The 68,723-nt window shown below is 54.1% G+C and overlaps 2 protein-coding genes across 2 annotated transcripts; one reads left to right on the top strand and one right to left on the bottom strand.

The window, feature by feature from the left end:
• Window positions 1-14,246: 14,246 nt before the first annotated feature.
• Window positions 14,247-42,025, bottom strand: MELK (maternal embryonic leucine zipper kinase). Its single transcript, XM_064176603.1, has 18 exons — window positions 41,932-42,025; window positions 40,873-40,973; window positions 39,934-40,019; window positions 38,432-38,548; window positions 37,783-37,926; window positions 35,831-35,899; window positions 34,447-34,539; window positions 32,418-32,516; window positions 28,563-28,631; window positions 26,982-27,080; window positions 24,650-24,736; window positions 22,970-23,101; window positions 22,658-22,804; window positions 21,015-21,234; window positions 20,254-20,347; window positions 18,207-18,375; window positions 15,259-15,362; window positions 14,247-14,590 (listed from the first exon to the last, which is right to left on the bottom strand). Exons 2-18 carry the CDS (start codon window positions 40,934-40,936, stop codon window positions 14,413-14,415), a joined length of 1,971 nt encoding a protein of 656 aa, XP_064032673.1. The 5' UTR covers window positions 40,937-40,973; window positions 41,932-42,025; the 3' UTR covers window positions 14,247-14,412.
• A 2,702-nt stretch (window positions 42,026-44,727) lies between these two features.
• ERAP1 (endoplasmic reticulum aminopeptidase 1) lies at window positions 44,728-67,609 on the top strand. The gene is made up of 18 exons (XM_064140863.1): window positions 44,728-45,561; window positions 46,600-46,738; window positions 48,028-48,162; window positions 49,500-49,620; window positions 50,557-50,711; window positions 51,603-51,716; window positions 54,877-55,008; window positions 55,838-55,969; window positions 56,974-57,051; window positions 57,615-57,769; window positions 59,782-59,864; window positions 60,836-61,019; window positions 62,527-62,683; window positions 62,785-62,969; window positions 63,177-63,338; window positions 64,225-64,365; window positions 64,462-64,543; window positions 67,270-67,609. Exons 1-18 carry the CDS (start codon window positions 45,059-45,061, stop codon window positions 67,414-67,416), a joined length of 2,805 nt encoding a protein of 934 aa, XP_063996933.1. The 5' UTR covers window positions 44,728-45,058; the 3' UTR covers window positions 67,417-67,609.
• The last annotated feature ends 1,114 nt before the right edge of the window (window positions 67,610-68,723 follow it).

Here is a 68,723-nt window from a genome sequence, read left to right as displayed (position 1 = left end):
TCTGTCCCCAGCTTTCTGCTAGGCCTCTTTAGGCACTGCAAGGCCACCAGAAGGTGTCCCTGGAGTCTTCTCTTCTCCAGTCTGAACACTCCCAACTCTCCCAGCCTGGCCTCACAGCAGAGGAAACACCAAAACCTTCTTCATACTGCAACTGCATGAAGACAGAAAAGCAAAGGTGCTCATATCACACAACAGAAATGGGCACCCCTGCTTCAACCAGGGCACAAGTTCCCATGGGCACCTCACTGGAGATGTCTGAAGGCCTCCCACACTAGGGTCAGGCAATAAAACATAGCAGGAGCCAGTTCCCACTTCCCCAGCACCAGGTGAGGCTCCTGTCTTCTGTTCCAGGTTGTCAAGTTCTTCAAGAAACTTGCTAACGTTTTGGTTTGGGTAGTAGAGGTACCAAGTGTTGCCCACAGACACCTTCTGCCAGCTGCCCGCCAGCTGCCCCTTCCTGTCCCAGTCCAGGCTCTCCTTTTGCCTTACAAATGCCAGTCCTGTTGTTGCTTCCCTTGTGGGGAAAGGCAGAAATGTCCCCAGACTGCTCTCTCTGTGAAAATGCAGGGCAGGAGCTCAGAGCTCTGGAGGTCTGCTGGGACCCTTGGAGGCTTCCTAGTCAAACCCCCTGCTTCAGCATTGTCACCTATGGCTTGGTGAACGTCTTGGTGGCACATCCTCAAGGATGGAGCCTCCACAGCCTCCCTAGACCTTGGCTCAGTCACACTGACAGTGAAGAGGTGTTTGCTGGGGGGGGGGGGAGCCTCCTTTCTTCAGGAGAGACCTCCTGTGTCCATGTGGAATGTTCTGAGTTCATAAGGAGCCTCCTGTGCTCATGAGGGACTTTCTGTGTTCCCATATGTGTCTGCTACCCCTGGACCTGTCATTGGACTTGCTCATTTGCATTCCTCCCATCACACGGATAAGAACCTGCAGAGCCTTCTCCAGGCTGTGCAGGGTCACAGCATCACAGAACTGCTTGTGTTGGGAATGACTCCAAGCTCACCCAGTCCTACCACCAACCCAACACCACCGTGGCCACCAAACCACATCCCAGTGTGCCATGGTCACAGGTCTGTGCAGGACCTACTGCAATCTCCTTCAGCCTGCAATTGTAGGAGAGGTGCTCCACTCCCTGGATCACCTCTGGAGTTCTGGGAGGCCCAGCACTGGAAACGAGGCTCACGAGAGCTGAGAGGCAGGCTCACCTCACTTGACCTTCCGGAGACACTGCCCAGGATGTCACAGCTTACATCAGGTCAGAAGGGACCCTCAGAAATCATCTTGCCCAACTCCATGCAGTCAGCAGGGACACCTCCAACTAGAGCAGGCAGCCCAGGGCCACACTGAGTCCTTGGCCTTGCTTCCTGGCCATCAGCATGGTGTCCACCAGAGCCCCCACGGCTGTGTCTACCACCTGCTGTCCAGGGGGGCTGTCCCCAGCACATGCTGATGTCTGGAGCTGTTCCTCCCACTTTGCATTTCCCTCTGTGGAACTTCTTGAGGTTCCTCTCCACTCCTTGTTGGCATCTGCACAGAGTCCAAAGGAGATCTCTAGAGGAGGAAAGAAAGATTTAGTAACCAGGATTGAGTGTGTTTGTCACACACAGCTACACAGAAGAGGTATCACCTGAGGATGGGATGAGACAGGTCCACTAGCGTGGGCAGGGTGTGAGCAGTGCCTTCTCATGGCCCTTTACTGGACCCCCTGCTCCCTCTATATCTGGCCTGTCCTCCATCAGTGCTGAACAACAGCCAGGCTGGCCCACGTCCCACAGGAAGGAGCCAGGCAGGGATGGAGGTGCTGGTACTGCTGGGAGACATTAGACAAGAGCCAGGAGATGTGCTCTGGGGAGAACCACAGCCAGCAAAGCCGTGGCCACTTGGAGAAGCAGGAGAGGTACATAGCACAGATTCACAGCATCCCAGCATGGAGGGGCTGGAGGGGACCTCTGGAGATCATCCAGAGTAGGGCACCCACAGCAGCCTGCCCAGGATCACAATGGCCAGGGGAGGTTGGGAGCTCTCCAGAGAAGAAGACACCACAATCTCTGGACTGAGAAGAGTTGGGGCTGTTCAGCTTGGAGAAGGCTGCAGGGAGGCCGTAGAGCAGCCTTCCAGTTCCCAAAGGGGCTTCAGGAGAGCTGGGGAGGGACTTTGGACAAGGGCTGGCAGTGCCAGGGTTCTTGGCAGTGAGAGTGGAGAGACGCTGGAACAGGTTGCTCAGGGGAGCTGTGTTCAAGGCCAGTCTGGATGAGGCTTTGAGCAACCTGGGCTGGTGGGAGGTTGAAGATAGCCAGTTCCAAGCCCCTGCATGGCTTTTTCTTTCTTTTCCTTTTTCCTTCTCCTTCTCCTTCTCCTTCTCCTTCTCCTTCTCCTTCTCGTTCTCTTTTTCCTTCTCCTTCTCTTTCTCTTTCTCTTTCTCTTTCTCTTTCTCTTTCTCTTTCTCTTTCTCTTTCTCTTTCTCTTTCTCTTTCTCCTTCTCTTTCTCCTCCTCCCCTTCCCTTCCCTTCCCTTCCCTTCCCTTCCCTTCCCTTCCCTTCCCTTCCCTTCCCTTCCCTTCCCTTCCCTTCCCTTCCCTTCCCTTCCCTTCCCTTCCCTTCCCTTCCCTTCCCTTCCCTTCCCTTCCCTTCCCTTCCCTTCCCTTCCCTTCCCTTCCCTTCCCTTCCCTTCCCTTCCCTTCCCTTCCCTTCCCTTCCCTTCCCTTCCCTTCCCTTCCCTTCCCTTCCCTTCCCTTCCCTTCCCTTCCCTTCCCTTCCCTTCCCTTCCCTTCCCTCCTCTCCTCTTCTCTCCTCTTCTCTCCTCTTCTCTCCTCTTCTCTCTGTTTACATTTGCAGGACATAATGAGGCCGTGGTGGTGCTAATTGTGTCTCTGCTAGGGCCATGATTCAAGAGCACAGCTACCATTGCTGAGAGATTGCCCAGAGAAGCAATTGCTTTCCAGGACAGGCTTCTGCTCATTTAGATGATTATGATTTGTTGATTAACCTTTTTTTTTTCCCTTTTCTTTTTTTTCCCCCTTCCCCCTTCTTGCTGTTCTGTGCAGAGTGAGCAGGATCTTCCCTTTTGTAACTTTATCATTTTAATAAACCTTGGCATGCCAGCAGCCACCCAGAGATTGTCCTGACCTGCCCCTGACCACCTGAGCCCTACTTCATCAATTTAATTAATTTACCTTACACAAGTCCTTGGTATCAAGTTTAATCAACTCTATCTGATGCACCAAAAATCAACTGGGGGCCACTCTCGTTGCCCTCTGAGTCACAGAGTGCATTGGGCTGGAAGGGACCCAAGGCTTCTTGTCCTGTGACTCTCCACATCTCACAGTGAGGATGCTGCTGGCAGCATCGAGGGACCCACTTCACTCTTCCCCATCTGGGAGCTTTGCTCTGTGGCAACTTGAGGCCATTTCCTCTCCTTTTATCACCTGAGATCAGGCAGCAGAGCCCAACCTCACACCTGGCTGCAGCCTCCTCTCAGGAAGCTGCAGAGAGCAATGAGGTCTCCTTCATCCTCCTCTTCTCCACATTTAACACCCCCAGCTCCCTCAACTGTTCCTCCCTAGCCCTCTTCTACAGACTCCTCCACAGCTTTGTTGCCCTTCCCTGGACCTGCTCATTGTCCTTCTGGGAGTGAGTGGCCCAGAACTGAACCCAGCACTCAAGGTGTAGCCTCAGCAGTGCCCAGTCCAGGGGGACAATTATATCTCTACCCCTGGCTGGAGAGGAGTTGCTCATTAAAACATAACTATTGCTCCTCTGCTGAAGAAGCAGCACCAGATTTGCCCATGGCTCTCAGTCAGTTGAGCTTTTGCCCTTCACTTCCACAAAAGAGAAGTTCATGGATTCCCATATCCATAGAATGGGTTGGAAGGAACCCGTGGCAGGGATCCATGGCAGGGGTCTTGGAACTAGATGATCTTCAACCTGAAGTTGCTCAAGGCCTTATCCAACCTACCCTTGAACACCTTGAGGGATGAGTTCATTCCATTTCCTTCACCCCCAAACACCAACAGTCGTGGTTTGGTTGGTTTGGCTGTGCTGCCACCATTTTTATCTTTAACTTGAAACTTCCATCATGAAGTTGTTAACCACTAAAAACAAAACAAAACAAAACAAAGTATCAAATGAGTAGAAGAACATTGAAAAAAAAATAGCATTTCCACAACGAGCCCTTGAGAAAGGGAAAATTGATGCATGGGAAACAATGGAGGAATGACAATTAAGAGCTCTAGGGATCTGGGGATGAGTTGTCCACCCATTACAGACTCATTTCAATTTAAATTAAAATTGTTAACTATTTTTCCAGTCTAGCTAAAACAAAAAAATAAAAAATAATATTAAAAAAAATATTTTAATATATATCTATGGTGTCACATTAAAAGTGTTTTAATGGAGCTGCCTCTAGGGAATGCAAGGAAAGCTTGTTAGGAGCACATAAATAACTGGGGATGAAGGGGGGAAATGAATGAAGTCCATGCTGAGAAACACTCCTAGTATGATGACAGCACTCCTAGTATGATAAAAACATCCCTGATTTAATACAAACACTCCTCACATATGAATAAAACACCTCTAGTATGATTAAAAACATCCCTAATAGATCATAAGAACACCCCAATATATGATTAAAACATCCTAATATGATAAAACCACCCCTAGTGTGATAAACAGACCCCTAGTATATGATTAAAACACCCCTAATACATGCTTAAAACACCCTAATAGGGATAAAAGCATCCCTAATATATGAAAGAAACACACCAGATGTGATTAAAACACCCCAAGATATGATTAAAACACACTAATATGATAAAAAAACAATCTTAATAGATGATAAAAGCACTCCTAATGTGATTAAAGCACCCCTAACTTATGATAAAAACATCCCTAATACATGGTGTTCCCCAAGGATCAGTGCTGGGCCCAGTCCTGTTCAATATCTTTATTGATGACCTGGACGAGGGGATCGAGTCCAGCATCAGTAAGTTTGCAGATGTCACCAAGCTGGGAGCAGCTGTTGATGTGTTGGAAGGTAGGAGAGCCCTGCAGAGGGACCTGGCCAGGCTGGATGGGTGGGCAGAGGCCAATGGGATGAGATTTAACAAGGCCAAGTGCAGGGTTCTGCACTTTGGCCACAACAACCCCAAGCAGCACTACAGGCTGGGAAATGAGTGGCTGGAGAGCAGCCAGGCAGAAAGGGACCTGTGGGTACTGGTAGATAGTAGCTGAACATGAGCCAGCAGTGTGCCCAGGTGGCCAAGAGAGCCAATGGCATCCTGGCCTGCATCAGGAACAGTGTGGCCAGTAGGACAAGGGAGGTTATTCTTCCCCTGTACTCAGCACTGGTCAGGCCACACCTTGAGTGCTGTGTCCAGTTCTGGGCCCCTCAATTCAAGAAAGATGTTGAGGTGCTGGAACATGTCCAGAGAAGGGCAACAAAGCTGGTGAGGGGCCTGGAACACAAACCCTATGAGGAGAGGCTGAGGGAGCTGGGGGTGTTTAGCCTGGAGAAGAGGAGGCTCAGGGGTGATCTTATTACTGTCTACAACTACCTGAAGGGGCATTGTAGCCAGGTGTGGGGTGGCCTCTTCTCCCAGGCAACCAGCAATAGAACAAGGGGACACAGTCTCAAGTTGTGCCAGGGTAGGTATAGGCTGGATGTTAGGAAGAAGTTCTTCACAGAGAGAGTGATTTCCCATTGGAATGGGCTGCCCAGGGAGGTGGTGGAGGCACCATCCCTGGGGGTCTTCAAGCAAAGCCTGGATGAGGCACTTAGTGCCATGGTCTAGTTGATTGGTTAAGGCTGGGTGCTAGGTTGGACTGGATGATCTTGGAGGTCTCTTCCAACCTGGTTGATTCTATGATTCTATGATTAAAACACCCTAATGCATGGTTAAAGCACCCCAACACCTCTGTGCCCGGTGAGACCATGGAGCAGCTCCTCCTGGAGGCACTACTGGGGCAGGTGAATAGTGAAGAGCTGATTGGCTACAGCCAGCATGGCTTCACCAAGGGCAAATCCTGCCTGACAAACCTGTGGCCTTCTGTCAACAGCTCACAACATGAATAGATGAGGGGTGAGCAACTGACATCATTTACCTGGAGCTGAGCAAGGCCTCTGACACTGTCCCACACCACGTCCTGGTCTCCAAGCTGGTGACACAGGGGTTTGATGGGTGCAGCACGAGATGGATAAAGAACTGGCTTCATGGCTGCACCCAAAGAGTGGCTGTCAATGGGCCCATGTCCAAGTGGAGGCCAGTGACAAGCAGAGTCCCTCAGAGGTCAGTCCTGGGACCAGTCTTGTTCAACATCTCTGTCAGTGCCATGGACAGAGGCACTGAGTGCAGCCTCAGCAAGTTTGCTGATGACACCAAGCTGTGTGGAGCAGCAGGCAGTCTGGAGGGCAGGGATGCCATGCAGAGGGACCTGGACAGGCTGGAGAGGTGGGCACAAGCCAACCTCAGGAGGTTCAACAAGACCAAGTGCAAGGTCCTGCATCTGAGTCGAGGCAATGCCAAGCACAAATCCAGGCTGGGCAGTGAGTGGCTGGAGAGCAGCCCCAAGGAGAGTGACTTGGGGGTGCTGGTGGATGAGAAGCTCAACAGGAGCCAGCAGTGTGCACTTGCAGCCCAGAAAGCCAAGCAGAGCCTGGGCTGCATCAGGAGAAGTGTGGCCAGCAGGAGGAGGGAGGTGATTCTCCCCCTCTAATCTGCTCTGCTGAGACCCCACCTGGAGTGCTGCATCCAGTTCTGGAGCCCCCATTACAAGAGGGATGTGGATGTGCTGGAGAGTGTCCAGAAAAAGGCCACTGGGATGATCAGAGGGCTGGAGCAGCTCTGCTGTGAGGACAGACTGAAAGAGTTGGGGCTGTTCAGTCTGGAGCAGAGGAGGCTCCGAGGTGAGCTTCTTGTGGCCTTCCAGGATCTGAAGGGTGCTACAAAAAAGCTGGGGAGGAACTTTTTAGGCTCTCAGGGAGTGACAGGCCCAGGGGGATGGAGCGAAGCTGGAGGTGGGGAGATTCAGACTGGATGTGAGGAGGAAGTTGTTGAGCATGAGAGTGGTGAGAGCCTGGAATGGGTTTCCCAGGGAGGTGGTTGAGGCCCCATGGCTGGAGGTGTTTAAGGCCAAGCTGGATGAGGCTGTGGCCAGGCTGATCTAGGGTAGGGTGTCCCTGCCCATGGCAGGGGAGTTGCAAGTAGATGATCCCTGTGGTCCCTTCCAGCCCTGAGTGATTCTGAGATTCAATATGATTAAAACACCCTTAACATACAATAAAATCACCCCAATACATGACAAAAACACCCCAGTATGATTCAAACACCCCTAATATGACTAAAACACCCCAATATATGACTAAAACATCCTAATGTGATAAAGCCATCCCTAAAAAATGATGGAAACATCCCTAGTATGATTTAAACACACCTAACATAGGATAAAAACACCTCAATATATGGTTAAAACACCTCTAATACATGATTAAACACCTCTGGTATGCTCAAACCCCAGCCCTAGTATGACAAAGCCAGGACTGGCAGAGGACTGTTGGATTATCTCCACCCAAGCATGGCCCCAGGATGACACCAGGAAGGTCCAGGAGGTGCTGGGAGTGAAGCTGCTGCAGCTGGAGCAGGCTTGCTTAACTCCAAGGACATCCAAATCATCAATTTACTCAGTTTCCATGGTTTGAGCTGTGTCAGGAGCTGGTCAGCATCCTCTGACCTGCAAGCCCTTGGCAGAAAAGAAGTCCTGTGGTGTGTCACAGAATACCACAGAATAGCTCAGGTTGGAAGGGATCTCAAGGATCACCTGCTCCAACCTCCCCTCCATGTGCAGGGACACCTCTCAACTAGACTCATCTGCCTAAGTCCTTGAACACCCTCAGGTAGAAAGTATCCATAGCCTCCACGGACAGCCTGTCCCAGAGTCTCACCACTTTCCTTTCCTGCTGCAGAACCTCTCCCTCAGCTCCTGTCTGACCCTGCTCTCCCTCAGCTTCAAACCATTCCCCCTTGTCCTCTCTCTAGACGCCGAGGATGAGTCCCTCTGCAGCCTTCCTGCAGGATCCCTTCAGGCACTGGAATGCAGCTCTAAGGTCCCCCTGGGGCCTTCTCCTCTCCAGACTGCACACCCCCAGCTCCCTCAGCCTGTCCTCGCTTTCAACTCAACAGGCCTCTGTGGTCATTGTTCGCAAGATGTGGCTGGTACCCAGTGGTGCATCCTCACCTTCTCCTTGGAATCATGGAACCATTCAGGTTGGAAAAGACCTTTAAGATCCCTGAGCCAAACCATAACCCAACTGCCATAACCACTGAACTAGCTCCTGAAGTGCCACATCCACAGCTCCCTGAGCATCTCCATGGGGGGACTCCACCACCTCCCTGGGCAGCCTGTTCCAACCCCTGACCGCTCTTGCAGCACAGAAATTGCTTCTCATGGCCAATCTCAACCTCCCCTGGCACCATTTCAGGACAGGTCCTCTCCTGAGACTAGGAAGCAGAGCCCAGCCCCCACCTGGCTCTCAGGGGGCTGCAGAGAGCAATGAGATCTCCCTCAGCCTCCTCATCTCCACACTATACACACCCAGCTCCCTCAGCTGCTTCTCCCTGGCCCTCTTCTCCAGACAATTCACCACCTTTCTCTCGAGTTGCCCTTCTCTGGACCTGCTCCAGCTCCTCGATGTCTTTCTGGGAGGGAGTGGCCCAGAACTGAGTGCAGCACTCAAGCTGTGGCCTCACCAATGCCCAGCACAGGAGCAAGTCTCAGATGGTTCACACACAGCTTTGTATTTGAGTGGACCTGAAGGAAGCAGCTCACTGGAAAACTCCATTTCTGAAAACTCTGTGTTGTGACCCAGCCAGTTTTCCTGATGTCAGGAAGAGGAGCTTAGTCTGTAGTTTCCAGGGAAGAAAATCTGAAGGAAGGTTGGAATGAAGCTGGAGTTGGCTCCTTCTCATAAGGACAAGAGGAAATGGCCTGAAACTGCACCAGAGGAGGCTGAGGTTGGCCATGAGGAATGATTTTCTGTGCTGCTGGAGCGGTCGCAGGTTGTCACAGGCTGCCCAGGGAGATGGTGGAGACCCTGTGCCTGGAGGTGTTCCATGTGGCCATGGTTTAGTGGCTGTGGTGGTGTTGGGTTGGTGGCTGCACTATATAATCTCAGAGGGCTTTTCCAGCCCAAACCATTCAGTGGTTCTGTGGCACCAAGTCAAAACCAGCTTTCACAGGGACCTGGGTTTGCAGTTCTGAAGGTGCTCAAGATGCTGAAAGTGAAAGCCAGGATTAAGGAAGAGCTGGACCATGTGCTCCTGCTTTTCTCACCAGCACCACACCTGCATTTCAGAGAAACATACAGAACCTGGAGCTCAATGTGCAACCACTCCTGCTCCAGGTGGGGCTTCACTGGCAGTGGTCAGCCTGGAGAGGAGAATGCTCCAGGGACACCTTCTGGTGGCCTTGCAGTGCCTAAAGGGGCCCAGTCGAAAGCTGGGGACAGGCTTTTGAGCAGAGCCTGTTGTGACAGGCCAAGGGAGGTGGTTTGGACTCAAAGAGGGAGATTGAGAGTGGAGAGAAGAGAGAAAGGTTTGACCCTGAGGGTGGGTAGAGTCTGGCTCAAGGTGCCCAGAGAGGTGGGAGCTGCCCAAGGCTGGCACCATTGCAGGTCAGGTTGTTTGTGGCTGTGAGCAACCTGCTGTGGTTGAGGATGTTCCTGCTGGCTCCAAGTTGAGCTGGGTGAGCTTTGAAGGTCCCTCCACACCCAAACCATTCCACAATTCCAAAGTTCCTGCAGCCCTCCAAAGACCTGAGGCTGCTGCACTCAACCTCCGTGGACCTACTACTGTCAGCACAGCCCAAAATCACTGCTGCCTTTGCTCTCAAGCTGAGGGATCTGATCCTGCACTCAACACACAAAGGAATCCACCCAGTGATCTGGTCTGTAAGGGCCTCCCACTGCACCAGACCAAGCTGGAGCCTGCTCAGTGAGGGATCACTTCTTGCATAGGAGATTGCTTTGGTTCAGAAGGTCCCCTGAGGTCACTGAGTCCGACATCAACCCAGTGCCACCAATGGTTAGCAGATCAGTGTGGACCACTAACAAGCCCCCCTGCCACCCTCTGCAGTACCAGCCCCTGCTTCAGGGTGTGCTGTGCCAGCTTGGAACAGGTGGCCAAGCCCATCCCGGCACCTGGGGAGGAATTTTGAGGCTGTGGAGAACCTGCCACAGGTGCTGGGCAGGCTCTGGGGACAGCAAGGTTTGCTGTTGTAGCTCAAGCATTCAGAACCTGGAGCTGTGTGGACAAGCAGCTCCTGCTGCTGAGATCCCAAACATTTGATGATGCAGCAGCTAAGATAGTGTTGTATCACCCAGGCAGGAAGGGTGATCAGTTCTCCAGGTGGCATTGCTTTTGAGTTTGTTTGGGGGTTGTTATGAGAAGCTGAAGAGTTTTCAACCTGGTGTAAGCAACCTGGGTTTGAAGATCATCTGCTTGCACCCCTGCTACCCTGGGCTTTGCCCATGACCAAGGTGTTTGGAACTGGATGATCTTCAAGGTCCCTTCCAACCCAAACCATGGATCATGACCTCACACAAGACAGCTACCTGCAAGAGGAGCACCAGACAAAACTTCTGGCCAGTGTTCTTCTCTGCAGCACTCTCCCCCAGCTTGGCACACAAATGAATCTCTTTCTGCCTGCTCTGGTTCAGTATGGGCAGCAGGAGCAGGGCAGGGACTGTGCCCCTGTGCTGAGCACTGCTGAGGCCACAGCTTGAGTGCTGCATTCAGTTCTCAGCCACTCCCTCCCGCAAGGACACTGAGGGGCTGGAGCAGGTCCAGAGAAGGGCAACAAAGCTGGGGAAGGGTCTGAAAAAGAGAGCTGGAGAGGAGCAGCTGAAGGATCTGGGGGTGTTTAGTGTGGAGGAGGCTGCAGCCAGGTGGGAGTTTGGGCTCTGCCCCCCAGGGAGAAGCAACAGGAGAGAATGGACTCAAGTTTTTCAGGTTGGCCACAAGGAACAATTTCTGCCCTTTGAAGGATGTCTAGGCCTGGCACAGGCTGCCCAGAGCTGTAGAGGAGTTCCCATCCCTGGAGGGGTTTCAGAGCTGTGTAGCTGTGGTGCTGAGTGCCATGGGAGCTGGGTTAAACTCCATGATCTTCGGGGTCTCTTCCAAGCAAACCACTCTGTGATTCCATGTCTGTGCTGTCACCAACATAAACCCTTACCCACATGCTGGTCAGACACCACTGCTGGGATCTCTGTCCCTGTTTGGTCATCACCATTGACCTTTCTGCAGGAGTGGTGAAGGACATCCAGTGTAGCTGCCTCCCACAGCAGAGGCACAGCCCTGGTCTCCCAAGCACCAGCATAGCCCTTCTGCTCCCTGCACCTGACTCCTGAGCTAGATCCTGGCCCTGCCATAGGCCCTCTGTTTATTGGCCATCAACTCTCTCCAGCATCACGGAGCCTCACATCCCAGATTGCTGCAGCTTCACCAGGGCCTCATCTCTGTGAGGCACAAATGCTGAGAGCCCTGGGGATGAGAGCCTGGAGAGCCTCCAGAGGGGATCTGATCAATGCAAGAGGATGGGGACAGGCTCTGCTTAGTGGTGCCCAAGGACAGAAAAAGGAGCAAGGGGCACAAACTGGACCCCAGGAGGCTACATCTGAAGAGGAGGAGGAATGTGTTTGGTATGAGGGTACTGGAGGCCTGGAGCAGGCTGTCCAGAGAGGCTTTGGAGAGCTTCCAGCCCCCACAGCCATTTTGATCCTGTGTGACCTGCCCTGGGTGCTCCTGCTCTGGCAGGAGAGTGGCAGTGGATGAGCTCTGGAGGCCCCCTCCACCCCCGGCCTTCTGTGATTCCACCTCACCACCCCACCCCACTTAACTGCCCTTGTGTATTCCACATTTCATTTCTACCCAGGACTATGAAGGCCACTCTGAGCTATTTCTGACAATCCCCTCCCTTCACAGCAGCTCCAAGGTGCAATGGATCTGATGGGACTCAGGCTTGATAAGCACCACTGAGGTTTCCTCATGAGATAGAGGAAGGGTTTCTGAGGGAGCACAGCTGAGGACACCACTGAGCACACAGAGCAGCTTTGGGAACCACAGCTGTGACCTCAAAGATCTCCATAAATCCTGCCTGAGGAGGAAAAAGATGAGTTGTGGAAATAACTGCTGCTGGTACTTGATAACTGAAGGGATACCAAAAGTCATCTCCAGTACACAAACAGCAGCACTCAGAATCACAGAGGGCTTTGGGTTTGAAGGGACCTCCAAAGGTCATCCATCCCAACGCCCTGCAGTCAGCAGGGACGTCCTCCACTAGATCGGGTTCCTCAGAGCCCTGTAAGCCTCAGTTTGAGTATCTCCAGGCATGTAGCCTTTACCACTTCCCTGGGCAACTGTTGCAGTGTTCCAGGACCCTCCTGGTGCAGAACTTGTTCCTCACATTCAATCTAAATCTGTTCTGTTCTCATTTCAAACCACTGCCTCCTGTCCTGTCCCTGCAGGCCTTTGGGAACAGTCCCTCTGCAGCCTGCTTGTAGCTCCTTCAGGTACTGAAATGCAGCTCTAAGCTCTCCCTGCAGCCTTCTCTTCTCCAGGCTGCACAGCCACAACTCTCCCAGCCTGTGCCCACAGCAGAGGTTCTGCAGCCTTCTCAGCATCCTGGTGGCCTCCTCTGGAATCTCCAGCAGCTCCAGGGCTCTCTTGTGCTCGTTGGTCCCACGGCTCGACGCAGCCCTGCAGATGAGGTCTCCCCAGTGCAGAGCAGAGGGGCAGGATCTCTGGCCAGGCTGCTTTGGATGCAGCCAGGCTGCCCTTGGCCTTCTGGGCTGCCAGTGCCCATTGCTGTCTCCTGTCCAGCTTCTCACTCCCAGCACCCCAAGTCCTCCACAGGGCTGCTCTCAATCTCATCACCTCCAGCCTGGATTGATATCCAGGGCTGCCCTGTCCCAGGTGCAGGACCTTGCCCTTGGCCTTACTGCACCTCAGGAGGTTCTCCTCAGCCAGCCTTCCAACTTGGTCAGGTCCTTGTGGACAACACAGTATCATTGCTCTCTACAACTACCTGAAGGGAGGCTGTAGCCAGGTGGGGGTTGATCTCTTCTCCCACACAAAGAGCAACAGAACAAGGGGACACAGTCTCAAGTTGTGCCAGGGAAAGTCTAGGCTGGATGTTAGAAGGAAGTTGTTGGCAGAGAGAGTGATTGGCATTGGAATGGGCTGCCCAGGGAGGTGGTGGAGTCACCATCCCTGAAGGTGTTCAAGAAAAGCCTGGATGAGGCACTTGGTGCCATGGTCTGGTTGACTGGACAGGGCTGGGTGCTAGGTTGGCCTGGATGATCTTGGAGGTCTCTTCCAACATGGATAATTCTGATTCTATAATCATAGAATGGTTTAGGTTGGAAGGGACCTCCAAGATCATCCAGTTCCAACCCCCTGCCATAGGCAGGGACACCTCCCACTAGAACAGGTCACTTAAGGTCTCACCCAACCTGGCCTTGAACACCTCCAGGGAGGGAGCAGCCACAACCTCCCTTGGCAACCTGTGCCACCACCCTCACTACAGAGAGCTTCTTCCTAATGTCTAGTTTGAATCTCCCCCTCTGCTGGTTTAAACCCATTACTCCTTGCTCTGTCATTACAAGACCTTGTCAATGGTCTGTTCCCAGCCTTCCTGTAGGTCCTCTTCAGATACTGAAAGGCCACTCCAAGATCTCCTCGAAGCCTTCTCTTCTCCAGGCTGAAGAGCCCCAACTCTTGTAGCCTGTCCTCATAGCAGAGGTGCTCCAGCCCTCTGAGCATCTTTGTGGCCTTCCTCTGGACTCATTCCAACAGTTCCATGTCCCTCTTGTGGTGGGGGCTCCAGAACTGCACACAGTGCTCCATAGACACAACAGCACCACTCAGCTTGGTGTCTCCTGCGGCCTTGCTGAGGTGCCTCAGTTTGTCTCACTGACAAAGATACTGAGCACTACTGGTGCCAGTGCAGACCTCTAAGGACACCACTTGTCACCCATCTCCTTCTGGGCATGGAGCCATGGACTACTGCTCTCTGGCTGTGACCATCCAGCCCCTTCCTCATCGCCTGGCCAGCCCATCCACATCTCTGCAGCTCAGAGCAGGATGCTGTGGGGACTGTCTCAAAGACCTTGCAGCAGTGTTGGGTTTTGTCCACACCATCAGCTTCAGCAAACAACGACCCTGGGAGGAGCTCCAGGGCTCATTCCAGAGGGGCTGCAGTCACAGAACGTTTATTAGGAATTGGCATGAAGGAGTTGTGCAGAACAAGCAAAGGTAAGGTTAAAAATCCCCATGGAGACAGCTGTGGTCCAAGGGCAGCTGTCAGTGTGGCACCAACCCTTTACCTGTGCAGGCAGGGCATCTGGCAGCCCCAGTTCCAGTCACAGGTGGCAGCTGGACAAGATGTCTTCTACCAGGCTTTTGTAGACCCAGGCGTCTCCCTTGAGCCGCTGCCGTCGGATGCCCACTACGCCAGCTGTGCCCAGCTGGCAAACCTCCAGCTCAAACACCAGGGACACCCTGCCCAGGTCCCAGTGTCGCTGGCACCTCAGGGTGTATCTGTGCACAGAGAGGAGACACAAGAGGATCACTCAACTCACAATCACAGCATGGTGGAGTTGAAAGGGACCTCTGCAGATCATCCAGCCCAACCGCCCCTGGCAAGGCAAGGGCACCCCAGGCACAGGGACACAGCCAGGTGAGGTTGGAAGGTCTCCAGAGAAGGAAACTCCACCAGGTCCTCACTGTGTGGTTTGGGATTAACAAGAGCACCTCACAGGTGTTGCTCTATTCAGGAGAGACAGGGAACTACTGAGGAGTCCAGAGGAGGCTCTGAAGATGTGGAGGGGCCTGGAGCATCTCTGTGAGGAGACAAAGGCTGAGAGCCCTGGGGCAGAGAGCCTGGAGAAGAGCAGCCCCAGGGGGGATCTGAGCAATGCTCAGCTAAAAGGGTTGTGGGGGCAAGAGGATAGGGCCAGGCTCTGCTGCTCAGTGGTGCCCAGGGACAGGACAACAGGCACAAACTGGAGCTCAGGAGGTTCCAACTGAACAGGAGGAGCAACTTGTTTGGTGTGAGGGTGCTGGAGCCTAGGCTTGAAGATCATCCAGTTCCAATTCCCCTGCCATGGGCTCTACCGGATGATCTTTAAGAGCTGGGACTGGATTGATCTTAAAGGTCCCTTCCTTCTCTGTGTGGACAAGTTGAAGCCATGCCATGTACTACTCACCCACTGAGGACATATTCCACCTGCTTCTTGGACAGCACAGCCATGAGGTCACTCAAGACATGGTCTGGATTCAGCAGCTGGGTGGTGGTGACGTTGTAGTGTGCCTGCAAGTAGCCAGGAGTGGGAAGGAACAAAAACAACAAATCACAAAAGTCTTTCCTCCTGGAACTGAAAACAACAAAAAGTTTACACTGAGAAGAACTTGAGAAATGTGCAACCAGGATGAGAGAGACCTCAGCTGCCTGACGCTGAGGACTGAACAACAGCTGCTGGGCAGCTAACCCTGTAGAGGTCAAGAGATGACAGGAGCAGCATGGTGCTGAGAGCAGCCTCGTGAGCACCCCGCAGCTGGCACTGGGCAGCTCTGACACTGAGAAACAGGCATGGCATCAAGTGGCCTCTGTTGGACCTTAATGGCTTCTCAGGGACCTCAGTGGACCTAGTGACCTCTTGGAGACCTCAGTGGACCTTAGTGGCTTCCTGTGAACCTTAGTATACCTTAGTGGCTTCTATGGGATCTCAGTAGCTTCTCAGGGACCTCAGTGGCTTCTCCAGGGGCTTCTTGGGATAAGGCATGGTCATGTTAAAAGCACTGAGGTAACTCACTGCTCATGAGCTTACTGCTGCAGGGGATTGGTGTCACACTTAAGTGTGGTAAAAAGAGTTGCCCACTGAGGGGTCTCATGGACAGCTTTCAGATGAGGAGAGGCTGAGGGAGCTGGAGGTGTTTAGCCTGGAGAAGAGGAGGCTCAGGGGTGATCTTATTACTGTCTGCAACTACCTGAAGGGGCATTGTAGCCAGGTGGGGGGTGGCCTCTTCTCCCGGGTAACCAGCAATAGAACAAGGGGACACAGTCTGAAGTTGTGCCAGGGGAGGTCTAGAGTGGATGTTAGGAGGAAGTTCTTCACAGAGAGAGTGATTGGCATTGGAATGGGCTGCCCAGGGAGGTGGTGGAGTCACTGTCTCTGGAGGTGTTCAAGCAAAGCCTGGATGAGGCACTTAGTGCCATGGTCTAGTTGATTGGTTAGGGCTGGGTGCTAGGTTGGACTGGATGATCTTGGAGGTCTCTTCCAACCTGGTTGATTCTATGATTCTATGAGGGAACATCTGTGTCACTGTACCAGGCCATGGGTGCCTGTGCTAGTTTGAAGCAAGCTAGAATGTTTTGGTAACAGAACTAGATAACAGGCAGTGAAATGAAAACAATTGATGTCAACTTCTCTCACAGTCTCGCTGAGAACTCTGGGAAGAAGAAGAAAACATTCTCCATTTTGTTTCTCACTCTTGCTTTTGCCTTAGACCTGGTCACATCTCATTAACCCTGCTCCTACTAACCTTGCTCCCTAACCTCTTGGCTGCACCTCTCTTCTTCCTGAGAACTGGGGTAAGGTTGAGAGGGGCCGGGGGAGGTGTTGGGGTGGTTTGAGAGCCCCTCCTGGGGACTCAGGTTTCTGGGAGGGGAGTTGTGCTTTTGTATTGTTTATCCTTTGTATATTTCTGTATATAATTGTATATAACTGTATATATTGTAAATAGCTGCTTGTAAATTCTGCTAGCTGTAAATAAATTGCTTCATCTATATTCCCAGGGTCCGTCTGAGTTAGCTGGGGCAAATACAAAAGTGTGGGAGGGGAGGGGTAACCCCCAAACCATCACATTGCCCCATCTGCCTGCTGAAGTCACAGAGGCAGAGGAGAGGGAACAAGGTGGTAGAGCAGCCTGAGCAATGAAGGCAGGACGGGGATGCTCAGTGGCCTGCTTCTTAGGGAGCCCTGCAGGCCTTGCCACGTGCGCTGCAGCACTGTGCCAGCATGTCCCATCTCCCTCTGCACTGCTCCAGGGCTCCTAAACAGGCACTACTCATTCTGCCTGTGCTATGGGGGAAGGGAAACTGCTCCTGAAAGGAAAACTTCTGGAGACACATGAGCCAGCTCCAGAATGATGTGCAGCCAGGACTCTCCTGCCTGACAAGCTGCTCAAGTCTGCAGCCCCACAGACTGCCCTGAACTTGTGTGGCTGCCATTTTGCCTCTGACAAGGGCCTCTTGGGCAAGCTCCCAGCTGCACTGCAGTGGCTGAGCTCCATGTATTCAGGCTGCAAAGCACAAAGGGGGCTCTTTTACCCACAGGCAGCCTCCTGCCACCTGAAGCAGACAGCCACCGGAAGGAGCACAGCACCAACTGCCACAGAGCTTCTCCTGTGGTCCTCCTGCCTCTCAAACACATCAGCCACGTGTGCAGCTGCAGATTCCTCCTGGTGTGACACTTGCAGGTTGATCTGGAGTGCTACACACACAACAGTAGTGTTCATAGGATCAGGGAATGGTTTGGCCTGGAAGGGACCTCCTAAAGGCCACCCAGTACAAACCCCCTGCAGGCAGCAGGGACATCCTCAGCTACATTAAGTTGCTCAGAGCCTTGTCTAGCCTTACCACTAATGCCTCCAGGGATGGAGCCTCCACCACCTCCCTGGGCAGACTGGGCCAGGGTCTCCCCACCCCCACTCTACACAACTTCCTCTTGATGTCCAACCTAACTCTGCCCTGCTCCACTTCCAAACCACTGCCCCTCAGCCTAGCCCCACAGGCCCTTCTCAGCCTGCCTGCAGGTCCTCCAGCCCTCACATTATCATCATCTTGGTGGCCTCCTCTGGAGCCCCTTCTCCATCAAGTTCAGGTCTCTTGTGTTGGTGGCCCCACAACTGGACACAGCACTGCAGATGTGGTCTCTCCAGAGCAGAGGGGCAGGATGCCCTCCATCCATCTCTGGCCATGCTGAGACACTGGAACAGATTGCCCAGGGAAGTTGTGGATGCTCTTTCTAGGCTTCAGCAAAATGGGCTGGAAGATCATCTAGTTCCAAGCTCCCTGCCATGGGCAACTTCCAACTCAAACCATTCCATGAATGCTGGACTACAGAAACCTAAGCCCACAGACCAGCAGCCATACCTTGAGTTTCCTTGGGCCATCCCTAGTGCACCTCCTCTTCTTGCTTGGTGTCAGCATTGTGATCACCTTATCCAGGCCTCTTTCAAGGCTTCCAAATATCTTGGCTTTTCTCTTCTTCTGGCTGCTGCCCACCTGAGCTGGGTTGAGATCTAAATCCCCTGGAAGGGCCCTGTTTAAATGCAACAAATTCATTTTTAATTCAGCAATTAGAAGTTAATTATCCAGGTACATCACTAAAACTTCACCAGGCACTGGCAGGATCAAAAAGAACAAAGGGAAGTGTCCTCTCCATGGTGTTGCAAAGGTCCTGGCAGGGAGGTGAAGTCCCTGGAGACTGGCAGAAGGGAAATGTGGTGCCCATTTTTAAACAGGGTGATAAAACAGGACCCTAGAAACAATCAATCTGACAGCCTCACCTCTGTGCCTGGGAACATCGGGGACAGATTCTCCTGGGAACATTAAGGCTGGTGTGGGACAGGGAGGTGACTAGAGACAGCCAGCATGGCTGCACCAAGGGCAGATCCTGCCTGGCCAGCCTAGTGGCTTTCCACAGTGGAGTGACTGCAGCATGGATGCCATCTCTCTGGACCTCAGCAAGGCCTTTGACACAGCTCCCACAGCATCCTGCCCTGAGTTGCAGAGACGTGGCTGTGCAGGGTGTGCTGGCCAGGGGATGAGGAAGGGGCTGGATGGTCACAGCCAGAGAGCAGTAGTCCATGGCTCCATGTCCAGACAGAGATGGGTGACAAGTGGTGTCCTCAGGGGTCTGCACTGGCACCAGTGCTGCTCAGTATCTTTGTCAACAAGACACTCTGAGGCACCTCAGCAAGGCTGCAGGTGACACTGAGCTGAGTGGTGCTGTTGTATGCCACAGGGCCAGGATATTGTCCAGAAGGACCTGACCAAGTTGGAGGGCTGGCTGAGGAGAAGTTTCTGAGGTGCAGTAAGGACAAGGTCCTGCACCTGGGTCAGGGCAGCCTTGGATTATCAATCCAGGCTGGAGGTGATGAGATTGAGAGCAGCCCTGCGGAGGACTTGGGGTGCTGGGGATGAGAAGCTGGACAGGAGGCAGCAATGGGCACTGGCAGCCCAGAAGGCCAAGGGCAGCCTGGCTGCATCCAAAGCAGCCTGGCCAGAGATGGAGAGAGGGGATCCTGCCCCTCTGCTCTGCACTGGGGAGACCTCATCTGCAGGGCTGCGTCGAGCCGTGGGACCAACGGGCACAAGAGAGCCCTGGAGCTGCTGGAGAGGGTCCAGAGGAGGCCACCAGGATGCTGAGAGGGCTGCAGAACCTCTGCTGTGGGCACAGGCTGGGAAAGTTGTGGCTGTGCAGCCTGGAGAAGAGAAGGCTGCAGGGAGGGCTTAGAGCTGCATTTCAATAGCTGCAGGGGAGCTGCAGGCAGGCTGGGGAGGGACTGTTGAGAAGGGCCTGTGGGGCTAGGCTGAGGGGCAGTGGTTTGGAAGTGGAGCAGGGCAGAGTTAGGTTGGACATCAGGAGGAAGTTGTGCAGAGTGAGGGTGGAGAGACTCTGGCCCAGGCTGCCCAGGGAGGTGGTGGAGGCTCCATCCCTGGAGACATTCAAGGTCAGGCTGGAGGTGTCCCTGTGCAGCCTGCTCTGGCTAGAGGTGTCCCTGCTGTCCATAGGGTTTTGGACTGGGTGACCTTTGGAGGTCCCTTCTAACCCAAAGCATTCCATGACTCTAAGGGCAGCCTGATAGGTCCTGTGAGAGTAAGCTGAGATCCAAGCCCAGAGATGTGCTTAGAACCTGCAGCTCCCTATGGCACTGGAACAAGGAGGAGCTCACCTGAAGGCACACAGCAATGTGCTATGAAGGAAATTATTTACCTTATAAACCCTAAAAGCTTGAAAACTAAACCCAGTTGCCCAACTTCTGTCTGCCTTCAGTGCTTTCTGGTGAATGTCAGAGTAAGTTTGAGGGAGGTTTTTAACCAGGAGGAGGGAAACAGAAGCCTGTTGTGGTAACCAGGCAGTGGATGAAGAGGGCAGTCCTCCTGTGAGTCAGAAGTGGACACCAACACCTTTTACCTTGCCTGGTGCAGAACTTCAGCTGCTGTGCATCCATCTGGCTCTGTGGGGCTTGCAGGCCTCTTCGTTGGGGTGGCAGCAGGGAACTGGCTCTCTGCAAGAAAAGCACCCAAACCACAGCTGAGTTTGTTGCTGCATGAAGGATTTTCTCTCCTTCAGAAGGATGTCTCACTGCCATCAACTGCTTCTTACACCCAGGCCCCCCTCTACCCTACCTCACAATGACAGGTTTTACATACAAGATATTAAACCATCTCCTTCTGCACTGAAAACAAAACAATACCAAAACCCTGCAGCTGAGCTCCCCACACAAGACCTGGAGCAACCACTGCAGGTCACCATCAGAAGCTTGAGGTGGAAGAAGGTTAGAGTGGCCTCTCTGCTCTGCTACTGGGCCCTCCAGGATCAACACCAAGCAAGTCCTTGAATGGAGTTGCTCTTCTCCAGGATGGAAGCTTGAGGAGAAGATAGGGAAGGTGGGGAGACACTGGCATAGGCTGTGGATGTCCCCTCCCTGGAGGTGTTCAAGGGTAAGTTGGATGAGGCCCCAGCAACCTGGACATCCAGATCCAGCTCCCTGCCATGGGTAAAGCCATGGAACTGGATGACCTGCAAGGGGGGTTGGAAGGGGATGATCCTCAAGGTCCCTTCCAATCCAACCCATTCGATGGTACTAGAAAATCCAGGCTACATTCCCATTGGAATTTACAACCATTCCTGGAGCAAAGCCTGTGCTATCATCACTGATATTCAAGACATACCTGCCAAGGTCTGGAAGGGAGTGGTTGGCACTTGTGCCTCAAGCTGTCTCTTTGGGAAAGGAGTCTTTGGAGAAGGCAGCATCAGGGGCATCTCCTTCCCTAGAGCTGCCTGTGTGTTAATGTTCTCTTTGTTTCCATCCTTTCTTGAGGCCACTTTTCTTGTCACTGGAGTGGATGCTGGGAATTCCCTGTCCTCCAGATCAGCATCATGGCTTGGATGCTACAAGAGATGTGACAAAAGACACTGAGTCAGGGAAGCAACCAACCATGGAACCTTAGAGTCACAGAATGGCCTGGGCTGGAAGGGATCTCCAAAGCTCATCCAGTCCAACCCCTCAGCACTCTAGTGGAGGGCGTCCTCCACTAGATCAGGTTGCTCAGAGCCTCGTCCAGCCTGGCCTTGAGCATCTCCAGGGCAACCTGTTCCAGTGTCCCAGCACCCTCCTGTGCATAGCTTGTTCCTCACATCCAATCTCAATCTGCTCTGCTCTCATTCCAAACCATTGCCCCTTGGTTACTGAGCAAACCAGCCCAGAATCTTTCCAGACTTCTCAGACCCTCCAGAACAATCTCCAGTAGTCTGCCCATCTCTTGACCTGCTCTGCCAAATCCTTCAGCTTCCACATTTAAGGCAGATTTAGGCTTGGACATCAGGAGGAAGTTCTGCACAGTGAGGGTGGTGGGACACTGGAACAGGCTGTGGATGCTCCCTCCATGGGGGTGTTCCAGGGCAGGCTGGATGAGGCCTTCAGCAACCTGGGCTTGATGATCATTGAGTTCCTACCCCCCTGCCAAGGACTTTGCCCATGGCAGGGAGGATGGAACTTGATCTTCAAGGAGGCCTGGAACTGGATGATCTTCAAGGTCCTTTCCAACTTCAAAGACCTACCTGCCTAGCTCCAGCCTTGCTCCAAGATCTTGATTAGAGCATCACAGAATGCCTCAGGCTGGAAGGGACCTCAGAGTTCATCTGCTCCAACCTCCTCACCATGGGCAGGGATTCCTCTCTACTAGACTCAGCTGCTCAAGGCCTCACCCAGCCTGACTCTGACCATCCTTAGGCAGGAGGCATCCACAGCCTGTCCCAGAGTTTCACCAACCTCCTACTGAAGAACTTCTTCCTCAGCTCCAGTCTGACCCTGCTCTGCCTCAGCTTCAAACCATTCCCCTTGGGCCTGTCTCTAGGCACCCTCAGGAAAAGTCCCTCTGCAGCCTTCCTGCAGGATCCCTTCAGGTACTGCAAGGCAGCTCTGAGGTGCCTCTGGAGCCTTCTCCTCTCCACGCTGAACACCTCCAGCTCCCTCAGCCTGTCCTCACAGCAAAGCTGCTCCAGCCATTGACCATCTTTGCTTGCTGTACCTTATCTTTCCCCCATCACTTTTCCTCCTCACTGCCTCATCCTCCAGCTGCTGGTTTCATGCACCTCAAGAAGCCAAAGCTCAACTTCTCATCACATGAACCACGGCCTAAAGGAAGGCACAATTTTGCTTAGACACTTCAAACATTTCTTTACCCACTCTGTGGCTTCCCTTGGCCAGGGTGCACCACACCTCTTGAAGACATCATTTTTACAGTGAGAAGAGGCTTTGGGATAAGGGCATCTACTTATTTTTGCAGGAACAGGTTATCTGTTCTCCAAACACCTGCTTTTTCCTCTGTGCTTGTAGAAGGAACTCTTCTGCTGGAGACTCTTCAGATGCTGAAGCTGCATCAAGAATCTCCATGGACCCAAAGGCAGGTGGCAGCTGATTGAGGCCTGGCACCTCTCCCTTTGTCATGACTTTTTCAGGCTGAAAAGAAAAGATTCAGCTGAGATTACACAATGCAAAGCAAGATTTCATCAGGAAAGCTTCATTAAACTCTAAACCTTACTGTTCTATAAGCTGTTAATTATTGGTAACAAACTCGTTGAGGTTTAACTTAAGTTTTTTGCTCTGGTGAGTTTGAAAATCTACCTCGAGGTCTGCAGGTGATGTGGTGCTGCCATGGCCCTTCAGAACTGGTGGAACCCTTAAGGAGACTCCTTTGCCACGAGCCTTCTTGGATCGAAGCAAGAGGTAGGTGGCTGAGATCTGGTCATATTTCCACTGGGAAGAGAAGAAAGCAGAACAAACATAATCCCCTCTTTAGAAGCACAGCAAAGACAAAGCAAAATCAACCTCCAGAAAACTTATGAGTTACTACAGGTTGTTCTACCTGATGGGCATACTTGATGTTTTATCATCTAAGGGATGAAAGGAGCTGGGAGAAAGGATGAGGGATGACCTCTTCTCCTTACTAGCAAGTGACAGGCTGACGTTGTCATTGCCACCATCTGTGATGGGCTGCACCCAGAGGAGTGTGGGCAGCAGGGCAAGAGAGGAGATTCTGCTGAGACCTCACCTCCAATTCTGCCTCCAGTGCTGGTGTCCCCAGCAGGAGGACACAGAGCTGTTGGAGAGAGTACAGAGGAGGCTGCAAAGACAATCCAAGGGCTGGAGCAGCTCTGCTTGAGGATAAAGTGAGGGAGCCAGAGGTGTTCAGCCTGGAGAGGGGAAGGCCCCAAGGACATGTCAGAGCTGCCTTGCAGTGCCTGAAGGGATCCTGCAGGAAGGCTGCAGAGGGACTTTTCTTAAGGGTGTCTAGAGACTGACCAAGAGGGAATGGTTTGAAGCTGAGGCAGAGCAGGGTCAGACTGGAGCTGAGGAAGAAGTTCTTCAGTAGGAGGTTGGTGAGACTCTGGGACAGGCTGCCCAGAGAGGCTGTGGATGCCTCCTGCCTGAGGGTGTTGAAGGCCAAGTTGGATGAGACCTTGAGCAGCCTGGGCTGGTGGCTGGTATCCCTGCCCATGGCAGGGCACTGGAACTGGATGATCTTTAAGGTCTCCTCCAACCCAAACCATTCTGTGACTCTATGCACAAAGAATCAATCAATTCAGTCTGAAGAGAGACTTTTCAGTCAGGGTGAGGCTGGGAAATGTGTCCTGCCTTAAGAGTCCTCTACAGCTCACAGGAGCACTGCTGACATCGAAGTTCAATTCCAGGAGCAGTCAGGGTCAGTTTTTGTCATGCGTACTCACAAATGACTAAAGATACTTTGGCTTTGTTTTGTAAATCTGTGAATAATAACACACACACAAAAAAACCCAAAAGACCCACCAGAAGTAGTTTAGGTCTGGGAGATGCTCTGATACTTTTGTCTTATCACTTTTTTATCCCCCTTCTTTACTTATTGAACCACTTCAAAGCAAAGAGGCAGCCCAGCTGTACATTTCTGAAAGCCTCTTCTGACTTTGAAGGGATTCAGAAGGATTTTTATATGGTGGAAAAATCACAGTTTTCCTTTTATTGTCATTTTAATAAGCTGGGGAAATAACAGTAAGCAAATACAGAAACAAAAGCACTGCAAATACAGTAGCAAGAAACATCATGAGCACAATTAAAGCAAGAAAAAAAGGAGGGTGGGGGGAGGAAACCAACCCAAACCACAATTTTGACTCTAGAGCTGTAGTTGTAAGCTGGAGGCCTGCTGGAGATCCTTAAATCTCAAAAAGTTTAGAAACTCAGAAGAAAATAAGTCAGCATCACTCTGAATACAGCAGATTTCACTGTCTGACTCTGTTTAATTGCTACAAATGTTTGATACTTAATTCTTACCTGTCTTATCAGCTCCAGGATGCTCTCCCTGCTCTGTTGGTGGAACACAGAAAGCTCTGCCACGCAGTCTTCATCAAGGTGTTCCAGCTGCAACAACAGAGGATCACACTGTCATGGAATTGACTGGGTTGGAGAAGGCTACCCAAGCTCACCCAGTCCAACACCAACCCAGCCCCACCATGGCAACTAAACCATGGCCCCAAGGGTCATGGCCACACTCTTTTGGAACACCTCTGACCATGGGGACTCCACCACCCCCCTGGGCAGCCTGTGCCAATCCCTGACCACTCTGGCAGCACAGAAATAGTTCCTCATGGCCAAACTCGATGTCCCCTGGCACCATTTCAGGCCAGTTCCTCTTCTTGCATCACCTGAGACCAGGCAGACGAGCACAACCCCCACCTGGCTGCAGCCTCCTCTCAGGGAGCTGCAGAGAGCAATGAGGTCTCCCTCAGCCTCCTCTACACTAAACACCCCCAGCTCCCTCAGCTGCTCCTCCCCAGCTCTCTTCTCCAGACCCTTCCCCAGCTTTGTTGCCCTTCTCTGGACCTGCTTCAGCCCCTCAGTGTCCTTGCAGGAGAGAGTGTCCCAGAACTGAACCCAGCACTCAAGCTGTGGTGTCAGCAGTGCCCAGCACAGGGGCACAGTCCCTGCCCTGCTCCTGCTGCCCACGCCACTGCTGATCCAGGGCAGGATGTCTACTGAAGCATGAGGCTTCCATGGGCTCTCACAATCCACATCTGCCCGTGGCACTGCCAGGAATCCCGGTGGGATGAGCCAATTACCCATGATCTTACACCCTCTATTTTAAATAGCCAACATCAGAGCTAACCCTTGCAGGGATCAAACTGGAGGAGTCACACACAGCTCCACAGTCTGACCCCTCCTTGGAGAGAGGCTGCAAATTCAGGTCAGGAAAGCTGACAGCAGAGGAGATTTTCAGCAGTGTGGAAGCCACCCTCTCATCTGATCATGAACATTCCGAGCTGCCAGAGGTGCTCATCACTTCCAGAGGCAGTTGGAAGGGAAGCTGGGAGCACAGGGAACCTCTTCTTTAGCTGGAGGAACAGTGGCATCCAGTGGCCAGAGGGAAGCATGGGCTGCAGAGCTGCTCATAGCTTGCCAGGGCAGCTAGGTGGAGCTTTACCTCCATATTGCCTGAGCCTCTCACACAAGCACAACACAAGACAGAAACAGGACCAACATCTCTGAGGCTGCCTCAATCCCTCTGCCCATGCTGCTGACAAAGTGCTCAACAGCACTGATGCCTCAGGAGTGGGTACGGGGGCAGTGCTGCTTAACATCTTTGTGGCTGACTTGGGCAGTGGCACTGAGGAACCCTCAGAAGGTATGGGGGTGACACCAAACTGTGTGGCCCAGATGACAGGCTGGAGGGAAGAGATCCATCCAGAGGCACCTGCACAGTCTGCAAAGCTGGCCACAAGACAACGTCACAAAGTCCAACAAGGTCAAGGGCAAGATTCCTGCAGCTGGCTCAGGGCAATCCCAGCACAGATGCAGGCTGGGTGAGCAGTAGCTGGAGAGCAGCCTGGAGGAGAAGGCCTTGGGGGTGTCAGGTAGTGACAAACTCCCCAGGAGCCAGCAATGGTTGCTGGCAGCCCAGCAGGCAGATGTGTGCTGGGCTGCAGCCAGAGCAGGGAGAGGAGCAGCACAGGGAGGGGATTCTGCCCCTCTGCTCTGCTCTACTCTGAGCCCACCTGCAGCACTGCCTCCAGTTCAGGGGCCCCCAGCACAAGAAGGACCTGGAGCTGCTGCAGAGGGTCAATAGGAGGCCACCAACACACTTGGAGAGCTGGAGAACCTCCCCCGTGGGGACAGGTTGGGAGCAGTTCAGCCTGGAGAAGAGAAGGCTGCAGGGAGACCTCAGAGCAGCCTTGCAGCACCTGAAGGGGCTCCAGGAGAGCTGGGGAGGGACTTTGGGCGGGTGTCAGGATGAGGGACAATGGCTTTGAGATGCTCAGGTGGAATCTCCTGGGCTTCAGTTTGTGCCCATTGCCCTGTCACTGGGCACTGCTAGGAAGAGTCTGACCCTATCCTCTTGCTCCCCACAGGTCCTTTAGTACTTGCTGAGCATTGCTCAGGTCCACTCTGGGGATGCTCTTCTCCAGGCCCCACAGCTCCAAGGTTCTCAGTCTTTGCTCCTCAGAGATCTGCCCCAGAATCCTCAGCAGCTTTGTGGCCATAAAGTAGTCAGGGCCACCCCAAAGGCCATCTCTGGAGAGAAGTTTTCACCCCCTATGGTGTAAGGATGGCAGAAGGCCTGTGGAACTGACATGAAACACTTCATGAATGATGCCACAGGTTTACTCACTGTATATTTGCTCTGCCACTGGACAGCATCAGAGTAGCCTTGCATCAGCCAGGGGTGGCTCAGCAGATGTTTGACTGTAATTCGCTTCTTGGGGTCCACCTGGGGGGCAATGAAGAACAAGCTGATCCTTCAGTGACTGAGGAAAACTGATGGAACCATTTGTCTGCTGCTCAGAGCTTTAGGGTGGTTAGAACCGACAAGGAAACTTCAACTGTGTCAAAGGGAAGGTCAAACATGTGGCCTCTGAATAGCAGTTATGGAAGCTAGGCCTGCCTGAGGAACTGGCCTGAAATGGTGCCAGGGGAGGTTGAGGTTGGCCATGAGGAACAATTTCTGTGCTGCAAGAGTGGTCAGGGACTAGAAGAGGCTGCCCAGGATGATGGTGGCACCCTTGTCCCTGCAGGTGTTCCAGAAAGGCGTGGCCATGGCAGTGCTGGGCTGCTGGTTGGACTGGATGAGCTTGCAGGGCTCTTCCAACCCAAACAAATCTGTGGTTCTGTGACTCCTGTCCCAGGAATCTGGAATGTGGTCTTGGTTGCTCAGATCCAGCCCAAATCCATATCTGATGTGAAGCCATCTTCATGTGCTCATGAAGCTTTCAGTTACAGAGCAGAGTTCGGAGCGACCAAGTGCTGGCTGCCTGAAGGCTTTCTTAAGCCTGTAAAGGGTTTCTACACAAATCACTCTCCTCAACTTCTGGCAGAAGGCATCAGTCCCTCCTCTATGTGGTGTTCTGTGGAACCACAAGCTTCTTTGGGTTGGAAATGCTCTCCAAGCTCATCCAGTGCAGACACCAACCCAACCCTGACAGGGACACTAAACCATGGCCCCAGGGGCCATGGCCATACCTTTCTGGACCACCTCCAGACATGGGCACACCAACACCTCCCTGGGTTACCTGTGCCAATCCCTGACCACTCTTGCAGCACAGAAATAGTTCCTCATGGGCAATCTCAACCTCCCCTGGCAGCATTTCAGTCCAGTTCCTCAGGCAGGCCTAGCCTCCATAACTGCTGTTTAGAGGCCATCTGGCTCCAGACTTCTCTGAGGGAGCGGCAGAGAGCAAAAAAGTCTCCCCTCAGCCTCCTCTTCTCCACACTAAACATCCCCAGCTCTCTCAGCTGCTCCTCCCCAGCCCTCTTCTCCAGATCTTTCTCCACCTTTGTTGCATTTCTCTGGATCTGCTCCAGTCCCTCAGTGTCCTTCTGGGAGGGTGAGACCCAGAACTGAATGCAGCACTCAAGTTCTGCCCCCTCAGCAGTGCCCAGCACAGGGGCACAGTCCCTGCCCTGTTCCTGCTGCCAGAAGCTGATTCTTGCTGACCCAGCCCAGGATGCTGGTGCCCTTCTTGGCCACCCAGGCACTGCTGACTCACCCTGCTGCTGTCACACAGCACCTCCAGAGCCTTTTCTTCTGGGCACTTTCCATCCACTCTGCCCCAGCCTTGAGCCTTCATAGGGTTGCTGTGACCCAGGGGAAACACCCAAGGGCACTTGGCCCTGTTAACCTCATCCCATCACCCTTGGCCCATGGATGCAGCCTGGCAAGGTGTGAGCCAGTAGGCAGAAGCAGCTACTTTACCTGCAGCATCTGGTTGAGCAGCAGAGCACTGCTGGGAGACAGCCACTTGGGAACAGTGTATTTTCCTCTCTGTGGGAAAGAAGGGGATGCAGAATGAGCCCTGAGTAGTCGAAGCTCCTGGGTGACAGTGACAGCTGCCCTGGGCTGGGCAGGAAGAGCAGGCACCTGCCAGCTCAGCTTTGGCAATAAAGCCCATGAGCAGCAAGCTCAAAACCCAGCTCTGGGCACAGAAAAGGCAGCTTGCATGCTGGTCTGTGCCTCCTGCATCACTTCTGCTGCTCACCTGGACCTCACAGCCCTAAGGCACTGATGCCGTGGGCAGTGGCAGTGGGTGCAGGGTGGGCAGCACTGTGGGTGCCTGCTCAGCCCTGGCACTGCTTTGGGCACAGGCAGGTGACACCCAGGGTGAGTTCTCACCCCAGGGTGAAGGCAGGGACCACACCACAGGGATGGCAGGTGAGCTGCTGCCAGGTGGTGGTGTTATTTTGGGGTGTGTGTGTGGGGTGTGCTGTATTTATCATGTAAGTTTCTCTAACTGAAATGCTCCTTAATGATTCATTATTAAATGTTATTCTGGTGTTTCCTAGAGAAATTGAAGTATTACTTTCTCCTCTCTGTGAGCTGTTCTTTCAACCTAAAATATATTTTAGGAATACACTTATTATTTTGCATTTATGTATGTATTTATTTGGGGGGTTACTTGTTATTTCAATTTATTTGTTTGGGCTTTGTCCATTTCAATTTAACTGAGTTTTTAAATTTCATTTATTATTTAGGTTTAGTTGGGTTTTAATCATGATTTATTTATGGGCTCTTCATATCTTTATTATTATTTAGACTAAATTATTTGTGCTTTGTTTTCAAATTTGAAGGTACTTGCTTCTGCTGGCTTGGGCTTCCTCTCCTCTCCTCTCCTCTCCTCTCCTCTCCTCTCCTCTCCTCTCCTCTCCTCTCCTCTCCTCTCCTCTCCTCTCCTCTCCTCTCCTCTCCTCTCCTCTCCTCTCCTCTCCTCTCCTCTCCTCTCCTCTCCTCTCCTCTCCTCTCCTCTCCTCTCCTCTCCTCTCCTCTCCTCTCCTCTCCTCTCCTCTCCTCTCCTCTCCTCTCCTCTCCTCTCCTCTCCTCTCCTCTCCTCTCCTCTCCTCTCCTCTCCTCTCCTCTCCTCTCCTCTCCTCTCCTCTCCTCTCCTCTCCTCTCCTCTCCTCTCCTCTCCTCTCCTCTCCTCTCCTCTCCTCTCCTCTCCTCTCCTCTCCTCTCCTCTCCTCTCCTCTCCTCTCCTCTCCTCTCCTCTCCTCTCCTCTCCTCTCCTCTCCTCTCCTCTCCTCTCCTCTCCTCTCCTCTCCTGCTGCCTTAGATGGTCTTTCCCCTCCTCTCCAACCTCCTTCTCATCTGCTGGCTTGAGTTTTCTTTCCTCTCCTCTCCAACCTTCTTCACTTCTGCTTGTTTTTTTTTCCCCTCTTCAACCTTCTTTACTTCTGATTTGGTTTTTTTTCCCCCTCTTCAGCTTTCTTTACTTCTGGTTTGGGTTTTTTTCCCCCTCTTCAGCCTTCTTTACTCCTGGTTTGTTTTTTCCCTCTCTTCAACCTTCTTTACTTCTGGTTTTGGTTTTTCCCCTCTTCAGCCTTCTTTACTTCTGGTTTGGTTTTCTCCCCTCTTCAGCCTTCTTTACTTCAAGTTTGGTTCTTTCCACTTCAACCTTCTTTACTTCTGTTTTTTTCCCCTCTTCAGCCTATTTTACTCCTGGTTTGGGTTTTTCCCCTCTTCAACCTTCTTTATTTCTCATTTGTTTTTTTCCAGCCTTATTACTGGTTTGTTTTTTTCAACTTATGCCTGTTTTTTTTTTTCCCAGCTTATTCATTTTTGGTTTATTTCAAAACTTATTTATTTCTGGGGTTTTCAAACTTATTTATGTATGGTGCTTTTCTCAAAGTTTATTTATGTGGCTTTTTTCCCCCCTCTATTTTAAATGCATTTATTTATGGCTTTTAAAAGGTGTTGTATTGTTTTTAAATTCATTTTTTTAGACTTACTTATTTCTGTATTGTTTTTAAATACATTCATGATCCCCTTTTATTCATTTCTACTTTTTTTAAGTCATTTTGTGATTTCAGTTTGGCCTTTCGTGCTTTCAATGTATTTATTTTTGTGGCATCTTTGAATTTATTTACATTTGTGTTGTTAAAAAATATTGACATTCACTTGTCTGCAGGTTTTAAGTAAATAAACAAACATTTGTGTGGATCTGTTGTTTTGTTTTTAGTTCACTGTTTAAATTTATTTGTGAGTTTGGTTTCTTTTAATTCTGACCAGAAGGCAGTAAGTAGTAAAAATGCCTTTTTTTCAGACCTGAGGCACAGCCTAAACCACAAACCACACTCACCAAGGATCACTTCTCCATGAGAATGGGCTGGAGTTGTGAAACTCCAAAACCACCCATCCTTCATGGTACTTTTCATAGCTGGGGCAGTGCCAGGGGAAGATACTGGCAGGCTCCACTCTGCTGAAGGGGCACTACCACCCAGACCACTCCAAGCACAGCTGCACTCAGACGTCCCCACCACCTCATTGTCCCTTCCCTACCAGTCCCTCCTTTCCCCTCCCATTATCCCCATCTCCTCCTTCTTTCCCCCCAACCCCTACCCCCCTTTCTTTTCCCCCAGACTCTGTTCCTCCTTCTCCCTCCCATCCTCTCTCCCTTTTCCCCCTTATCCCTATCTCCTCCTCCTTTTCCCCCAAACCCTCCCTTTTTGCCCCACATCCACAGCCTCTCCTTTTTAACCCCACATCCCCTCCCTTTCCCCACCCATCCCCAGCTCCTCCCTTTTCCCCTCACCATCCGTTCCCTTTCCCAACCTCGCAATGAATTCCAGGATCTGCAACATGTGAAATTCAAACCCCACGACTCTAAGTGGCCTCATTTCCACTGGATTTCATTTCACAAACACAAAAATTAAAACTAAAGCAGGGTGGAAGCTGCACACGATTTTGTTTCAGCTGCACCCAAACTAAGGCTCAAAACTTGGTTGTCTTGATTGGAAGGGACCTTGAAGATCAACTCCTCTGGGATTTCCCCACGGCAGGGGGGTTGGAGCAAGATGATCTTTAAGCCAAGGTTGCTCAAGACCTCGTCCAACCTGCTCTGAAACAGCCCTGCAGGGTGAGGTCTCCACAGAGCAGAGCAGAGCAGAGGGGCAGGATCCCCTCTCTCCATCTCTGGCCAGGCTGCTTTGGATGCAGCCCAGGCTGCCCTTGGCCTTCTGGGCTGCCAATGCCCATTGCTGCCTCCTGTTCAGCTTCTCACCCCCAGCACCCCAAGTCCTTCTCCACAGGGCTGTTCTCAATCTCATCACCTGCAGCCTGGATTGATATCCAGGGCTGCTGTGACTCAGTGCAGGACCTTGCCCTTTGCCTTGTTGAACCTCAGGAGGTTCCCCTCAGCCATCTCTGCAACCTGCCCAGGTCCCTCTGGGTGGCTCCCATCACATCCTTCAGTCTTATCAACAGCACCACTCATCTTGGTGTCACCTGCAGCCTTGCTGAGGTGCCTTAGTTTGTCTCACTTACAAAGACAGTGAGTAGCACTGGTGCCAGTGCAGACCCCTGAGGACACCACCTGTCACCCATCTCCATCTGGAAACGGAACTATGAACTACTGCTCTCTGGCTGTGACCATCCAGCCCCTTCCTCATCCCCTGGCTGTGCCTGGGCAAACAGAGAATCATGGATTTGCACATTCACATCTCTGCAGTTCAGGGCAGAATGCTGTGGGGTCTGTGTCAAAGGCCCTGCTGAGGCCCAGAGAGCCATTTGCACTGCCTGCTGCAGTCACTCCACTGTAGAAATTCACCAGGTACTTACCATAATCTTCCTGTACACGCCCATGACATTGTCATCATCAAAGGGCAGGAAGCCACACAGCAGAGCATACAGCAGCACCCCCATGCTCCAGATATCTGCCTACAGAACAAAAAAGCAAGTGGAAATTCACAGACCTGGCTTGCAGAGCCCACACACCACTCACAACCAGCAGGCTCCTTCTGGGCACAACTCATCTGTCCCAAGGGGAAGCACACAACACACATTCAATTGCCAATGCACACAAGCAATGTCCTCTCCTCAGTTCACCAAACTGCTGCATTACCTCCAGCCTAGAAGGATTTCACTGGCAGAAATGGAATCAAACTCACCACAAGAGATTTCCAACATGTCACTGGTTACAGCAGCTCCCAGCACAGCTATCAGTGACTTGAAAGCCCTAAAACAGCCTGAAATTGTACCAGGAGGTTGAGATTGTCCACGGGGAACAATTTCTGTGCTGCAAGGGTGGTCGGGGATTGGAACAATCTACCCAGGGTGGTGGTGGAGCCCCCATGGCTGGAGGTGTTCTGGAAAGGTATGGCCATGTCACTCAGGACCATGGTGTAGTGACCACGGTGGGGTTGAGTTGGACTGGGTGATCTCAGAGGGTTTTTCCAACCCAAGCAAATCCATGATTCTCTGTTTGCCCAGGCACAGCAAGGTCTATGTGCCCACAGCACCTCATCCTGTCATTCCCTCTTGGAGACCATGACGGAGAAAGAGGCTTGGAAATCACAGTCTCGCACAGTGGTGGGGGTGTAAGGGACATCTGGAGATCACCCAGCCCAAACCACTTGCCAGGGCAGGAACACATGCAGGCAGGTCTGGAAGGTCTGTAGAGGAGACTCCACAACCTCTCTGGACAGCCTGCTCCAGGGCCCTGCCACCCTCACAGTGAACGTGTTTCCTACACAGAACCTTCTCTGCTCCAGCTTGTGCCAGACTCCATGGACAACACAGGACCAGGAGTGAGAGGCCATGGACAATGAAAGAGGAGAAATCACTGAGACCATCCAGCAGCACAGCAGCTCAAGAAGCTTGAAAGGGCAGCAGTTATGGCATTTTGGGTGGTCTGATGAAGGCAAGCAGCAAGTCTTGGGACCTGGAATCATGAAATACCAGGTTGGAAGACACCCCAAGGACCTTTTGAGGTGAGACAAAGATCTGCAGCAAGAGTGGGTGGCCTGGTTTTAGCTGGGACAGAGCTACAAGAGTGTCTGGGGTCCATGATGGAATTTGGTGTGAGAAGAATGTTGACCAGAAACTGGTGCATGGGTAGTAAACAGAATAAATTAATGACTGAAAGAATATATAGGAGTAGGAAGAGGGCTGAGCTGTAGCTTCCTATAGGCACAAACATGCAAAAACATCTGCAGATGGTGAAGGATTGAGAGGAGGAGTGGGCAGACACTGGGTTTGGGGGCTCAGCAGCAAGGGAGGGATGGAAGCCCTCTGCTGTGAGGCCAGGCTGGGAGAGTTGGGGGTGTTCAGCCTGGAGAGAAGGCTCCAAGGACACCTTCTGGTGGCCTTGCAGTGCCTAAGGGGCCCAGCAAAAAGCTAGGGACAAGCTTCTGAGCAGGGTCTGTTGTGATAGGCCAAGGGAGGATGGTTTGGACTCAGAGATGGAGAGTGGAGAGAAGGGAGAAGTGTTTGGCACTGAGAGTTTGGAAAGCCTGGCCCAGGGTGCCCAGAGATGTGGGAGCTGCCCCATGGCTGGCACCATTGCAGGTCAGGTTGCTTGTGGCTGTGAGCAGCCTATTGTGGTTGGGGATGTTCCTACTGGCTGCAGGAGCTTGGACTGAAGGCTTTGAGGGTCTCTTCCTACCCAAACTCTTCCATGACCTGTGACCAAGAGCTCTGTAAGCTATCCCAGGCTGTCATAGCTGAGCTTTGTCACACAGCTCCTGAGGCCCACATGGGGCAGGTTATCTATTGGTATTTGAGAAGCCAAAATGACCACATCTGAACCTCCTCGCCTCCAAAGACATTAAGAGAAAGCATCTCCCTGACCTCCAAAGCTGTCACCTACCTCAGAGCCAATGTATGCCTTGCCCTGGATCAGCTCTGGTGCTGCATAGGCTGGGCTGCCACAGCAGGTGTTCAGGTGGTAATCAAGGCCGCCCTGATAAGGAAAAACAGACAGAAACAAGGTCACAGTGGAGCACTGTCCCTAACACAGCTCAGGTCTACTCCCAGTGACACGCTGGAGGCTTTGTTCTCCTCTCCTGGGTACCCACATCCACCTTATGTTTGGGTTGGGGTATTAAATACCCATGCAGATGGTTTAGCAGTAGGAGCATTCTCCAGCAGCTGAGACTGCAAGCTGCTCATCCATCTGTGAACCCAGCAGCCCTCTCCTTTCCTACAGGTCCCACCTCTCTCCTCTTCACAGTTAGAAAGGGAAGAAGCAATCTGAGATCTCCTGAGCATGAGGCTATCTGGGCAATTATCCCAATATGCATGGATTGATTTGGGTTGGAAGGGATCTTTAAAGCCTTTTACTGGAGTAAGTCCGTGAGAAACATTTCAAGTACTTCTTGTTAAAGCCATGATTCCTTTGCCTCAGCTTTACTCTAAAATCACAGTAACAGAACATGGTGCCAGAAAGATCCCAGTTGGAAGGGACCTCTAGAGACCATCCAGTCCAACTCCCCTGCCAGAGCAGGATCATACAGCACAGGTCACACAGAAACACATCCAGTGGGGTTGGATGCTCTGCAGAGAAGGAGACTCCACAACCTCTCTGGGCAGCCTGCTCCAACCCTCCAGCACCCCCACAATAAACAAGTTGCTTCTCCTGCTCAGACGGAACCTCCTGGGCTCCAGTTTGTGCCCCTTGCCTCTTGTCCTGTCACAGGACACCACTGAGCAGAGCCTGGCCCCATCCTCTTGCCCCTCACCCTTCAGATATTTGTACACATTGACACTTTTCTCCTCACACAGAGGTTCCAGTTTGTTAGCCTGGACTCTTTCCACAGCAGTTCCCTGCCCCTCCTGAACTGAGAAGCCCAGAACTGGACAAAACACCCCAGGTGTGGACTCACGAGGGCAGAGCAGAGCCAGAGGAGAATCTCCCTTGCCCTGCTGCCCACTCTTCTTCATACACCCCAGGAGGCCACTGGCATTTTTGGCCACAAGAGTATGTTGCTGACTAACATGGGACAAGCTATGTTGGGCCTCCAAGAACCTGAGTGAAGTTAAATGATATAAGGAGAAGGAACTTTGGATCAGTCAGACCTTCTTCACACTGGATTGTTTAACAGCACCCACTTAGAGGTCAATCTGACAATCAGAAAGCTCTTAGAAACTAAGTTCAGCCTCAAGGAAAAGCCCAGAGCACAGAGGACCAGGTTTCTGACTGGTACCTATGTGTGTGCAGCAGCTGATTCATGCCTGGTCTGTGACTCTCTTACCTTGGGCTTTGCACAAAGTCCAAAGTCTATCAGCTTCAGATTATGGTCCCCATCAATCAGCAGATTTTCCTGGTGAAAGAGAAAGTGCTGATGACTTCTGCAGTCCAGTACTCGGGGGTACACATTTTCATTCATCTGATTTCTTCCTCTCTTTAGCAGTTACCTAAAACTCAGAGAGTTCCAGCCTGGTTTGGGTCGAAGGCACCAACCCCCCGCAGGCAACAGGGACATCCTCAGCCACAGCAGGCTGCTAATAGCCACAAAAAACCCTGACTTTGAATGGTGCCAGCCACGGGGCAGCTCCCTCTTCCCTGAGCACCCTGGGTCAGGCTGTCCCCATCCCACACTCAGGGTCAAACCTTTCTCCCTTCTCTCCACTCTCTATCTCTCAATTTGAGTCCAAACTATCCCCCCTTGGCCTATCACAACAGGCCTTGCTCAGAAGCTTGTCCCCAGCTTTCTGCTGGGCCCCTTAGGCACTGCAAGGCCACCAGAAGGTGTCCCTGAAGCCTTCTCCTCTCCAGGCTGAGCAACCTCAACTCTCCCAGCCTGACCTCACAGCAGAGGGCTTCCAGCCCTCCCAGCACTGCTGTGACCTCCTCTGGCCCTGCTCCAACAGGTCCCTGTCTGTGCTGAAGACTCCAAAGCTGGACACAGCAGTGCAGGGGTGTCTCAGCAGTGGTGCAGAGGTAGAATCCTCTCTCTTAGCGGAAACTCAGAGGATGACAACCAGTTTGCTCTGGAGGCTGAAGTAGCTTTCTCATGAGGAGAGGATAAGGGAAAGCAGTTTTTAGCCTGCAGAGAAGAAATCCTCAGTGGAGAGCTCATGGGAACCTTTTAATACCTATAAGGAGGGCACTGCACAGTGGCACCATACAGTCTGCCTCCAGCTAAAGCTGCTTAACATCTCTGTAGGCAATGGCACTGGGGAACCCTCAGCAGGTATGGGGGTGACACCAAGCTGTGTGGCCCAGCTGAAAGGCTGGAGGGAAGAGATCCATCCAGAGGCACCTGCACAGGCTGCAGAGCTGGGCCCAAGCCAACCTCACGAGGTTCAACAAGGCCAAGGGCAAGATTCCTGCATCTGGGTCAGAGCAATCCTATCACAAATTCCAACTGGGTGATCAGTAGTTGGAGAGCAGCCTGGAGGAAAAGGCCTTGGGGGTGTCAGGTGGTGACAACGCCCCCAGGAGCCAGCAATGGTCACTGGCAGCCCAGCAGGCAGCTGTGCGCTGGCTGCAGCCAGAGCAGGGAGAGCAGCAGTACAGGGAGGGGATTCTGCCCCTCTGCTCTGAGCCCACCTGCAGCACTGCCTCCAGTTCTGGGGTTCCCAGCACAAGAAGGAGATGGAACTGCTGGAGAGAATCCAGTGGACACCACCAGGATGCTCAGAGGGCTGGAGACCCCCTGCTGAGGAGACAGGCTGGAAGAGTTGGGGCTGTGCAGCCTGGAGAAGAGAAGGCTGCAAGGAGACCTTAGAGCAGCCTTGCAGTTCCTGAAGGTGCTCCAGAGCTGAGGAGGGATATCTGACAAGGGCTGGGAGCACCAGGATGAGGGACAATGGCTTTGAGCTGGGAGAGGGGAGACTGAGATTGGAGCAGAGGAAGAAATTCTCAGCAGTGTGGCGACACTGGCACAGGTTGTCCAGGGAGGCTGTGAGGCCCCCTGCCTGGAGGTGTTCAAGGCCAGGCTGGATTAGGTCTCATGCAAGCTGGGCTAGTGGGAGGTGTCCTTGCCCATGGCAGGGAGCTGGAACTGGATGATATTTGAGGTCCCTTTCACCCCAACCCATTCTGTGCCTCCATGACTGTATGTAAGCAGTAGTGATCCTGCTTCAGACGATGCAGGTACAGAGCTGTAAGCACAAGGGTGCAAAGGGCATCGGTGTCTCTGGCTTCTAGTGCAGAAATGAAGGAGGTAGACCATGGCAGTATGGTGGTGCTGAGGCTTACTGGCTTGAGGTCCCTGTGGGCATATCCCTGGCTGTGGACGTAGGCCATGGCCGAGACGATCTGTCGGAAGAAGCCGCGTGTCTCCTGCTCCGGCAGGCGGTCCTTGGAGATGATGTAGTCAAACAGCTCTCCCCCGGGGCAGTACTGCAGCAGGAGAGGGGCACAGACATCTGCAACACACACAGGGGACCTGCACAGCAGCAAGAGCCCTGGGCAGCAGCTACACCACAGCTTCAGCTGCCTCTGCTCCACCTCGGCAGGCCCTGGGCCAGGGCTGCAGCTCAGAGTCACAGGCGGCAGGGGGTGGAAAGGGCCTCCGGAGGTGACCTCATCCAGCCCCAGCCAGAGCAGGGCCACAAAGGCTCAATCACACAGGAAGGAGGCCAGGGGGTTGGAAGCTCTCCAGGCAAAGAAATTCCACAGTCTCTCTGGGCAGCCTGCTCCAGCCCTCCAGCACCCTCACACCAAACAAGATGCTCCTGCTGTTCAGGTGTAACAGTCCTGGAGTCCAGTTTATGCCTTTGGTCCCTTGTCCTCTCCCTGGGCACCACTGAAAAGAGCCTGGTCCCTTCCTCCAGGGATGGAGACTCCACACACAACCCCTCAGGCTGCTGCTCAGGGCCCTGGCACCCTGGCAGCAAATTCTTACCTCCAGGACCATGAATATTTTCCTGCTTGTCTCCACCACGTGATAGAGCTGGCAGATGTGCTGGTGACTTAAGTTCTTCATGGCATCAATCTCTACTTTCACTCGAGGCAGGTCATCCTAGGAGAAAACCACAGCAAGCTGTGACACCGGTGACTGCTCTGACAGCTTGCAGATGACAGACAGCATCAGGCTGTGCTGCCATGCAGGATATCACAGCATGGCTGTGACAGCAAATCACCCGAAGGCAGCTCAGCAACAGCTCTGCTGCTGCTCCCCTGCCATACTGGCATACTGGTCAGCAAGGCCCAAAGCAGCAGATGTGAAACAGCTGCTGTGTCCTCATCAGCATTCTGCCTGAACTGCACTAAAACCCTTTAACTTCTCAAATTTACAGCCAAGATTTCACAGAGCCACAGAATGTTAGGAGCTGGAAGGGACCTCCAGAGATCATCCAGCCCAATGCCCCAGCCAGAGCAGGGTCACCCAGGACAGAGCATACAGGAACACAGCCAGGAGGGGTTGGAATCACTCCACAACCTCACTGGGCAGTCTGTTCCAGGCCTCCAGCACCCTCACCGTGACAAAGTTTTCCCTTCTGTTCCCTGGAACTTCCTCTGCTCCAGCTGCACCCACTGGTCCTTGTCCTGTCCTTGGGCATCCCTGAGCAGAGCCTGCCTCCATCCCTCTGCAGGCTTCTCTGCTCCAAACTCCCTCAGCCTGTCCTCACAGGCAGATCTTCCACTGCCTGCAGCAGCTTGGGGGCTCTGGGCTGGACTCTCTCAAGCACTTCCTTGAGGTCCTTCTGCAACTGAGGGGCCCAGAATTTGCCACAGGATTTCAGAGGTGGCCTCAGAAGGGCAGAGCAGAAGGACAGGAGAACCTTTGTGACCCACTCACCACAGCACTTCTGACCCACGCCAGGATACCTTTGGCCTTCTTAGCCACATTGCTGGCCCTTGGGCACCCTTCTGTCCCTCTCCTCTGTGCTGTTCTCCAACAGGTCAGTCCCCAACCTGTCCTGGTCCCTGGGGTTGTTCTTCCCCAGCTGCCAGACTCTCCCCTTGCCCTTGCTGGATTCTGTTCCATTTCTCCCCACTTAGCTCTGTAGCCTGGCCAGGTCTGGCTGACAGCACAGCCTGAGGGCTGTCATCACTGATCTCAGTTTAGTGCCATCACAAAACTTGCTGGCAGTGCCCTCTGTGCCCTCAGCCAGGTCATTGATCAAAATACTGGACAGCTCTGGTGCCAGCACTGGCCCCTGCAGGACCCCACTACACACAGGCCTCCAGTTGGACTCTGTCCCATTAACTACAGTTCCCTGAGGGGCCCACCAAGAAGACAGAAGTTCTGTGGCCTTCCACTGAAATTCCTGCAAGCCCAGAGCACCTAGAGTCAATACCCAAGAGAAGCAGCCAACAGCACATTCTGTGGCACCTCACGTCCTGGAGAGCTCCACAAGAACAGGAGATGATGTTTGGACTTGGAGGTTTCTTTTGACTTACCCCTAGGGCAAGTTTGTCCATGATTTTGATGGCCACTTTTTCACCTGTGAGATGATGTCGTGCAAGCTTCACCTTTGCAAATCCCCCTGAAATTCCAAAAGCAAGCAGTTAAAGCTCAGGGTGGGGTTGTTTTCTCATCTGTACCCACACACCAGCACTGCAGCATGCAGAGCATGCACTGGCTTAGCTGGAGGAAGAAGCTGCAGCTGCTGCCAACCTCCAGGACAGAGTCCTGTCCCCCACAGTGAGCACCAGAAATAGGAAATCATGGGTTGGTTTGAGTGGGAAGGGACCCTCCAAGCTCCTCCAGTCCAAGCTTCTGCAGCCAGCAGGGACATCTTCAACCACAACAGGCTGCTCACAGCCGCAAGCAACCTGACCAGCAATAGTGCCAGCCGAGGGGCAGCTCCCACCTCTCTGGGCACCTTGGGCCAGGCTCTCCCCACTCTCAGTGCCAAACACTTCTCCCTTCTCTCCACTCTCCATCTCTGAGTCCAAACCATCTCTCCTTGGCCTGTCACAACAGGCCCTGCTCAGAAGCTTGTCCCTACCTTTCTGCTGGATCCCCTTAGGCACTGCAAGGCCACCAGAAGGTGTCCCTGGAGCCTTCTCCTCTCCAGGCTGAACACCTTCAACTCTCACAGCCTGGCCTCACAGCCAGCACTACTGTGGCCTCCTCTGGTTCCTGCCTGTGCTGAGGACTCCAGAGCTGGACACAGCACTGCAGGGGGACAGTCTCAGCAGAGGGGCAGAATCCCCTCCTTGCTCCTGCTGCCCACATTGATGGGCATCAGCCCAAGGCAGAGCTGGCAATGCATGTTGCCAAGCCATAGGCTCTGCTCTAGAGCTAATCTCCACATAGATGAATGCAATCTGTGCTAACCTAGACTCAGATAAAGCAGCTGCACACATCCCTCTGCAGTCACAGCTGAAGCTTACCTGTTCCAATGGTTTCATGCAATTCGTAGTGCTTGAGAATTTCTTCATAGTCATCCAGAGCCATTCTCAGGGGGACAAGGATCTGTAATTCCTTTCAGCTCCTACAAGGAGAAAGCACAGACAGAGTTCATGCTTTGGGAATGTGGACATTTGCTGCAGTCTGTTTGGGGAGGGTCAAGTGGTAAACAGCTTTCACAGAATGGTTTTGGTAGGCTACAACTACCTGAGGGGTGGTTGTGGCCAGGAGGAGGTTGCTCTCTTCTCTCAGGTGGCCAGCACTAGAACGAGAGGACACAGCCTCAGGCTGTGCCAGGGGAAATTTAGTCTGGAGGTGAGGAGAAAGTTCTTCCCTGAGAGAGTCATTGGACACTGGAATGGGCTGCCCGGGGAGGTGGTGGAGTTGCCGTCCCTGGAGCTGTTCAAGGCAAGGTTGGACGTGGCACTTGGTGCCATGGTCTAGCCTTGAGCTCTGTGGTAAAGGGTTGGACTTGATGATCTGTGAGGTCTCTTCCAACCTTGGTGATACTGTGATAGAGGCCTTTATGATGATCAGGTCCAGCTGCCAAGCCAGCAGTACCAGGGCACCACCAAAACATGTCTCTCAGCACATCTCCACAGCTTTGAAACCCCTCCAGGGACGGGGACTCCACCGCTGCCCAGGGCAGCCTGTACCAAGCCCTGACAACCCTTTTGTAGAAGAAACTGTTCCTCGTGTCCAAGCTAAACCTCTCCCTGAAGGCATTTCATAGAATCACAGAACGGTTTTGGGTTGGAAGGGACCGCAAAGACCATCCAGCCCCAGCCTACTGCCCAGGTTGCTCAAGGCCTCATCCGACCCGGGCTTGAAACACATTCGAGGAGGGGGCATCCACAGCCTCCCTGGACAGCCTGATCCCGCCTCGCCCCCCTCACTCTCAAGAGCTCCCGCACGAACAGGAGCCTGCCCTACCGCTGTCCGATAACGCGCCAGAGGAGATACGGAGAAGCAGAAAGACGCCGCAGGTCCCAGCCCTCCTCTTCCGACCGGCCGCGGCTCGGCCACACCTCTAAGGGACCTACCGGGGAGAGCCCAGGTCGAGACCTCGGTTTCTCCTGGGCCTTACCGCAGGGCGCCCAGCGAGAGGGCCGCCGGCAGCTGGCAGCAGCGGCACAGTCACGGTCGCGGCAGCGGGGAAGCGGGGGCAGGGCGGCGGTGGCACAGTCGCGGCGGCGGGGAAGCGGGGGCACGGCGGCGGGGAAGCGGGGGCACGGCGGCGGTAGCGGCGAAGCGGGTGAGGGTCGCGGCGAAGCGGGGGCAGGGTCGCGGACGCAGCAGCGCCCCCGGCGCGGACGTTACCGTTCAAATCTCCCGGCCGCGCAGCCGTTCCCGGATAGGCCTCCCCGGCAACCAATCCCCGAGCAGGTCTCGACCGGCGGAGGCGGGGACGCTGTCCGTGACGGGAGGGAGGTGCGCAGGGCCGCGGGGGTGTGTGTGTATATCGCCGTGACTGAAGGGCCGGCGCTGCTGTCTCCTTGCCGATAGGGACAGCCTCGGCTGTGCGCCCTCGGGATCGCCGTGGGAAGCAGCTTGGGCTCTTCTCGGGAAGCTCATCCCTTCCCGCAGACAGCAAACACTGCTGCGGGCCCTGCTGTCGCCCGGTCTGCCGGCCGCGGGGACGGGCTACGGCTCCCAGCGCACCCGGCGGGTCCCGCCCTCTTCCTCCGTGTCCCCGCAGCCCGGCGCCGCTGCCACGGTGACTCGGGCGGAGCGCCTCGCCTCCCGCTCCACGCTGAGCAGCCCAGGGCAGGTAAAGGCCGAGCACAGCAGCACGGGGCTGGCCCTAGCTGCGGCTGGCTGCTCCCTTGCAGCCTTCCGTCTTGCTTGGTCTCAGCCTAGAGCCATACGCCAAAAAAAAAGAGTGGTAAGGAGGGGGACAACAATTTCGTGGAGCACCTGTTTCTTCAAACCGCCTCGGCTTTGACGTTCATCCCTGGCTGATGAAATCTTTCTCGAAATAAAACCTGGTGTTGCCCCTGCACAGCAGCCTGGGGACATGGCAGAGTGGGTCCCTGGGGGGAACGGGACAGTAGGATGAGGGAGGAGCCCTCAAACAGCACCCAAAGTCACTCTGCCGCTCTGCCGATGCCCGGGAGACACAAGCTGTGCTGATGTGTGTGGGATGGCTCTTTCCTGCTTCCATCACCATGTCCAGCCCTGCCGTAGCATCTGGCTGCTCCTCAGGCTCCATGGCGCACTCATAGGAGCTGCCAGACATGGCCCACCGGGCCTCCTCCCCTTGGACCGTGGTCACCCCTGTCCCCCAGCTGTTCCCGTGGCCAGAAGGGAGGCAGGAGCACCGGCACCACCCACCAGAAGACTGTGGCTAGCAGGTAAAGGAGGTTCTCCTGTGGCTCTGCTCTGCCCTGGTGAGGCCACATCTGGAGTTCTGGGTCCAGTTCTGGAGTTCTGGGTCCAGTTCTGGGCTTCCCAGTTCAAGGACAGAAAACTGCTGGAGAGAGTCCCATTCCTGAGGGGAAGGGGCTCCTGGACCACCCCTCACCCGCAGTGAATCTCACAACTGGAGTGTGTCGAGCTGGCAGAACTCTTCTAACTAGTGCTGATGTTCCAAGAGGAGCTCAACAGGCAATACAGCACCTGGCAAGATGAGCAGGAGATGGTTGGGTGTCTCCACACAATGTCCCAGGCTGAGCCTCAGCCTGCTTGAAGGCTGCTCAAAGGAAAGCTTGGCCTGAATTCAATCTTGACCTGGCCTGAGGGACCTTTATGACGGATGCTGGACCTTTGTCTGTGCATACTCCAGCACGGATGCTTTAGTCAGCTTGGTCCTGTTTGCTCTGTGAGGACAGGCTGAGGGTGCTGGGGCTCTTTAACCGGGAGCAGAGGAGCCTGAGGGCTGCCCTCATTATGCTGATAAAGATGTGCAGGGATGGAGGCAGGCTCTGCTCAGGGATGCCCAAGGACAGGACAAGGGCCAGTGGGTGCAGCTGGAGCAGAGGAGGTGCCAGGAACAGAAGGGAAAACTTTGTCACTGTGAGGGTGCTGGAGGCCTGGAACAGACTGCCCAGTGAGGTTGTGGAGTCTCCTTTTCTGGAGAGATTCCAACCCCTCCTGGCTGTGTTCCTGTATGCTCTGTCCTAGGTGACCCTGCTCTGGCTGGGGCATTGGGCTGGATGATCTCTGGAGGTCTCTTCCAGCCCCTGATGTTCTGTGATGCTTGCCCACTCCATAGAACTCTAACTTACATACACTTCAGTGTCATGGAATCACGGAATTGTTTTGTTTGTAGGAGATCTTTTAAGTCCAGCTGTTACCCCAGCACTGCCAGGGCATCACCGAACCATGTCCCTCAGCACATCTCCATGGCTTTGAAATCACTCCAAGGATGGGGACTCCACCACTGCCCTGGGCAGTCTGGGCAAGGCCTTGACAACCCTCAAGGGGCAAAAAATTTTCCTCATATCCAACCTGAACCTGCCCCTGGAGTAGCTTGAGGCCACTTCCTTTTCTGTCAGCTGTTCCTTGGGAGCAGAGCCCAACCCCCACCTGGCTGCAGCCTCCTCTCAGGGAGCTGCAGAGAGCAATGAGGTCTCCTCTCAGCCTCTTCCACACTAACACCCTCAGCTGCTCCTCCTCTTCTCCAGACCCTTCCCCACCTTTGTTGCCCTTCTCTGGACCTGCTCCAGCCCCTGAATGTCCTTAAAGTGGGGGGTCCCCGTCCACAGCCCTGGACTCGCAGCTCTCCGTCTGAGCCCCGGAACCGCCGCGCCCCACGGGCTCTGTTCCTCTCCGCCCGCCGCGGGCCGACTCGGGCTCCCCGCCCCCTCCCGCAGCTTTCGCTTTCGCTCTGCTGCCGAACGGGCGGGAGCGGTGTTGCGGCCCGGAGCGGGGAAGCCGCTCCTGGGGGCTGCTCGGCCGGGCTCCCCCTGCCTCGGGCCCCTCCTGGCAGCGGCGGCGGGCCCGGGGTTTGGCAGGAGGTGCTAGGCAGGCTGAGCGGAGAGGGGGCAGAGCGGCAGGTACCGGGGAGGCTGAGGGCAGCCGGGGTCGGGAGGCAGGCACCGGGGCGCTGAGGGGAGCCAGGGTGCGGAGGCAGGCACCGGGCGGGCCGAGCGGAGCCGCCTATCTCAGGCTGCCGTTCCCGGCAGGGCATCCCGGCGCCTTCTTTCGCCGCCCTCGGGGCTGTCCGGAATGGCCTCTCCGCGGCGGGCTGGGCGCTTCTCGGCCGCGTTGCGGACCGTGGTGGCCGCGGCGCTGCTGGGGCTGCTGTGCGCGGCCTCGGCCCTGGACGCGGTCCCGGAGAGAGCGGCGTTCCCCTGGGCGGCGGTGAGGCTCCCCACGGCCGTCGTGCCGCTGCACTACCAGCTCCTCATCCACCCCAACCTCACCACGCTGACCTTCGCCGGCACCGCGGCCATCGAAGTGCTGGCCGCGGAGCAGACCAGCGCCGTCGTCCTGCACAGCAAGTGGCTGAACATCAGCGGGGCCAGCCTGGGCGAGGCCGGCGGCGCGGCGGCGGGGCTGGCGCTGCGGGTGCTGCAGGAGCCGCGCCGGGAGCAGGTGGCTCTGCTGGCGCCGAGGCCGCTGCGCCCCGGGCGCCGCTACACGCTCCGCGTCCACTACTCGGCGCAGCTCTCCCGGTCCTTCCGCGGCTTTTACAAAAGCACCTACAGGAGCCGGGAGGGAGAGCTCAGGTAATGCTGCTTGAGATGGGAGCCGTCTGGAGAGCAGCCTTGTGTGTGTGTCTGGGGCTGTAAAGGTGCGGGGGGGCCTGGAGCGGCTCTACGCTGCCCTAGTCAGGCCGCGCCTGGAGTGCTGGGGCCAGTTCTGGGCTTCCCAGTTCGAGAGAGACAGGGAACTGCTGGAGGGAGTGGGGAGGTTGGGAAGCTGCTGAGGGCCCTGGAGCATCTCTGTGAGGAGCAAAGCCCTGGGACTAAGAGCCTGGAGAAGAGCAGCCCCAGGAGCGATCTGATCAGTGCTCAGCAGGAGCTAAAGGAGCTGTGGGGGACAAGAGGACTGGGCCAGACTCTGCTCAGTGGTGCCCAGGGACTGGACAAGGGGCAAGGGACACAAAATGGAACCCAGGGTTCCAGATTCCTGAGCAGGAGGAGCAGCTTGTTTGGTATGAAGGTGCTGGAGGGGTGGAGCAGGCTGCCCAGAGAGGTTGTGGAGTCTCTTTCTCTGCAGAGCTTCCAATGCCCCCTGGCCATTGTGCTTCTGGGCAAGCTGCTGTGGGTGCCCTGCTGGAGCAGGGGGTTGGACTGGGTGAACTCCACAGAGGTCCTTTCCTGCCCCACAACACTGGGACTCTGAGATCACAATAAACTCTGCTAGCTCCCCACACCGACATTTCCTTCTCAGTCACAGGAAGGAGAAGCTGCTGCCTGGGGCACTTTCCCTGCTCTGTAGCAGGCTCCAAACCCCTTGTTCCAGTTTGATGATGTGCAGAAAGTTGGTGCTGAGCTGCAGCAGACACAGCCAACAGCTTGCACTGCTGTGTGGTCTGCAAGGCCAGAAGGTTCCACAGCAATCTGCAGCTGGGGAGAGAGCAACAGGAGAGCTCAGGGCTGGGTGCCAGCCACACAAAGCCACAGAGAGCTGCTGAGCTCAGCCATAGTTTGTCCCACTGCTCTACACTGTCACCCTTCCAACCTCCACCATGCTAGGAGTCTGTGAAATGACTCTGGTGCCAGACATCAGGGAGGTGAACACTGCCCCTTTTCTCCCCTCAGGGTGCTTGCAGTGACACAGTTTGAGCCCACAGCTGCACGGATGGCCTTCCCCTGCTTTGATGAGCCAGCCTTCAAAGCCACCTTCTCCATCCGGATCCGCAGGGAGCCGAAGCACCTTGCCCTCTCCAACATGCCGATTGTGAGTGGATGCTTCTGACCTGTGCTAGTGACCTGAGACCTTTGAAATGAGAGCAAAGCCTGCAGTGGTTGCCGTTGGTGGGAATGTGAACACTGCTGTAGCTCCCGTTATGAGTGTGTGGTGCTGTGGAGGTGATTTTGGCACAGGGTTGGAATGGAGGAAATAATGCATCATGTGTTGTACTGGTTCTCAGCAGGGGCGTGGGGGTGATCAGTACAATGCAGTCTCCGTGGTCCTAATCTTGCATACAGCATGCTTTGCATGCGTGGAGGGCCGTGGAGGTCATCAGAGGGCTGGAGAACCTCCTCCCCTGTGGGAACAGGCTGGAAAATACTCAACCTGGAGAAGAGAAGGCTGCAGGGAGACCTTAGAGTACCTAAAGTACAAATCCTATGAGGAGAAGTTGAGGGAGCTGGGCCTGTTTAGCCTGGAGAAGAGGAGGCTCGGGGGTGATCTTATTACTGTCTATAACTACCTGAAGGGGCATTGTAGCCAGGTGGGGGGTGGCCTCTTCTCCCAGGCAACCAGCAATAGAACAAGGGGACACAGTCTCAAGTTGTGCCAGGGTAGGTATAGGCTGGATATTAGGAAGAAGTTCTTCACAGAGAGAGTGATTTCCCATTGGAATGGGCTGCCCAGGGAGGTGGTGGAGGCACCGTCCCTGGGGGTCTTCAAGAAAAGCCTGGGTGAGGCACTTAGTGCCATGGTCTGGTTGATTGGATAGGGCTGGGTGCTAGGCTGGACTGGATGGTCTTGGAGGTCTCTTCCAACCTGGTTGATTCTATGATTCTATGAAAGGGCTCCAGGAGAGCTGGGGAGGGATTTTGGACAAGGGCTGGGAGCACTAGGACAAGGGACAATGGCTTTGAGCTGGGAGAGGGGAGATTGAGACTGGAGAGGAGGAAGAAATTGTTGAGAGTGAGGGTGGGGAGACACTGACACAGGTTGCCCAAAGAGGCTGTGGTTGTCCCCTGCCTGGAGGTATTCAACGCCAGGCTGGATGAGGTCTTGAGCAACCTGGGCTAGTGGGAGGTGTCCCTGCCCATGGCAGGGTGTTGGAACTGGGTGACCTTCCAAACAGAGTCACTTCCAGACGAACCATTCTGTGTCTCCATGAACACCTCAAAGTTAAATCTTCGCTATGCAATGTGACATCTGTAAAACACAGCAGCTCCAAACTGCCGTGTCCTTAAAACACTGCAAGAGACAAAATATGACAGCTCTTGGAGCCAAGGTGCTCCACCACCATCCTCCCAAGCTCAAGGTGATGAACTCTGCTGGTTTTTCAGGTGAAGTCTGTGAGTTTAACTCCCTGGCTTGTTGAGGACCATTTTGATACCACTGTCAAGATGAGCACCTACCTGGTGGCCTTTATTGTTTCAGACTTTAAATCCATCAGCAAAATGAGCAGCCATGGAGTAAAGGTAACTCTGGTTCTCTTTGATAGGAGCTTTTCAAGCCTCCGTGAATACAGAAATGGTTCAATTCTCACTGAAGTTGCTGGATTTGTGGATCTCAGCGATTTACAGGGGAGGAGGAGATGTGGTTTGCATCTGTGTGAAATCTGTCTTGAGATTTAGTGGCATTGAATGTTTTTGTCAGTGGCCTTGGGTTTTGTACAGTAATATGCACAAGTGTCAGAGTTTGTTTCATGCAATCCAGCCTGGATAGGCTGTTGAGGTGGCTGAGGAGAACCTCAAGAGGTGCAACAAAGCCAAGTGCAAGGGTCTGAGCCTGTGTCATGACAACTCTGGACATCAATCCATGCTGGAGGTGATGAGATTGAGAGCAGCCCTGCAGAGAAGGACTTGGGGTACTGGAGGTGAGAAGCTGGACAGGAGGCAGCAATGGGCACTGGTAGCCCAGAAGACCAAGGGCAGCCTGGGCTGCATCCAAAGCAGCCTGGCCAGAGATGGAGAGAGGGGATCCTGGCCCTCTGCTCTGCTCTGGGGAGACCTCACCTGCAGGGCTGGGGCCAGCTGTTGGCCACCAACACAAGAGAGCCCTGGAGCTGCTGGAGAAGGTCCAGAGGAGGCCACCAAGATGCTGAGAGGGCTGTAGAACCTCTGCTGTGGGGACAGGCTGGGAAAGTTGTGGCTGTGCAGCCTGGAGAAGAGAAGGCTGCAGGGAATGCTTAGAGCTGCATTTCAATAGCTGCAGGAGAGCTGCAGGCAGACTGGGGAGGGACTGTTGAGAAGGGCCTGTGGGGCTAGGCTGAGCGGCAGTGGTCTGGAAGTGGAGCAGGGCAGAGTTAGGTTGGACATCAGGAGGAAGTTGTGCAGAGTGAGGGTGGAGAGACCCTGGCATAGGCTGGCCAGGGAGGTGGTGGAGGCTCCATCCCTGCAGACATTGAAGGTCAGACTGTGTAAGGCTCTGAGCAAGCTGCTCTGGTGGAGGGTGTCCCTGCTGGCTGCAGAGATTGGACAAGATGCCCTCCGAAGGTGCACTTTAATGTGACTGTAATTCTATGATTCAAGGCAAATTAAAGGCTCTTTCATGGAGAATCAGCACTAAATGAGACTTGTTTCAGCCTCTGGCACGGTGGGAGTGAAAGCTGCAGGAGCCTTTGTAGGGACACAGCAGTTGTGATCAAGTTTTACCACTTCCATCCTCATTCTGCTAATGTCCTGCAGATGTTTGAGTAACTGTTGTAGGGAAAGGTTAGGTGTTGGCCTTAGTGTCCCTTTGGTGGTAATCCAGATAGCAAAGTCTCTGAGCTTCTGGTGCTGGTTTTGAAGTGCTTCCTGCCGTTCTGCTGCAGATCTCTGTCTACACGGTGCCAGAGAAAATCAGCCAAGCTGAGTATGCCCTGGAGGCAGCAGTGAAGCTTCTGGACTTTTATGAGGACTACTTCAGTATTCCATACCCCCTGCCTAAACAAGGTAACTGACACAAGTATTTATTTGATGTGTTCTGGAGCATTAATTTTGGAGAGGAAAACAGCACAAAGTCAGTAACTGAGAGAACTGAGACAGGGCTGCAGCACCTCTGCTGTGAGGACGGACTGAGGGAGCTGGCAGTGTTCAGCCTGGAGAGAAGCCTCCAGGGAGACCTCAGAGTTGCATTCCAGGACCCTGCAGGAGGGCTGCTGAGGCACTTTTCTTGAGGGTATCTAGAGACAGGGAAGGAGGAATGGTTTGAAGCTGAGGCAAAGCAGGGTCAGATGAGCTGAGGATGAAGTTCTTGTGTCCCAGGGTGCTGAGGCTCTGGCATAGGCTGTCCAGGGGAGCTGTGGACGCCTCCTGCCTAGGGGTGCTCAAGGCCAGGTTGGATGAGGCCTTGAGCAGCTCAGTCCATTTGAGAGGTGGCCCTGCCCATTGTGATGGTTCAAACTAGCACACCCATTGTGGGGAGGTCGGAGCAGATGAGCTCTGAGGTTCCTTCCAGCCACTCTAGGGTTCTGTGAGGACAGAGCAGAGCTGAGCTTACAGGTTTTCTCTTGGCCCTCGACAGAGCTGATGGCACAGCTCCACTGGCAGCTGAGAATTCCCCTGTACAGAGCAATTTTTGGAAGTGCACTTTGTGATTGCATATAAAACAGCTCTTAGAAGAACTCCATTTAGAGAGTTGTACAGAGCCAGAAGGTCTTCCTTCAGCCTCTCCTCCAGGCTAAACAACCCTAGTTCAAGGAGTCGTAGATTCAGGGAATGGGTTGGAAGGGACCTCGAGGATCATGCAGTTCCAACTGCCTGCATGGGCAGGGAGACCTCCCCCTAGCCCAGGTTGCTTAAGGGGATGAAGTGATATGTGTGGGTGAGTTCTTTACTGAGTAACCTGGTTCCAGTACTGGTTGAATGCTTTCTTTCTCCCCCCCCTAGATTTAGCAGCTATACCAGATTTTCAGTCTGGTGCTATGGAGAACTGGGGGCTGACCACCTACCGGGAGTCAGCTTTGCTGTATGACCCTGAGAAGTCCTCATCATTCTCTAAACTGTGGATCACCAGGGTGGTAGCCCATGAGCTGGCCCATCAGGTGAGCTTTGGGGACAAGGTGGAATTGCAACCAACCTGTGGAGGGGTTGGTGATGATAGATGCTGTGTGGAGCATCTTGGAATCGTAGAACCACAGAACTGCTGAAAGTGGAAGAGAGCTTTGAGATTCAGATTGGAGTACATGGTCCTTGAGGTGGCTTCCAACCTGATATTCTATGAATCAATTAATCATCCAGTTCAAGAGCTCACCCAGAGCTCAGCCCCACCACTGCTGCTGAGCCACTGCTACTGAACCATATCCCTCAGCACCACATCCAGGGGACTTTGATATGCCTCCAGGCTTGGAGGCTCCACCACCTGCCTGGGCAGCCTGAGCCACTGACTGACAACCCTTGCTGGGAAGAATTTATTCTTAACATCCAACCTGAACCTTCCTTGCCACAAGTTAAAGCTGTTTCCTTTTGTCCTGTTACTTGATCCTTGGGAGCAGAGCCCAACCCCTACCTGGCTGAAGCCTCTTCTCAGGGAGCTGTAGAGAGCAATGAAGTCTCCTTCATCCTCCTCTTCTCCGCACTACACAACCCAGGTCCCTCAGACGTTCCTCATAATTAGAAGCTGAAAATTGCTTTGGCTTGGGGTTGCTCCACTGTGAACCTCGAGGACAGTTCTGGCTGAAAGCTGCATAGCAGTGGGAGCTGCAATTAACTGCAGGCCACCCAGAGAGGAGGGCTGGAGGTTTGGAAGGCTTCACAGTTAGATGTGTGGCTCTCTTGCCATGCCTGGGGTCTTTAGAAGGAGAGTGGAATCCACACAAGAGATGGGATGGGAACAGGCCAGAGCAAGCTGTGCTGCTAAAAGCAGGCTCCTCAGAGGTCAGTAACAACACTTTTCCTGATAAATTATGTCTTTTAAAAGTTCTTTTCTCCCACAGTGGTTTGGCAACCTGGTTACCATGGAGTGGTGGAATGACCTGTGGCTGAATGAAGGCTTTGCCAAGTTCATGGAGTTTGTGTCAGTCAGTGTCACTCATCCGGAGCTCAGAATCGTAAGCTGCAGTTTCTTTGGTTTCATAACCACTACCTTCTAAACACAGCATGGGGTGCACCCATGGGTGCTGAGGGAGCTGGGGGAAGGCATTGCTAGGCCATTCCCCATCATCTGTGTAAGTCACAGTATCGCCAAGGTTGGAAGAGACCTCACAGATCACCAAGTCCAACCCTTTACCACAGAGCTCAAGGCTAGACCATGGCACCAAGTGCCACGTCCAATCCTGCCTTGAACAGCTCCAGGGACGGCGACTCCACCACCTCCCTGGGCAGCCCATTCCAGTGTCCAATGACTCTCTCAGTGAAGAACTTTCTCCTCACCTCCAGCCTAAATCTCCCCTGGCGCAGCCTGAGGCTGTGTCCTCTCGTTCTGGTGCTGGCCACCTGAGAGAAGAGAGCAACCTCCTCCTGGCCACAACCACCCCTCAGGTAGTTGTAGACAGCAATAAGGTCACCCCTGAGCCTCCTCTTCTCCAGGCTAAACAATCCCAGCTCCCTCAGCCTCTCCTCATAGGGCTGTCCTCAAGGCCTCTCACCAGCCTCGTCGCCCTTCTCTGGACATGCTCGAGCATCTCAACGTCCCTCCTAAGCTGAGGGGCCCAGAACTGAACACAGTACTCAAGGTGTGGTCTAACCAGTGCAGAGTACAGGGGCAGAATGACCTCCCTGCTCCTGCTGACCACACCATTCCTGATGCAGGCCAGGATGCCACTGGCTCTCTTGGCCACCTGGGCACACTGCTGGCTCATGTTAAGGCAGGTATCAGTCAGCACCCCCAGATCCCTCTCTGTCTGGCTGCTCTCCAGCCACTCCCACCCCAGCCTGTATCTCTGCATGGGGTTGTTGTGGCCAAAGTGCAGCACCCTGCACTTGGAGCTATTGAATGCCATCCCATTGGACTCTGCCCATCTGTCCAGGCGGTCAAGGTCCTGCTGCAGAGCCCTTCTGCCCTCCAACCCAGCCACATCTGCCCCCAGCTTGGTGTCATCTGCAAACTTGCTGATGACTGACTCCATGCCCTCATCCAGATCTCCTATGAAGATGTTAAAGAGGATGGGGCCCAGCACTGATCCCTGAGGGACACCACTAGTGACAGCTGCCAGCTGGATGTGGCACCATTCACCACCACTCTCTGGGCTCGGCCCTCCAGCCAGTTCCTAACCCAGCACAGAGTGTTGCCATCCAAGCCATGGGCTGACAGCTTAGCCAGCAGTTTGCTGTGGGGGACAGAGAACATGGAAAGTAGAAGGCTGCAGGGAGATCTTAGAGCAGCCTGCTGGTACCTGAAGGAGCTACAAGCAGGCTGCAGAGGGACTGTTTCCAGAGGCCTGCAAGAACAAGACCAGGGCAGATTGAGGTTGGATGTGAGGAACAAGTTCTGCACCAGGAGGGTGCTGAAACACTGCAACAGGTTACCCAGGGAGGTGGTTGAGGCTCCATCTCTGGAAATATTCAAGGTGAGGCTGACTGGGCTCTGAGAAACTTGCTCTAGTGGAGGATGTCCCTGCTGATTGTGAGGGTGTTGGACTGGATGACCTTTGGAGGTCTCTTCCAACCCAGACCGTTCTGTGGTTGCTAGGCCACTCCCTCACCTGTGGTAAGTCCTGGGAACAGCTGAGGTGCCTGAGGACTGGAGGAAAGCAAAGGTCTTGGCAGGCTTCAGGCATGGCAAGCAGGAGGAATTGGGCAGTGACAGGGCAGGCAGCCTCACCTGCATCCCTGGGAACGTGATGTAGCAGCTTCTCCTTGGTGCTGTCTACAGGCAGCAGCAGCCAGCATGGTTTTACCAGGGGTAAGTTGTGTTGGCTCTGCCTGAGAGCCTTTGATGAGGACTTTGGCAGGTGGCTGGATGATGGCAGAGCAGTGGATGTGGTTTGTCTTGATCTCAGGAAAGCATCTGACAGCCTCTGCTGCAGCACCCTCTCAGCTGCACTGAGGAAGTGTGGGCTGGGGACTGAGGGAGTGAGCTGGGGATGTGCTGGTTGAAGGACAGAGATCAGAGAGTTGTGATCAATGAGACAGAGTCCAGCTGGAGGCCTGTGTCTACTAGGCTCCCTCAGGAGTCAGTGCTGAGGCCAGAGCTGTTCAATATCTTTACAACCTGGCTCAGGGCACAGAGGGCACTTGCCAGCGGGTTTGCTGATGGCACCACAGTGAGATCAGCAGTGACAGCCCTCAGGCTGTGCTGCCATCCAGCCAGACTTGGCCAAGATGCAGAGCTGGGTGGGGAGAAATGGAATAGAACCCATCAAGGGCAAGGGGAGAGGCTGGCAGCTGGGGAAGAACAACTGCAGGGACCAGGGCAGGTTGGGAACTGCTTGGGTTGGAAAGGACCTTTCAAGGTCAACTAGTCCAGTCAGCAGGGACATCAGCAACTAGATCAACTCTTTGAGTTAGTTACAGAGTCACAGAAGTCACAGGATAGATCTGGTTGGAAGAAGCCTTCCAGATCATGCAGTCCAACCCTTAACCCAGCACTGCCAGAGCATCACCAACCCATGGCCCTCAGTACCACATCAGCTTTGAAACTTCTCCAGGGATGAGGACTCAACTACTGCCCTGAGCAGCCTGGGTCAGGCCCTGACAGCCCTTTAGAAATTGTTCCTGGTGTCCAACCTAAACTTCTCCTAGGGCATCTGAGGACATTTTTTTCTCTCTTGTTCCTTGGGAGAAGAGCCCAACCCCACCTAGCTCCTGTCTCTGAGAGTTGTAAGAGCCGAAAGTCTGTCTTCAACCTTTTCTCCAGGCTGAACACCCCCAGTTCCCTCAGAAGTTCTTCAGAGTCATCTCCTTGTGCTCCAACTGCAGACCCTTGCCCAGCTTTGCTGCCCTTCTCTGGACTGCTCCAGCCCCTCAATGTCCTTGCTGGAGTGAGAGGCCCAGAACGGAACATGACATTCCAGCAGCTATTGAGTGGCAAGTGCCCTGCCCCACAGCTGCCCACAGACCAGTGGGTTGTGTCTGATCTTGCAGTTAGAACAGCATGAATCACCTGTGTGTCTGTGCTACTCTCTGTGGTGTCTTTATGTTCTGTAGTAACAGCAAATGCATCTTCTGCTCGCTTGGTGTGATTTCGAGGACAAGTGGAGTGGACCAGAAAGGGATCCAGTGGTCAGTGAGCAAAATTTTTCAGCACTGTTTGGTTTTGCCTCCTCTTAGGAGGACTACTTCTTGAGGAGATGCTTTGATGCCATGGCAGTGGATGCTTTAAATTCCTCACACCCCATATCTACTCCAGTGGAAGATCCAGCTGCAATCTTGGAGATGTTTGATGATGTTTCTTATGACAAGGTAAAGCACCAAGCCGCTGCTGCTGTTGCCTTTAGCTGCATTGTTCTGCTCATGTCATCCCCCTGCACAGCAGACATCCCTGACACCTGCTGCTAAGGGCTTTAGGCCTTGGACAGCTCCTTGTCCAGAACACTGAGGTGGTTGCAAAGCATAGGAGGGCTTGGTTTAGAAAGGACCTTAAGAGTCATCTGCTTCCACCCCCAAATGGTTGTTGTCTTTCCTATGACAAAGCACACCAAAAAACAGAAAAGAAATAATTTAATCAGACTTAAAAACACTGAAATCCTTCCACAGCCTTTAGCAGAGGTCCTGAGAGGTGCAGTTTTCTACCACAGAGAGGTGAATGATGCCCTTGGAAAGGATTTTGCCACTCCTAAGAGTGAAATTCACCACCTCCACTGGGGATCTGCTCTGTACCAGTGTGGTCTTTAACTATTTGTTGATGTTCTTAACACAGGGGAGAGTTTTCCACTGGAGCACGGCATGGTGCTGGCTTGCACAGCTGTTAGGAAAACAGGAGGAGAAAACCAGTAACACAACTCAGTGGTGCTTGCAAGGGCCATGGGTCAGGAAACAGGCAGCACTGCTCCACTGTGCAGCAACCCAAGCATTCTTCAATCAGAGAGGTGTTCAAAAGTCAGCTCTGGTGGCTTGCTGACATTGCTCTGCAGTGAGCTTCCAGTGCCAGCTTGGAAGATGACTCGGGGATCACCTGCTCCAGCCTTTCTGGGTGGTGATGGAGTTGAAAGGAGCTGGTCCAGCAGCCTGTCGAGCTGAGGTGGTGAGGTAACTCCTCCTTTACACACTTTGTCTCTTGTTTTCTCTTCAGGGCTCTTGTGTATTAAATATGCTGAAGGACTACCTGACTGCTGATGTGTTTAAAGCTGGGCTGGTGAACTACCTGCAGAAATACAGCTACCAGAACACCAAAAATGAGGACCTCTGGGACAGCCTGACAAATGCAAGTCTTCTTTGCTCGTGGGATCGTGGCTCTGGGTTGGAAGGGACCTCCAGAGGTCACCCAGTCCAACTGCCCCACACTCAGCAGGGACATCCTCCACTAGAGCAGGTTGATCAGAGTCTTATACAGACTAACCTTAAATACCTCCAGGGATGGGTCCTTAACCACCTCCCTGGGCAACCTGTTGCAGTGTTGCAGCACCCTCCTGGTGCAGAACTTGTTCTTCACATCCAATCTTAAGCTGCTCTGCTCATTTCAAACCATCGTTCCTAGTCCTGTTCCTGCAGGCCTTTCTGAACAGTCCCTCTGTAGTCTGCTTGTAGCTCCCTTCAGGTACTGGCAGGCAGCTCTAAGCTTTCCCTGCAGCCTTCTCTTCTCCAGGCTGCACAGCCACAACTCTCCCAGCCTGTCCCCACAGCAGAGGTTCTGCAGCCCTCTGAGCATCTTGGTGGCCGCCTCTGGACCTTCTCCAGCAGCTCCAGGGCTCTTGTGTGCTGGTGGCCCCACAGCTGGACCTAGCCCTACAGATGAGGTCTCCCCAGCGCAGAGCAGAGGGGCAGGATCCCCTCTCTCCATCTCTGGCCAGGCTGCTTTGGATGCAGCCAGGCTGCCCTTGGCCTTTTGGGCTGCCAGTGCCCATTGCTGCCTCCTGTCCAGATTCTCACCCCCAGCATCCCAAGTCCTTCTCTGCAGAGTTACTCTCAGTCTCACCACCTCCAGCATGGATTGATGTCCAGAGTTGTCATGACAGAGGCCCACGACCTTGCCCTTTGCCTTACTGATCCTCATGAAGTTCCCTTTAGCCAGATCTGCAGCCAGCCCAGATCCCCATGGATGGATCCCATCCTACCATTCGGTCTCACCAACTGCAGCACTCAGCTGTCTTTGGTTCAAATTCTATATCTTCACCTGAGCTTTGTGTCTCCCTATCACACTCCTGGAGGCTGTGCCCAGTCCCTATGTCTGTGACATCAGAAAGGTGACCACGACTTTTTCCCTTGCAGGTTTGCCCTGAAGCAGATGCTGAGAAGAATGAACAGCAGGGGTTCTGCAGAAGAAGCCAGCAGCCTTCTTCCAGTGCAGTAAGCATCTAGTTCTTAACCCATCAGTATCTAGAAGCTGGACACCTTTCTGTATTCTCTCATGTCATCCTTCTGTGCCATGGCATTGACAGATGTCCCCCTCAAGAGGTTGTGGTTCTAGGGAGAGGACTCATAGAGTCATAGATGGGATTGGGTTGGGAGGGACCTCAAAGATCATCCAGCTCCAAACCCCAGATTGCTCAAGGCACTCGTGGAATAGGTTGGGTTGGAAGGGACCTCAAAGATCATGCATCTCCAACCCCCAGGTTGCTCAAGGCACTCATAGAATGATTTAGGTTGGAAATAGCCTTGAAGATCATCCAGTTCCAAGACAGGCTTTGCCCATGGCAGAGGGCTTGGAACTGGGTGGTCTTGAATTTTGCCCTAGCCCAGGGTGCTCAAGGCAATGCCATTCATGAAATGGAAGTGTCCACAAAGACAACACCTGGAGATGTCATAGCACCCAGTCCAAACAGACCCATGTGCAGACTCCTGTGTTCCACCATCACTGTGCTCCCCCATCTCCCTCCTCCTCTTACCTTTCTTCTTTTCCCCTCCTCCAGCACTGGACCCAAGAAAAGACTCTTGATGTGAAGGCAATGATGGACACCTGGACACTGCAAAAAGGTTTTCCCCTGGTGACAGTCACAGTGAGAGGGAGAAATGTCCACCTACAGCAGGAGCACTATATGAAGGGAGCGGAGTCTTCATCCACAGAGTAAATCCCAGCACATAGAACAAAATCTCTGCTGTGGCAGTGATGTACAGCAGGAGCAGTGCACAGACCCACGGCCAGATGGCAGATCCCAGAATCCAGCATGGTGATGGAGCTGGAAGGGACCTTGGAGATCACCCAGTCCAACCCCCCTGCTCCAGCAGGGCACCCACAGCAGCTTGCCCAGGAGCACTGTGGCCAGGGAGGGTTGGAAGCTCTCCAGAGGAGCCTCCACAACCTCTCTGGGCAGCCTGCTCCATCCCTCCAGCACTCTCACAGCAAACAAGTTGCTCCTCCTGCTCAGATGGAACCTCCTGGTCTCCAGCTTGTGCCTCTTGCCCCTTGTCCTGTCCCTGGGCACCACTGAGCAGCCTGGCCCCATCTTGCTCCTCACAGCCCCTTTAACTCTTGCTGAGCACTGATCAGATCCCCTCTGGGTCTGCTCTTCTCCAGGCTCTCAGTCCCAGGGCTTTGCTCCTCACAGAGATGCTCCAGGATTCTGTGCAGCTTTGCAACTCTTTGCTGTTCCTCTCCAGCAGTTCCCTGTCTTGAACTGAGCAGCCCAGAACTGGTCACTGGACTCCAGACATGACCTCACAAGGGCAGAACAGAGGGGCAGGAGAACCTCCCTTACCATGCAGGCCACACTGTCCTTGGTGTGCCCCATTAGTTTTCTTGGCTGGCGAGGGTACATTGCTGTCCTGTGGGTGACAATCAGACCTTCCATGAGCTGTGAGTCTCTCCCTGCAGCTCGGGACCAGCAGCACCTGTGGGTTTGAGTGGCCTAGCCAAGGTGCCTGTGGCTGCAGAGCTGCAGTGGCTGAGCCTCTGAGTGAGTCTGTGCTGGTGGGACCAGACTGGAAAGTTCAGCGTGCTGCAGCTTTGCTGTCAGTGATGCACCCAGACTGGTGAAGAGAAACCTGGCCAGAGGTACCTGGCTCTGCACTGAGGACAGGTCCACAGAATGGTTTGAGTTGGATCAGCAGTGCTGTGGGCAGCAGGAGCAGGGCAGAGATTGTGCCCCTGTGCTGGGCACTGCTGAGGTCACAGCTTGAGTGCTAGGCTTAGTTCTGGGCACCTCCCTCCCAGAAGGACATTGAGAGGCTGGAGCAGGTCCAGAGAAGGAGAGTGGAGCTGAGGAAGGGTCTGGGGAAAAGGGCTGGGGAGGGGCAGCTGAGGGAGCTGGGGGTAGTGTGGAGAACAGGAGGCTGAGGAAGACCTCATTGCTCTTTGCAGCTCCCTGAGAGGAGGCTGCAGCCAGGTGCAGGTTGGGCTTTGCTGCCCAGTCTCAGGTGACAGGAGAGGAATTGACCTGAGATATGGTGGTTGGACAAAGCCGTTGCAAATGCCCAGAGCTTCTAGGTGGTGTTTTTACAAACACCCAGAGAGGGCTCATTTAAGGCAAATTTCACTCGTTCCATGTCAGTTTTGAAGTTGGATTGCTGCATTCTCTGATCCTCATTGGGTTCCTGGGGATAGCTGCCAGCAATGCTGCAGGGATGGAGCCTTCCTGCTCCCTGCAGCCAATGTGGGAGCTCAGATTTGATCCATGAGCTCTGTTGTTTCCATGGCACTATAGACACAAGGGAGGGAAGCTCAGAAGCCTCAGACACAGCTACTTTGCAGCTCACAAGTGGTGTTAAGTTCCGGGTCCTGGGGTCCACCTTGAGTAGCAGCAGTGTTAGGTCATTCCTCTGTTCATAGATTGATGGAGTGGGTTGGGTTGGAAGGGACCTCAAAGATCATCCAGTTCCACCCCCCTACTGTGGGTAGGGACACCTGCCACCAGTCCAGGTTGCTCAAGTCCTCATCCAGCCTGTCCTTGAACGCCTCCAGGGAGGGGACATCCACAACCTCCCTGGGCAACATGTGCCAGTGTCTCTTTAGATGTGATGTGGGCACAGCCTGCTGCCATGGCTGTGAGGGCAGGAGGTGTCACTTGGTGGTTAGGTGGGGACCAGCTAGATAAGCTTTGGCAAAGTTTTCCCACTGAACAAAGAACTTCTCTTCTGCAGCAGGTCCCTGTGGCACATCCCCCTGACCTACATCACCAGCAAATCTGACACTGTCCAGAGGTTCTTGATGACCACCAGAGCAGGTAACTGCCATCACCACTTCAGAGAGTCACAAGGATGGTGGGAGGGTGGAAGGGACCTCTAGAGGTTATTGAGTGCTAGGGCAGGTCACACAGGCTTTTGGATGTCATCCAGTCCCAACCCTCCTTGAAGAGCATCCAGTTCCAACCCCCCTGCCATGGGCAGAGCCCATGCAGTGCTCCTCAAGCCCAGGCTCCAGCACCTTCACACTAAAGAAGTTTCTCCTCCTGGTCAGCTGGAACCTCTTGGATTCCAGTTTGTACCCACTGCCCCTCGTCCTCTCATTGGGCACCACTAACAAAAGCATGGCCCCTCCTTCTTGTCCCCCTACCCCTCAGATGTTTGTAAAGAGGAGCTCAGGGTCTGTTGGCAGCCTTTTCCTGTTGCAGGGCGATCCAGAATGGAGAACTGGACCTTCTGGTGGCAGAGAGGCTACCTGGTGCCCCCTTACTGCTGCAACTGCAGTGACCTCCATGTGCTCAGAAGCTGAGCCACTGTGTGATTTCTGACAGTATCACTGAGTGAAGGACTAGGGCAAGGAGAATGGTGAGGGATTTGGAGAGCAGATCTCGTAAGGGAGCTGGGGTTGTTCAGCCTGAGCAACAGAAGGATGAGGGGAGCCCTTACCTGAAAGGAGGCTGGAGTGAGGTGGCCTTAGTGTCTTCTCCCTAGGAACTAACAACGGGACAAAGGGAAATGACCTCAAGCTAAACCAGAGGAGCTTTGGGTTGCAGCAATTTTTGTGCTGCAAGGGTGGTCAGGGGTTGGAACATGCTGCTCAGGGAGGTGGTGGAGTGCCCATCCCTGGAAGTGTTCCAGGCATGAGTAGATGTAGCACATGAGGCCATGATCTAGTGGCCATGGAGCTGTTAGGCCATCAGTTGCCCTCAACGATCTTGGAGACCTTTCCCAGCCTTAGTGACTCTGGGCTGTGTGGGTCAGTGAGGCCAAGGTGAGTGCTGTTTGCTTGCAGATGTCCTCATCCTCCCTGAAGAAGTGGAGTGGATCAAGTTCAACGTGGACATGAATGGGTACTACATCGTGCACTACGCAGGGGAGGGCTGGGGCCCCCTAATCAGCCTCCTGAGGGACAACCACACCCTGCTGAGCAGCAGTGACAGAGCAAACCTCATCAACAATGTCTTCCAGCTAGTGAGGTGAGGCCTGCTGTGCTCCTCTGGCAGCGACACAGATGTGCTGATGGCCTCACTGTGTTCAGAGGTCCATGGCATGGGATGGGGTGGAAGGGACCTTGAAGACCATGAGCGAGGGCACCTCATTGGAATGACCTTGGCATGTGTAGGATGAGGCTTTTTGTGGTCTGTCTGCACCATTGTCTTACAGACCCTCCCTTGTGCAGAGATGAAACAGGAGCTGTCCTAACTTGGGTGATGAAACTGGAGCTGTCCTAGCTTGGGTAGCCACATCTCACTCCAAAAAAGTAAAGTCAGAAGGGGTTTGGAAATCAGAGTCATGGAGTGGGAGGGGCTGGAAAGGACCTCTGGAGATCATCAGATCAGCCTTCAAATCACAGAATGTTAGAGGTTGGAAGGAGGCTCCAGAGATCAAGTCCAACCCCCCTGCCAAAGCAGGTTCAGGCAGGTAGGTGCACATCTAGGTGGGTTTGGAAAGTCTCCAGAGAAGGACCTCTGTTAGCAGCCTGTTCCAGGGCTCTGTCACCCTCACTGTAAAGAAGTTTCTTCTCATGCTGAGGTGGAACCTTCTACATTTCAGTCTGTGCCTGTTGCTCCTTGTTGCTGTGTACCACTGAAAAGAGATTGGCTACTCCACTTGACACCCACCCCCCCAGATATTTATAGACATTGATCAGATCTCCTCTCAGTCTCCAGACTGAACAGCCCCAGGGCTCTCAGTCTCTCTCCATAGCAGAGATGTTCAAGTCCCCCAGTCGTCCTCGTGGCTCTCTGCTGGACTCTCCAGCAGGTCCCTGTCCTGAACTGGGGAGCCCCAAACTGGACACAGTATTCCAGGTGTGGTCTCACCAGGGTAGAGTGGGACAAGAGTCTCCCTAGCCCTGCTGGCCACACTTTCCTGATGCACCCCAGGATGCCATTGGCTCTCTTGGCCATGAAGGCACATTGCTGGCCCCTGCAGAACTTGCTGCCCACCAGCACTCCAAGGTCTTTCTCCATGGAGCTGCTTTCCAGCAGGACAGCCCCAACCTGTACTGGTGCCTGCTGCTTTTCCTTCCCAGGTGCAGGACCCTGCACTTGTGCTTACTGAACTGCATGAAGTTCCCTTCCCCCAGCTCTCAGCCTGCCCAGATCTCGTTGGATGGCAGCACAGCCTGAGGGGTGTCAGCCACCCCCAGCTCTGTACCATCAGTGAACTTGCTGAGGCTGCACTCAATGCACTCACGTAGGTCAGTGATAAAGATGCTGAACAAAACTGGGCCCAGGTCCCTGAGGAACACCACTGGCCTCAGGCCTCCAACTTGACTCTGTGCCACTGATGGCAACCCTCTGAACTCTGCTGTGGGGCCAGTTTTTGATCCAACTCACAGACCAACTGCCTGTGCCAGGGTTTTGCTGTTTGTTTGGTTTTCTGGAGAACCTTCTGAAGAGGCTGTCTGGGATTTTGCTGTTCCCTTTGCCTTGTCAGTGTACCTGTAACTGCTTTCCTGCCTTTCTCCTGCTTCCTCAGCACAAAGAAGCTGCCCATTTCCAAAGCTTTGGACCTGACCTTGTACCTGCAGCAGGAAACACAGATCATGCCTGTGCTGCAGGCCATGCATGAGCTGATCCCCATCTACAGGCTGATGGAGACCAGGGGGATGGACAGCACCAACCAACAGCTAAAGGTCCGATTCTCAGTGCCCAGACCCTCCCTCCCACTGCCCCTCTCTGTGTCCTGTGAAGTGCCTCCTTGAACCAAATGTGTCTCTGGTGCCCCTTGTACCAGGAGTACCTGGTGAGGCTCTTCAGGGAGCTGATTGACCACCAGTCCTGGAGCGACGAGGGCTCATCCTCGCAGCGGCTGCTGAGGAGCCAACTGCTGCTCTTTGCTTGCCTCTATCACTACCAGCCCTGCCTGGACAAGGCCAGCAGATACTTCACACGGTGGCAACAGTCCAATGGAACCCTCAGGTCTGTCCTTGATCATCCAATTCCAACCCACCTTGAAGATCTCCTAGTTCCAAGCTCCCCTGCTGTAGGCTGTGCCCATGGCAGGGGGATTTGGAACTAGCTGATCTTCAAGGCCAAGTTGCTCAAGCCCTCATCCAACCTACCCTTGGACACCTGCACAGCCTGTTGGAGTCTGGACAAGAACTCCTTGCCCCAATCTTGTTGCAGCTTGCCAGCAGATGTGAAGCCAGCTGTGTACACTGTGGGAGCTCAGACAGCAGAAGGGTGGGAGTTCCTCCTCAGCAGGTACCAGCTACCTGCCTTCAGCGCAGAGAGAGAGGACATTGAGCTGGCTCTCAGCCGCAGCAGGAGCCAGGAGAGGCTTCAGTGGTGAGTTCTGGCACAGGGGCAGGAAGCTGGTGTTGGGGGGAGGTTCGTCCACATTAAGAAAGGGAAAGAAGGTGCTTCAGAGCCTTGCTGCTTGGCTTTTGAACCCTTGTGGCATGAGGAATGCTCTACAGAGCTGCTGTGGGCAGAGGAAGCTGGTGGGAGGTGTCCCTGTCCATGGGAGGGGGGTTTGAACTGAGTGACCTTGAAGGTCCCTTGCAACCCAAAGCCTTCTCTGAGTCCATTCTGTGTCAAAGAAGTGATGGGGAAGGGTCTGCAGAACAGGGATGGGGAGTTGTTGCTGGGGGACCTGCTTCTCAAGGCTAGGCTGGACTGGGCCTCGACCGTCCTGGGCTGGTGGGAGGTGTCCCTTCCCATGGCAGGGGGTTGGAACTAGAAGGTGGTGAAGGTCCCTTCCAACCCAGACCATTCCATGAATGTGAGGGTGTTCAGCCTGGGGAAGAGGAGGCTGGGAGGAGACCTCATTGCTTTCTCCAGCTCCCTGAGAGGAGGCTGCAGCCAGGTAGGGGTTGTGCTCTTCTGCCTGGTCTCAGGTGGCAGAAGGAGAGGAAATGGCCTGAAATGGTACCAGGGGAGGCTGAGGTTGGCTGTGAGGAACAATTTATGTGCTGCAAGGTTGGTCAGGGACTGGAAAAGGCTGCCCAGGGAGGTGGTGGAGTCTCCATGCTTGGAGATGTTCCAGAAAGATGTGGCCATGGCACTTGGGGCCATGGGTTAGTGGCCATAGTGGTGTTGATGTTGGACTGGATGATTCTGGAGAGGCCTCTTCCAGTCCCAACAGCTCTGTGCTTCTAAGTCCCCAGGGAACAGTCATTTGCCAGCTCTATCCACAGGCCAAACAGCTCAGGTTTCTGTTGTGATTTCTTAGGTTGATGGACCAAGGCCTGCGTGGGGACATCATCAGGACCCAAGACCTACCCTTTCTTCTTGTCTTCATTGCCAGAAACCCATCTGGTGTCACTCTGGCCTGGGCCTTCCTAAAGGCCAACTGGGAGGAGCTGGTGGCAAAGTAAGGCACAGGAGCTTCTTCCCTCTCCCCACACAACTACCCTCCAACCTGGCCTTCTCCAGACCTTCTCTGAGCCCAGCTCCCTCTTTTGGCCAGGTTTGAGCTGGGCTCCCACTCTGTGGCACAGATGGTGACTGGGGTGACCAGGCATTACTCGACATGGGCACAGCTGGCACAGGTGAGGCAGGCAGCTGCTGCTGCTGGCACTGGTGGAAACATGCATCAAAGGGTGGCCTGGGCACGGGTGTCACCAGCAGAGAGTGGCTTGGGCAAGGTGTGGCCAGCAAAGGGTGTCCTTGGCAAGATGTCACCAGCAAATTGTGGCTTGGGCTAGGTGCGGCCATCACAGAGTGGCCTGGGTGTGGTGTCACCAGCACAGGGTGTTTTGGGCTAGGTGCGGTCAGCAAAGAGTGACCTGAGCATGGTGTCACCAGCAAAAGGTGGCCTGGGCAAGTTGTGGAGCCACCAGGGCACCTGTGGGCTGTGACACTGCTGGGTGATGTTGGCACAGGGAGAGCCTCAGGTCAGTGACTAGCAGGATGCTGTTGGTGTCAGCAATGGCCTTGGAGGCTCAAGGGCCACCTGCCCCAGCTGGTATTTTGTAGCCAGCCTGGCAAGGTCCCAGCAGAGCTTGGCACTGAGCAGACAGGGGCAGGTGCTGGAGCAGTGGCATCTCCTCTGGGTCAGTTCATGCTCCTGTACGTCATCAAACCGCCCTGCCGGTTCCACAGCCTCCGTGGGTGGCAGAGAGCCCAGGCTGTGCCACATTCCCTGGCACCCCTGGCAGCTGCTGCCCAGGAGCTGCTGATGGTGTTGCCAGTGCAGAACTTAAGTTGCAGAACAAACCACAACCACTACCACCCGACCCTGTGGCACCTGAGAGGGAGCAGCACAGGGGCAGCACCCTGTGTGGTGCTGAGCTCAGCCTTGCATGTCTGGGGCTGGACTGGGAGACCTCTGGAAGCCACTTCCACCCAGCCCCTCTGATGCTGTGGTCCAAGGGACTCGCCATGTGCTGGTGGCAGTGTCTTGGCTGGTGGCGCATGCCTGTGGGGCACATACCACATGGGGACATATTTGTATCCTACCCAGAGGTGTGGCTGCACAAATAGCTGAAGGGCAGGAGGCAAGAGGATGGGGCCAGACTCTGGTCAGTGGTGCCCAGGGACAGGACAAGGGGCACAAAATGGACCCCGGGAGGTTTCATCTGAGCAGGAGAAGCAACTTGTTTGGTGTGAGGGTGCTGGAGGGCTGGAGCAGGCTGCCCAGAGAGGTTGTGGAGTCTCCTTGTCTGGAGAGCTTCCAACCCTCCCTGGCCATTGTGCTCCTGTGTGCCCTGCTCTGGCAGGGGACTGGACTCGTTGATCTCCGGCAGTGCCTTCCTACCCCTAATGTTCTGTGGTCTCCTGTGTGAGGAGGCAGCAGACTCCATATAGAGCCTGAGCACAAAGTCAGTGTCAGGATGAGAGGAAACAGAGCAGCTCCCTTCCTTGTGTCCTCTCTGGTACTTTACACAAGGGTCTGCATCCTGTGGGTCAGCTGTCGGGAAATCTCGGAGTCCAGCATGGAGGGGTTGGGAAGAGACCTCTCGAGATCACCAAGTTCCAACCCCTCCTCCAGCAATGCACCCACAGCAGCTTGCCCAGGGTGGGTTGGAAGCTCTCCAGCCAAGGAGACTCCACAGCCTCTCTGGGCAGCCTGCTCAAGCCCTCCAGCACCCTCACACCAAACAAGTTGCTCCTCCTGCTCAGATGGAACCTCCTGGGCTCCAGTTTGTGCCCCTTGTCCTGTCCCTGGGCACCACTGGGCAGAGCCTGACCTGATCACAGGATCACAGGGTGTTAGGGGTTGGAAGGGACCCAAGGAGGTCATCGAGTCCAGCCCCCCTGCCAGAGCAGGACAATACTATCTAACACAGATCACAGAGGAGCACATCCAGACAGGCCTTGAAAGTCTTCAGGGAAGGAGACTCCACAGCCTCTCTGGGGAGCCTGTTCCAGTGCTCTGTGACCCTTACAGTAAAGAAGTTCCCCCTTGTGTTGAGGCAGAACCTCTTTTGCTGCAACTTACACCCATTGCTCCTTGTTCTATCACAGGGAGCAGTGAGCAGAGCCTGTCCCCCTCCTCCTGAGCAGCTCTCAGATACTTATCAACATTTATCAAATCCCTTCTCAGTCTTCTCTTCTCCAGACTAAAAATCCCCAGGTCCCTCAGCCTCTCCTTGCAGGCCATGCCTGGATGATCTTGGAGGTCTCTTCCAACCTGGTTGATTCTGTGATTCTGTGGTTTTTGCAGGGATGGAGGTGAGGCTGACTGGTCTGTAGTTCCCTGGAACCTCTCTCTTACCCTTTTTGAAGACTGGAGTGCCATTGGCTCTCCTCCAGTCCTCAGGTGTCTGCCACGATTTGGCTAAGGTGATGGAGAGTGGCAGAGCAGTAATGTCAGCCATATGCTCCTGCCCTCCAGCATTTAGGTATTGATCAGATCCTGTGGCCAGTGCCAGCAGGCACTTCCTGTGGGCACAGCCTGAGGTGTCCAGCAGAGCTCAGGTGAAGGCTGTGGGGCACATCAGAGGCTGCTCCTTCTCCCTGATCTCACTCCCATGCTGCCCTCCTGCCCCTAGTGCTACAGTGGCAAGCAAGCAGGGCTGGATGAGCGTGAGCTGGCTGGGCTCCTCCTGGCAGCTCCTCCACGCTGGTGCCCTCAGTGTGGGCTGTCCTTGTCCTCCACTACTGAGCTGCAGCCACCACCACAGCACTGCTAGCCCTGTTCCTGGGCTGGGAGCCAAAGGGGCTGCGAGGCCCAAGGCCAAGTTGGAGTGCCACAGATGCCCTGCTGGGGGCTCCCTGAGCACCTTGGAGATGCTGCTGCCTCCTCCTCACCAGATACTGTTTTTGTCCCCAGGTGAAGGAATTCTTCAGCTCCCAGGAGGAGAAAGGCTCCCAGCTCCGCTGCGTGCAGCAGGCCCTTGACACCATCCAGGACAACATCCAGTGGATGGACAGGAACCTGGAGGAGCTCAGGAGGTGGCTGCACCACAACCAGCTGTAGGTGGCCTCTGTCAGAAGTGACTGAAAGCTGAAGAGCTGCGAGAATGGAGGGCTGGAGGCAGCTCAGATGTAGAAGGTGTTTCTGTGCAGGAGCTGCAGGGCAGCCTAACACCATCATGGACTTATTTTGGCTGGAGAAGAACTCCAAGTTTGTGGAGTCCAGCTGTTAACCTAACCCTGACAAGCCACCCCTTTGCCACCCCTCTGCCACATCTGCACCCTGGCATGTGGAGTCACGTGTGATGGTCCTCATCTGCCTCACTGGGTGATGCCCATCTCCAGCCAGCTGCCCTGGGCAGAGGAATTCTCTCAGGGCAGCTCCTGCAGGAGCCAAGGTGAACCCCTGGGGTGCTTTTTAGGTGCAGAGTTTGTTTTTTTCAGGAGCCAGCTGCTGAGGGCTGCATCTGCCTGGCTGCAGGAAGCTCTCTTCTGAACGCAGCTTTGGAAGCTACCAAAGGATCCCAGCTGCTGGCCACAGGAGCTGCAGTTTCCCCAGTACCTCTGCTCTCACAGCCCTGCCCTGGCACGGCCCCATGGTGCACACAGCCTCTGCCCTCTGCCTCTTGCAGTTTCCTCATGCGGGGAGTGAAGCAGCCAGGAGCTTGTGAAGGGCTCAGGGGAAGAGGCAGCAGCTGGAACTGATCAGCAGCCTGGGACTGTGCCTGGCCTGGCTTCTGCCCTCCAGCAGAGACAGCAGGGGCCCAGGGAGCTGCATCCTACTCCACCTCACCTCAGGGAGGCTGCTGAGCACAGAAGGCTCCTCAGAGCAGCAGCCAGGTCCTCTGGCTCCGGTGCAGTGGTGTTTGATGCTGGCTGCTGCTTGTGTTCAGGTGCTCTCAGGCTGGCAGAGCTTTGACAGCAAATAAACCTTTCTGGTGTGCCTCTGGGGGAAGTGCTGCCCTTCTGTCCCTCCCTGGGCTGCTGTAAGCAGCGTTCCCATTGCTACTCTCCCTGCTGCAAGGAACCACAGAACCAGAGTGGGATTGCTTGGGAAGAGCCTTCCAGATCCTCCACTCCAACCCTTCTCCAACCACTGAGGCTGGTGCCAAACCACAGCCCCTACCCCTGCCATCTTCTACCCACATCCCAGGAGATCAAAGCTGTCCTGCTGCAAGAGACCTCTGGTTGTGCCCAGCAGAAATGCAGGCAGAGATGCCTCCCATGCCTCCTTAGGCCCCCCATGGCTACTCTCTCTCTCTCTTCCCCCTCCCCCCCCTGCCTCTTCTGCTTTGTCTCTATGGTAGGAGCCTTTGCCCAGAGGTGCTTCTGTCTGGTGAGGAATTCATCCAGCACAGGGCAGGTCAAAAC

Source organism: Pogoniulus pusillus, chromosome Z, assembly GCF_015220805.1.
Source record: "Pogoniulus pusillus isolate bPogPus1 chromosome Z, bPogPus1.pri, whole genome shotgun sequence".
NCBI classification, from domain to species: Eukaryota; Metazoa; Chordata; class Aves; order Piciformes; family Lybiidae; genus Pogoniulus; species Pogoniulus pusillus.
Note: the sequence above shows the minus strand (reverse complement) of the source record. Positions and strands in the feature narration are given on the sequence as shown.

Bases quoted from the DNA above. Each gene is read 5' to 3' on its own strand.
- MELK (XM_064176603.1), bottom strand. From the start codon at position 40,936: ATGGCTCTGGATGACTATGAAGAAATTCTCAAGCACTACGAATTGCAT. The intron at 27,081-28,562 runs GTAAAGTAGCTG...ATTGCCCCCCAG, and splicing joins TGCTCAACCAGATGCTGCAG to GTGGACCCCAAGAAGCGAAT. The intron at 23,102-24,649 runs GTAAGAATTAAG...TTCTCTTCCCAG, and splicing joins TCCTGGAGCTGATAAGACAG to TGGAAATATGACCAGATCTC.
- ERAP1 (XM_064140863.1), top strand. From the start codon at position 45,059: ATGGCCTCTCCGCGGCGGGCTGGGCGCTTCTCGGCCGCGTTGCGGACC. The intron at 46,739-48,027 runs GTGAGTGGATGC...CTGGTTTTTCAG, and splicing joins CCCTCTCCAACATGCCGATT to GTGAAGTCTGTGAGTTTAAC. The intron at 64,544-67,269 runs GTGAGGCAGGCA...TTTTGTCCCCAG, and splicing joins CATGGGCACAGCTGGCACAG to GTGAAGGAATTCTTCAGCTC.